The following is a 72,089-nucleotide window of genomic DNA, read 5'->3' as shown; positions in this document are numbered from 1 at the left end:
AACTACTAGAAAGTGATTTCAAAGAAGGAATGAGAAGAAGAGTTAAGAGGAAACATATATCTCATGGGAGACTTATTTCCCAGCTAACCTAATTTATTTGTTCTTGCTGATAAAAAAAAAAAACCCTAATTTATTTGTTAGTTTCACTACTAGACAATTGCTTCTGAATGCTATGGCGTCATTTCAAATTTCTCTTGCAGTAGAAAGGCTTGATCATTTAACAAAATCCATTCCCTTTCTTTTTTATTTGTTAAGTAATGTAGCCAATGATTCGAGTAGTTTTCATCGTTTCACATCAACTAGTTGTTGGAGAGTTGTCTGACAATATTTACACACAAATTGGCAAATTTTTTTTTCGTAGTTCACAAAAAAAAAAATTAATGAGTTATGAAAGTACGAGGACGGTGGTGCATGATGTTTGGGTAATGTGATTCCTAGTAGTTTCGAAGCAAATCGTGATGATTTACCATAATATATATTAACTGATAAGATCTCAACGTTTTGTTTTTATAGAGGGAGGAATAAATATAAGATTCTGGATTGAATATATGTGCGAGCAATAACACCAAAAGCATTAGGTTATTGAGTTATGAAGAATTGATGGTGCATGGTGTTTCGAAGCAAATGATGGTGATCCACCGTAACATTTGCGTTTGAAAAAACAGCTTGGTCGGTTATTAAGGTAGCTTAAGAAAGAAGAAAGTTAAGGTTTTTGGGACAGCCAGCTTGCATGTTGAATGAAGAAGCAGTCAAAGATTTGAAACGAGGCGTTGTGTTGTATTTTCCCTCCATTTTCTCAGAACGTAACAACGTTAATAAATATATTATAATTAATTTCATCCGCGCTTATCACACGCCTTTCCTCAGAACAACGGAGTCAAAAAAAAAAAAAAGGCCTTCATTTGTGAAATATTTATTTATTTATTTATTTTTATCAGCAACTATTTATAATATTAGTATGAAATGTTTGTGGACTTTTCTATGACTAATATTTGCATTGGAGAGTTTAACTAATTATCTTCAGTAAAGTCTTCCCATAATCAACAAGTTTTCACTCGCACAACTAAGGTAAACAAAACTTTACTTAACACTATTCTATTCACTAACATGTTGTTGCTTCATATTTTTGCGCTTTAAAAGAATACAAGTATACAAATACATACCACACAAAGAAAATAAAGATAAGCTCAGTTGCAATTTTTTTTAAGAAAAATACTAATGTATAAATACATAGAAAAGAAAGAAAATAGGTATATTATAAATTTAGCTGTATTCTTTTAAAAAAATTCAATTTATTTTATCTATTATTAATTTTAATATTATTTTAGATGACTTCAATTCGCATTTACATTTAATATGGATGTAAAAACATCACATTTCATGATATGTCACGTTGACACAGTTTATTAGACGTATGACATGGTTTTAGATGCTAAAAAAACAGAGATGGTTTAGAATTTTTTTTAAAATTAATGATTAAAATAACCAAGAAAATTTTATAAGATTTAAATTTAATAAATCGTATTTGCATGAATTAATAAAAATACCGTTATTTATAGAAACTTTATCATAATAGGGATGAAATTGTAAAAATATTACGTCTACCCAAATCAACTAGTGCAAAATAGAGGTATTAATTATGTCACTGTACATTGTTTGAAGATCTGACGCAATAGATGGATGACGACATTGTTGTAGTTATTGCTAAAATTATTTAAAATATACAACCATTCCTAAAAAATTAAAATATAATAACATTACTTAACTGCAAATGGAGAAGATTTGGCCTCCGGAGTTTATGTTATAAACTTTGCCACTGATGTACACACTTCATGAAACGAGTTTATGTTATAAACTTAATTATATTTGCTAGCTCCTTCTCTTCACCATCAGAAGGTCATAAATTTGGTTTCAAAATCTGCACACAGTTGACATAAGAGTAAGGCCAAAGAAGCATTAGGTTCAGGGGCCTGTGATAAACTTGACGCGATGCCGAATCGACCTAGTTGGTGAAAAAGCTGAAACCGAGCTGAGAAACAGTGCCACGAGGAACAGGAACACAATGAAGGGAAAGACCTTCATTTCGTTTTCTAAAATAACTTCAGAACTCACACTTCACAACTCTAAGCCTCCTGGACCCAATGTTGAGAGGGAGATAGTAGAGCCACCACCCAACAAAGTCACTCACTCTCACCATTACCACCAAACTCTCCACATCGTCCCTGAACCTCCACCACCACAACCCACCCAAGCTCGCCGCCACCACCACCCTCTCCACCAATCTAACTTCTCTTTCAACACCAAACACTGTGTCATCCACCACATGCCTCACCACCATTGAGGTTTCTGCCTCGCCGGAGAACCACCCACCTCTGTTGCGATGGCGTTTGTGTTGTCGGTTTTGTCGGCGATGATTGTGGTGTGTGTTTTCTTGGCAAGGAAGAAAGGCGTTGTTAGGAAGAATATAGAGCAAAGGCGAAGTTGTGGGTTTGAGAGGAGTAAAGTTCCGACCAGGTTATCACTCTCGAATATTAAGTCTGCTAAGTTTTCACTCTTGAAATTCGTTTCAGAAAAAAACGTGAAAATTTATGAAACGGATTTTGGGATCCGTTTCATACTTTTCTGAAACGGATCACGAAGTCCGTTTCTGAAAAAAAAATTAAAATTTGTGAAACGGAATTCATGATCCGTTTCAGAAAAGTATGAAACGGATCCCAAAAGCCGTTTCATAAAAAAAACATGAAAACTTATGAAACGGATTTCGAGATTCGTTTCATACTTTTCTGAAACGAATCACGAATTCCGTTTATGGAAAAAAAATTAAAAAATATCAGTGTGCATTCATGTGTGTGTATACGTGAAAAGTTTTAGGTGTGAGTATAATTTGATGTGTTCCTGGTGAGTGAAATGTTGTGTGCACCATGAGCGTGAGTGAGTGAAAAATATGTAAAATCGTGAGTGTTTTGTGCTTGAATTAGGTGAGTGAAGTGAGTGATGAGTGATTTAGAAAGGTGAATGAATACGGAGTGAAAATGGTGAGTGAAGTGAGGTAAGAGAATGGAGTGTGGGTCCCACTACTCTGAGTGTGAGGAGAAAATGGTCATTTTTGGGGTACATGAGAATCTTTTGGGGTGCAGGGAGAACCCCTGTAATATCAAATTAGGGGGTTGGTGCGATGCACTTAAGTTCATCACCTATCATAGTCTGGGAATTACAATATCTTGTGATATATAATAATGCATGAAATATATATATATATATATATATATATATATATATATATATATATATATATATATATATTTCATTTTAATAAATTTTCATTTATTTAAATTTGGTTCATTATTTGTTATTCCGTTTCTAAATACTTTTAGTTTACCTTTCTTAAAACAACCATGCAATAAGAAAAATACAAAGTGACGATGGTGAAAATGAATATTTAAATTAATATAAAAAGTCAGTGTTAAGCGTCGATTAAGTAATACAAAAAAAAATCTAAATTTAAAATATTTGTAAATATGTACATTATCATTAGTTCAACTGACGTTATATTTAATAAATATTTAAATTTTATGTAATTAGTATTAGTTTAGACAATAATGTGAAATTAATTTTTCAGTAGAGTTGTACTTAGTGTTGGTTTAGTTGTGGTTACTAATATCTGTTTATAGAAATTGAACCTATAGCTGATCAACGTTGTTATTAATGTTAATTTTTTTTTGTAATAAACAAACATGACAATCATTAAAGATTAAACACTTATTCAAATATCTTGATGATTAAAAAAAGTTAAACAAAATTAACGAAGTTAACATTTTTGCATTAACTTTATAATTTTTTATTAATATTGATTATCTTGACTATTTATAAAAAAAAAAAAAACACAGACACACACAACCTCTTACAACCTCTTTGGTCAAATTTGTGAAGTTAATATTATTAAAATGATATGTGTGGTTAATTATTAATTCTTGTTAAGCGTAAATTTACTCAACAAGTTAATTTAACTTCAAAACATAATATTTATCGGTATAATTTTTATTATATCATTATTAATTTGAGAAATAAAAGTTATATCGTTTCAATTTAAAAAATACAATCAAATTGAAAAGGTTTAAAATAAAGAATGGAGATTAAAATTGTTTTTATAAAGTTTGACCCAAGATCTCTTAAACCAAAAACATTATAAAGAAAACGCAAAATAATAGGATATTTTATTGTTGGGTAAATAAAGCAGCAATTCACTGTTTCTTATAGGAGAAAATGAGAAGTGAGTAGAGATGTCAAAATGAGTTTCAATCCGTGAGTCAATTTGGCTCATCACAGGTTCGAGTCGGGTTGGGTTGAGAAAAATTTAACTTTTTTAAAAGTGGGTTGAATTCAACCCGGCTCACTTAACCCACGGGTTAAATGGGTTCGAGCCGGGTTGAAGGTGAGTTGGCCCACTTAACCCACCAACATTTTTTAAATTTTTTTTTAAATTTTTTTTAAATTTTCTTTTAATTTTTTTAATAATTATTTACTACTCCTATTATATTTGCTCACAATTTCATATTTTTAAATGTTAGAATGTTGCTTAATTATATTTGAATAGTTTGAATATTTAATTAATTTGATTGTAAAGTTATATATATATGTTGATACTTTAATCTTTAACTATAATCTTTATAGTAAATTACTCAAGTAAGCATCTTATAAACATTTTTTTCTAAATTAGCATGAAGAAAATGTATAGTTTTTTTATTTATATTTTGTTAAATAGCATGACAGAAAATTTGTAATATTAGCCATGCTTTGTTAGACTAATGGATACTTTCTTGGAAATAATTCTTCATATATTAGTGGTGAGCATGATTAAAATATTGATTCTTGATTTTACTATGATTGTCATCTCATGGATTACTTAAAAATTTATTTAAATATTTGATACTAAAAAAAATAATAAATAATTTTTTTAAGTGGGTTGGTGAGCCAACCCACTTAACCCACCAACCCGTGGTGGGTTGAACCAGATTACAAAATTTCTGGCTCACCAGAAAGTGAGCCGAATTGAATTCACTCATTTTGAACCCGACTTGTGGTGAGCCAACCTGTGAACCGGGTTGGCTCACTTTTACATATCTAAAGGTGAGAGAATGCTAAACCTAAAAGTGAACGGAGAAGTAAAAAAGTTTGAATTGTTATGGCCTCTTCTCACTCATCATCCCAAAACTCGGAAGAAATTACAGGCAAAGTGCTTAACTAATTCACATTTAACTCACATTTCAGTTCTTATTGTAAAATATTTTTTTGAAAAAAAATCTAAAATTAATATTAAGAAAAAACAAATTAAAAAATAAATAAAGTTAATGCTTTTAGGGTAATTAGTTTAAAATCAAAATATATGAGTAGAGAATGGAACGCAGTACTTTGCATGAACAGTGGTTTTCGTAACAGAGCATGAAGATATAATATACCGCGATGTTATCGTCTACAACGCGTTCATGCTCTGTTTTCTGAACAATTAAAGCTACTTACTTCTTCTTTTTTCTTTTAACTTTCCATGAAATTCGTTAGACCCATATGATCAAAGGATTAAAAACATTAACAATTTCAATTGAAGGACGAAAAAAATCAGAAATTTCACATGAATTTAATTGCTATGACCCGATTCAGGCATTCCAAATTTCATACAACAAATACTCTGTTTCGTGTGTCTTGCGACTGGAAGAAAAGTAAAACAAGCAAAATCGCTTCTAATCTAAATCTCCACCGAAATACACAATACATTTGATAAGAACATATCATATATTAATGCAAACATTTCCAACTCAACCTCTAACCTTTGACAATTTCACAAATTCAGAATAATAATAATAGTAATAACACTAAAAGAACTCATTCCAGTTTCATTCACTGATTATGTGAAAAACATTGGCAATTTCATACATATTAAAATTATCAAACATTGAACATTTGAAACCACGTACGTATACTCTGTTTACATGTGGCTACGATGACATGGCTTATGGTGGAGATTCTAAAGTTAATAATGGTTCACGCTTTTCTGGTTATGGTTCTACTGGGAATAATTCCAAGAAAAGTCAAAGGTAGAAGGAAAAAAAAAAAAACCATTGCCTAAATTATTTGTGAAACATCCAATGTTAGTATTAACTAAAAGAAGAAAAGTTACCACACAGAAGGAAGTGAGTCAAGTGTTGTTGTTTTGTAGCATGTTATTTATTAGAATTACCGTAGTTGTGTCAAGTGAATCGTCAGAATTTTTCAGATTTGTTATCGACGACCACAAATCTATAACCATTGTCGATGTGGTATTGTTTGATATATGATACTATGGACTCTTTTGTGTAAAAAGACATCCTAATACATAGTGAATTTTCAGTCATTGGATTTGAAGCTTCAATTGAAGTGTGACTTGATGAGCTATTCTGATCTGTTGTATGGATTGTATATTGATTGGTAACCAACTCATCTTCACTGAAATCAGACAAAATATCTCGATATTGACTTTGTCCGGCCATTTTTGTGCAAATTTGGTGAAGAGTGAAAATTTGGTAGAGAAGGATAATAATAAGGTCAAAAAAAATATATGACTTGAGAGCCATATAAATAAATCGAGAATCTGAAATCGTGTTTAATCGTGTGTAGACCATTGCAACACATTTATTATTTATTTTTAATTTTAATGCAAAGAGGCCGGTATTAATGGCAACGGTTTTTTAATAAATAACTCATTTTAATGCACAGAAGCCGCCATTAATGGCAATGACTTCATTAATAAGCCAACGACTTCATTAAACATCTCATTCCAACACGTCCCTTCCTCGTACAGTTTCTTCCCGCATCAATCAAGTTATGGTGCTGGTCCATCACATATGTTTGGCACCACAACCATGACACCACCATCTGCCTATTATCCAGGATCTTCATCATCAATGTCATTCTATCATCCACCAATGCCTTCTCAATCACCACAAATTCCGCAAAATGTCCAAAGTCATCAAGATGAAGATGATGGTGATGATGATGATGATGATGATGAACCACAACAACAACAACCACTCAAATGTCCCAACAGACCCAGAAGAAGACCAACATGTGGAACCGAAGGACATAGATGACTGTTTCATTATTTTCAAGTTACTAAATTATTGTATTTTAATTTTTAATCAATTTAAAAATATATTAATGTTTATTTTTATTTTTATTTCAATTTATTATCATTTACTGTTAAAAAGAAAACTAAAATGAAGTCGTCATCTGCAAAGACGACTTCACCAGTACCACAACCGGTCTCCAGCTTGACAACTTTGATTTAAAAATAAATAAAATAAAACCGTCAAAGGATGGAGGACGACTTCACCCTAAAAGTTGTCCGTCATCTTAGCGACTTAACCCAGTTTCAAAAAAAAAAAAAAAGTGAGAGACCTTTTTTACAAATTCGCCTAAAAAGGGAGCCAGAATTACAAATTTCCCTCATATTGCTTTAAAATCAAATGATTTGTCTGATGTTAAAGAGATTAAAACAAAGTTCTGTTTTGTAAAAAATATTGAATAACGAAGGAAATGGTAAAATTAAAACGAGGGAGAAGAAAACATTGTCCGAGTTAAACCACAGGAGTCGTTCGTCCTCTATTTTCAAAACAACAAAGAGAATGTTTTCTTCTTCTTTTTTTTATTCATGTATTTATGAGAACATCAGAAATTTCACCTCAATTAAAATTATCAAGACTTAAACTCAGGAATTCAAATTTTCAAAGTTGGAATACTCTGTTTCGTGTGATTATGAAAATCCAGTTCTGCAAAAGAGCCTTAATTTACTCTGAGTTACAAAGGACATTCCTATGTGCAATATGAGTTGTGTATATAAATGAAGTAGATTGGAGTCACAACAAGAATCACATTCAAAACAACACAGAACAGAATTTGTATTCATATTGTTCATTAAGAATGAATCCAAAAACTGATCGCGATGCCAACAGGTGAGAGTTACATAGATGAGTTCATCATCTTCAGTTTTTGTTTTCATTAAACATTCATAATTTTAGCTTCTTTATAATAATAGTAAGAATAGTGATATATATAGTTTTATATTAATATTACATATCTCGTATATGTGTTCTCATTTCAACTTAGTTATCCAATCTTAGGAGTAACTAACAGAAAGTTCCATATTTGAATAATACCACAAAAGACTTAATAGGAATCAAAAAAATTGTTGTTATTAAATATTCATAATTTTAGTTAGCTCTGTGTTTTTCCTTCAAACTCTGACACTATTCTGGAAATGATACAAGGGAGTATGAAAGCACAGGCAAATATTTGAGTAATGGAAAATCTTCGAACCAAAAGGGTTCTAGCAAAGGCACAGAGAAATCACATGAATCCACTGGAGCTTATGTGAGCGAAAAGAAAGGCTCTGAAGGAAAAAAGGGTTCTAGAAGCAATGGTCGAAATTAAACAATAATTACAAACAGGTAACATTTCACCAATTTTTCTTAATTTCTATGTAGCTCCTCTTCCTTTGCATTTACATCACTTATATTTTTTTTCCTTTTTAATTGTTTTTGCAGGTTTTCTCGCAACTACTTAAGTGGAAGGAAAATATATATGCAGCAACAAGTTCTACTATTACTTCAACACATATATTTTTTGTTTACATTGAATACCTTTTATATTCCCAGCTAGCGTAATCGTTAATGGAATTCAATCAAGACTGATTAAAATTAAAACTTTTCCCATTAAGATTGTATTTCTTTTTATTATACTATAAATAAAATATGTTAATATATTGTTTCAAACGGATTATTCAAGATATTTCATAATTACTAAATATCGACAGAAATTTGAATGATGAATTTTAGAATTTTTTTTATTCATGGATATTGAAATCGGTAATTGATATGTCTTCAGAAAAATTCGTGGTTAAATTAGATTTTTTATTACAAACAAATATTTTCATTAATAATAGATATTTGATAAAATTTATTGGTAATTTAAAATTTTTATAACTTATAAATACTTTTGTTGGTAATAAATCTATCAGAAAATTTATCGGTAATCAAATATTTTAATAGTCTAGATTAATTTTATCGGTAAAATGGTTATCAAAGTTTTTATGTTTATGTTTTGATAATTTTAAAATGAAATTTGTCGGTGAAATGAATATCAAAATCTTCATCTTTAAAATTTTACCATTTTATAATAAAAATTTGTTCATGTTATAAAATAAAGGTAATAAGAGAGACAAAGGAGAGGAAGAATAGAGAATGAGAGAGTAGGGAGCAACTTCTGTTTTTATGTGTGTCTCATTACTGATAGGACGAGTCCTATTTATAGGTACAATATGGTAACCCAGAAAGGATATAAAATCAAATAGTAAATACAAAATATTACATCATAAAGAGTAATGAATAATATGATTATCAATCATATGAGTAATTGTATAAATCAATGGACGACCATTAATTCATAACACTCCCCCTTGGGTGTCCATTGATAAAAGAATGTGCCTCGTTAAAACCTTACTAGGAAAAACCCTTTGGGATAAAAACCTAGTGAAGGAAAAAGAGTACATCATTCTATATAATATTGTTCTTTGCATCTTCTAATTTCTCCCCCTCATGTAAACTTACATCATTAAGATGGCGGAGTCCAATCCTATGAACCAATTGCTCAAAAGTTCTCCTTGGCAAAGACTTTGTAAATAAATCTGCTAGATTTTCACATGAGCGAATCTTTTGGATCTCTACATCACCATTTCTTTGAAGATCATGAGTGAAAAAGAATTTTGGAAGAATATGTTTTGTTCTGTCTCCTTTAATATATCCTTCTTTCAATTGAGCAATGCATGCACTATTGTCTTCATATATCGTTGTTGGTTTCATTTTTCCCAAGGATAAACCACAAGTTTGTCGCACATGTTGAATTATAGACCTTAACCAAACACATTCACGACTTGCCTCATGTAATGCTAAAATTTCTGCATGATTTGACGATGTTGCTGTTATTGTTTGTTTCACAGATCGCCATGAAATCGCTGTGCCACCACATGTGAACAAATATCCTGTTTGTGATCGACCATTATGAGGATCTGATAAATAACCTGCATCTGCATAACCCATTAGATCTAATTTTGAATCATTTGGGTAAAACAAGCCCATATTCATAGTGCCTTTAAGGTAACGGAGTATTTGTTTTACTCCATTCCAATGTCTTCTTGTAGGTGAAGAACTATATCTTGCTAACAAATTTACAGCAAATGCTATATCGGGTCGAGTATAATTAGCAAGATACATTAGTGCTCCTATAGCACTAAGATATGGTACTTCAGGACCAAGTAGTTCTTCATCTTTTTCTTGAGGTCTAAAAGGGTCTTTATCAACATCTAATGACCTCACCACCATTGGAGTGCATAGTGAATGTGATTTGTCCATATAGAACTTTTTAAGCACTTTCGTTATATAAGCTTCTTGATGTACAAGAACACCTTTGTTTAAATACTCAATTTGTAATCCCAAACAAAACTTTGTCCTTCCAAGATCCTTCATCTCAAATTCTTTCTTTAAACAATCAATTGCCTTTGTGAGCTCATTAGGAGTTCCAACTATGTTTATGTCATCTACATAAACAGCAATTATGGCAAATTCATTCTCGGATCTTTTCATATAAATACAAGGACAAATAGGGTCATTTTTATACCCTTCCTTTAATAAGTACTCACTTAGACGGTTATACCACATACGTCCTGATTGTTTCAATCCATAAAGGGACTTATTCAATTTTATTGAATAATCCTTTTTAGAATTTGCTTTGTTGGGCACATTAAATCCTTCAGGGAGTTTCATATAAATATCATTTTCCAAAGAGCCATACAAATAGGCTGTAACAACATCCATGAGGTGCAAATTCAAACCTTCTTGTGCAACAAGGCTAATTAAATATCTAAATGTTGTTGCATCCAATACTGGAGAATATGTCTCCTCAAAATCAATACCAGGTCTTTGTGAAAAACCTTGAGCAACTAACCGTGCTTTGTATCTAACAATTTCACCATTCTCATTTCGTTTTTGTACAAAAACCCATCTGTACCCAATAGGTTTTATACCCTCAGGTGTGCGAACTACAGGTCCAAAAACCTTTCGTTTAGCAAGCGAATCTAATTCTGCTTGGATTGCATCTTTCCATTTTGGCCAATCATTTCTTTGCCGACAATCTTCAATTGTCATTGGTTCTTGATCATCATTGTCACTTATGACATCCTTTGCTACATTATATGCAAAAACCTCGTCAATATTGACTTTATTTCGATTCCATATTTTATGATTCATGACATAATTTATTGAGATCTCATCATTTTCAACAATTTCAGGTACCTGAGGTTCTTCTGGAACCGAATCATTGATTATGTCAAAAGAATCTTTTGGGACTTTTACCCCCTCGATTAGGCCATCTTGCCTTTTTTCCCTTTTTCTCACACGAGGATTTTTTATCTTTGGAACCCAAAGGCCTACCACGCTTTAGGCGTGTTTGAGATTCATTTGCTATATTAGATTGTCCAACAGGAATATCAATTCTGATTGGAGTATTAGCAGCGGGTATATGCGACTTAGTTACCCTTTTTGTGTCAGTAAAAGCATCTGGTAATTGGTTGGCCAATTTTTGTAAATGAATTATCCGTTGAACTTCTAGTTCACACTCTTTTGTACGAGGATCAAGATGAGATAATGATAATTCATTCCAACCAATATCTTTTTCCAGTTTCTTTCTTTCTCCCCCTAACGTTGGAAAAATTGATTCATCAAAATGACTATCAGCAAATCGAGCTGTAAATAAGTCACCTGTTGATGGTTCAAGATATTTTATTATCGATGGAGAATCATATCCAACATATATTCCCAAACGTCTTTGAGGACCCATCATAGTCCTTTTTGGTGGGGAAATTGGGACATATACAGCACACCCAAAAATTCTTAAATGAGAAATATTTGGTTGTTGACCAAAAACCAACTGTAAAGGAGAGTATTTGTGATAACTTGTTGGTCTGATGCGAATCAATACTGCAGCATGCAGAATTGCATATCCCCAAGTAGTCATTGGAAGATTAGCTTTCATAAGTAAAGGTCGTGCAATCAATTTTAGACGTTTTATCAATGATTCTGCAAGTCCATTTTGAGTATGAACATGTGCTACTGGATGTTCAACTTCAATTCCAATTGACATACAATACTCATTAAAAGCATGAGATGTAAATTCACCAGCATTATCAAGACGAATTTTCTTAATTGGATAATCTGGGAAGTGGGCTCTTAACTTGATCAATTGTGCTAATAACTTAGCAAATGCTTGATTTCGAGTTGATAGTAAACAAATATGTGACCATCTAGTGGACGCATCAATTAATACCATGAAATATCTAAATGATCCACATGGTGGGTGTATTGGACCACAAATATCACCTTGTATTCGTTCTAAAAATGAGATTGACTCATTTCTAATTTTTTCTGGTGATGGTCTTATTATCAATTTTCCCTGCGAACATGCAGTACATGAGAAATCATTGGACTGAAGAAGCTTTTGACTTTTAAGTGGATGTCCACATGAGTTTTCAGCTATTTTTCGCATCATGATATATCCAGGATGACCCAACCGATCATGCCAAACAAGAAATTCATTCTTATTTGTAAGCTTCTGGCTTACAATAACATGCGTCTCAATCGCATTAATATATGTGTAGTACAAGCCATAAGAGAAGGCTGATAATTTCTCCAATACACATTTTTTATTTGACTCAATTTGAGTGATATAAAGATATTCAACATCTCCTTCATTATTTGTCTCAATATGATATCCATTTAGACGAATATCCTTGAAACTTAATAAGTTTCTATTGGACTTAGGAGAATAAAATGCATTTTTAATATGCAATCTTGTACCTCTTGGCAGAAGTACTGTAGCTCTTCCAGAGCCTTCAATTATATTTGTAGTACCAGAAATAGTACTAACATTGACTTCTCGCATTACCAAAGTAGAGAAAAATTTATTACTCTTGAGAATTGTATGAGTTGTTGCACTATCAGCAAGGCACAGATCCTCATCATTGGTGTTAATGCCAATATTCATTCTTCATATAAACATAAATATCAATATTAGAGATTACTTTGTAAGAGGAGAGAAAGAAAAAAAAAAATAAAATAGAGGATTTTATTCATAAAAACATAAAAACTTGTACATATAAAAGCAACATGAATTAAATATAAAACATTGTCTTAAAAATTAATCATAAAATAAAACTATTTTCTAACACTCCCATCACCAATAAGGTGATCAATGCTTCCATCGGGTTTAGAAAAGAAATCACCAATATCAAGATGAGTAGTATCCATATGACCATAATCAGAATCACCATCTTCATAAGCAAAGTGTGTTTCTACATTCTTCTTTTTAAGTGATTCTTGGTAGAGTTCAACAAGATGCTTTGGTGTATAACAGGCACGGGTCCAATGACCTTTACTACCACAACGGTAACATATATTTTCAGCCTTTTTGCCATTATTTTCACCCCTTTCTTTTTCCTTTTTCGCATTCTTGTTCCACTTCTGTTGATGAAGTTTCTCTTTGAAAATTTCCTTTATAACCATGTCCACGACCATGATTAATAGCACGACCACGACCACGACCATGGCTACGACCACGGCCAAAATTACGACCACGATTATTATTATGGTCTTGACCTCGTCCATGATTATATGGATCAGATGTTGCTGCATTCACTTCTGGGAATGGAGCAGAACCAGTTGGTCGGGCCTCATGATTTTTCATCAAGAGCTCATTATTTTGTTCAGCCACAAGAAGGCATGAAATCAATTCATAATATTGATTGCTCCATTCACTTCTGGGAATGGAGCAGATTAGGCGGATCTCATGATTTTTCATCAAAAGCTTTATTGCTTTGTCCAGCCAGCCATGCATAGGCATGAAATAAATTCACAATATTTGTGAAGTCTCTTTTCACAATATTTTTGTTATGAGCAAATTAGTTGCTTTATTTCTTTATTTAATGGTATCCCAATATCCATTGCATCTAAATATATTTCAACATTTAAAATCCAATATAAGGAATTCTTCCTTACAATATCAAGGGTCACAAATCCAAATTTTGCAACGTTTCGCGTGTTTAAAACTAACACATAAAATAATAATATTAATAATAATCATCATCATCAAAATAATAATATTAATAATAATCATCGTCATAATAAAAATATTATGACAGAGAATTTTGCAACGTTTCGCGTGTTTAAAACTCGGTTAAGGAATATAGAGCGTTGTTCTTAGGGAGAAAAAAAAAATATGCCTTCACGCTCAGTTGGATAACCCTCGTGCTGATAACGTGTTATAAAATAAAGGTAATAAGAGAGACAAAGGAGAGGAAGAATAGAGAATGAGAGAGTAGGGAGCAACTTCTGTTTTTATGTGTGTCTCATTACTGATAGGACGAGTCCTATTTATAGGTACAATATGGTAACCCAGAAAGGATATAAAATCAAATAGTAAATACAAAATATTACATCATAAAGAGTAATGAATAATATGATTATCAATCATATGAGTAATTGTATAAATCAATGGACGACCATTAATTCATAACAGTTCATAATTGATTTTTTAAATTTTTCATTAAAAATAAGGTCAAGTTACAATAATTACCAACTGGTAACAAAATTTATTTTTAATATTACGGATGGGTTTTGGTTGTAATAATTATCGACAAAATAATTATGAATAAACTTTAATTGTAAGTTATTACCGATAATTTATTATTATCCATTGATCGATAGAATTTATGGACAAAGATTTAATCAACAAATTTTTTATTATCGTCTTCTCTTCGAAAGTTTTGCTTTGATGAAAGAATTTCGTTATTGCTGACAAATTTTTCTTGTTGATAATTCTACTTTCTCTTCGGTGAATTTTTCTTTTGAATAGTTACGAAATTTTTTTTCTTAACTTAGGTTAATTTGTAAAGATTAAGTTCAACCAAATTTGATATAATCTCGTTCCACAACATTTTATATTTTTTTAGTGCATACTTAACTGTGATTTATTATAGATTGTTATTTTCATTTTATATATTTTACTACAAAAAGAAAAAAAAAACTTCTGATTATAGTTCAATTTTCTATTCGATCTTATATACTATATATGTTATATATGTTGTTCTGTAGTATGATGAGTAAGGTTTAGTTGCGTAAATTCACCATCTATTTATCAAGTTCTTTGCGGTGTTTTAGGGTTTCACTCATCATTCCAAAACTCGGAAGAAATTACAGGCAAAGTGCTTAACTAATTCACATTTAACTCACATTTCAGTTCTTATTGCAAATTAATATCCACGTTGTAATATGCAAAAACTTAATAAAAAACCAAAATATTTTTTTGAAAAAAAATCTAAAATTAATATTAAGAAAAAAAATTAAAAAATAAATAAAGTTAATGCTTTTAGGGTAATTAGTTTAACATCAAAATATATGGGTAGAGATCGGAACGCAGTACTTTGCATGAACAGTGGTTTTCGTAACAGAGCATGAAGATATAATATACCGCGATGTTATCGTCTACAACGCGTTCATGCTCTGTTTTCTGAACAATTAAAGCTACTTACTTCTTTTTTTTTCTTTTAACTTTCCATGAAATTCGTTAGACCCATATGATCAAAGGATTAAAAACATTAACAATTTAAATTGAAGGACGAAAAAAATCAGAAATTTCACATGAATTTAATTCCTATGACTCGATCTGAAAATTTCATACAACAAATACTCTGTTTCGTGTGTCTTGCAACCGGAAGAAAAGTAAAACAAGCAAAATCGCTTCTAATCTCAATCTCCACCCAAATACACAATACATTTGATAAGAACATACCATATATTAGTGCAAACATTTCCAACTCAACCTCTAACCTTTGACAATTTCACAAATTCAGAATAATAATAATAATAATAATAATAATAATAATAATAATAATAATAATAATAACACTAGAACTCATTGCAGTTTCATTCACTGGTTATGTTAAAAACATTGACAATTTCATACTTATTAAAATTATCAAACATTGAACATTTGAAACCACGTATACTCTGTTTACATGTGGCTACGATGACATGGATTATGGTGGAGATTCTAAAGTTAAAAATGGTTCACGCTCTTCTGGTTATGGTTCTACTGGGAATAATTCCAAGAAAAGTCAAAGGTAGAAGCAAAAAATAAAACCATTGCCTAGATTATTTGTGAAACATCCAATGTTAGTATTAACTAAAAGAAGAAAAGTTACCACACAAAAGTAAGTGAGTCAAGTGTTGTTGTTGTTTTGTAGCATAGGTTATTTATCAGAATTACCGTAGTTGTGTCAAGTGAATCTTCGTCAGAATTAATCAAATTGGTGTTGTATCAGTTATGAGAAAATAAATTTGGTGATTAGGTCCTGTAAATCAGTTATGTAGCAGTTTAAAGGAATATCTCCAAAATTTGTTTTGTTCTTTTGTAACAATTTTTAATGTTGTTGTAATCCCTACATTTTGTAAAAGGAAAATTGGTCTGCTTCCAATTTTCTATTGTTAAATTAATACTCCATCCAAAACTCATTCTAATCTATCTTCCAGACCTTACTTTTCCTTTTATTTCCAATTTCATTTCATTGCTATGACTATAAATATGAGAGGATCACGTAATAAAAAAACTGTTAAAGTAATGTGAATAGTAACAAAATGTATAAAGTGTCGGATATCAATTTAATCATTGTCGTAAAAAATATTAAATTGAACATAATATAAAAAAAATAAAAACCCAATTGAACGTAAAAAAATCACATTAGACAAATTAAACTAAAAAAAAAATCAAAATTATATTTAAACCTAAAATAAATAAGCAAGAGGTTTTTGTTATATACTCTATAAACTCAATATATAACCAAGAACTTGTTCCTATTTTAGACAATGACATTTTGTACTGATATCATGTAAGGTTGTGTAATCTATAAAATGGTGCAGTTAATTTTTTTTTTCAACAAGTCTATTGTTCTTGGAGAAGGATAACGAGAGTTAACCAACAAATTGGAGAAGATTAGAATGAAAATATAGCAAGTTAATCAATGAAAAAGAAAAATAACAGTTATCAATGGTGACAAAATCAAATTGCAATGTACTTAAAAGTAACAAATATTTTTAAAACCCAATAGAATGAAAATTGTACAAAATTAATGTAATTTTTTTTAATATTTATTGTTCTCCAAAAATGAAACAAAAATATATGTACAAACAATTAAAATTTACTTAACTTATGAAAATAGTTATGAAATTATTTATTTGGACTCGATCGATAAGAAATAACTTTACTCTTACGCGTCTCTCTTTACAACAAAAAATCTGAATAACGTTTTTTAAAAAGTTGTTTGGATAATATCTTTAAGTGTATGTAAAACTTGGATTGTTTAAGAGAAAATTTTATAATTTTAGCATACTATCTTTCAGAATGCAAAACCTATCGATCTGAGCAACAAGCAAAAGTCCGAAGGAAAAAAGGTTCCAGAGGCAAAGCTCCAAAATAAACAATACCTAAACTCGATAAGATAACATTTCACCGATATATTTAATAGTTTCACAAGTCAAATTTTAAAGTAATTTAAATGTTTTTTTTTCTTTTATAACACTATGAGATACTTTTTAAGAATAAAATTGTGATAAAATTTTAAATTTCAAAACAGTTAATATCTTAAATTTGGTTATTGACTCTATAAGAGAGACTTAAAATCCGAACATTAAATTTTCTTAATTTGTAGCCCTGATCTTTTGCACTTACATAAGTTTTCTCTTTTCCTTTTTAACTGGTTTTTCAGGTTTACTCGCAAGTACTTGTGTGGAAGGAAAATATGCAGCAACAAATTCTACTACTACTTCAAGATTCAGTGTTTTAATTTCCATCTTGTTTAGAGTCTAGTGTTACAGACTAATTTGAACTAAAAAAGTCTATATATATTGTTCTTGGTTAGTAAGTTATTATAGGGGATTCACATGTCTTTATTTATTTTTGCTCATATGTTTGTATTTGTATTGGTTTACCAATAAAGTAAGAATTTATATTCAAATATTCAAGTTAATAACGAGATGTGTGTCAGTTCAGTTTGGTGGATATACATTCAAAATATCTTCATATATAGATCATTAATAAAGCTCTTAATATAACCTGATATTCTCTTGCAATATTCATTACGCCACTGTGGTTCAGTGCCAAATTTTTTTAAAAAAATAAATAAAATTATAAAAGGAATCCAATAGTGAAATTAACAGTGACACCTTGGGTGAATTTATTACTAATTCCTTACTCAAAGTTAAGGAAGATGAAAGTATGTAAAAGTGCATAGTAGCCATCTATGTTGCCCGGATATGGGCACGGGTACGGATACGACACGGACACGGATGCGAAGATACGGTTAAATTGAAAAAATATAGGACACGGGACACATGGTGTATATACATGTTAAGTTTGAAACTATCAACTAACACATTGTCAACTAACACAAAAATGAATCCAATTTATTTATCTAATATCCATTTCGTGAAAAGTAGTGATAGAATAAGATTTGTTCCTTATTTTAATTATCAAAATCATGTCAAAGATAAAAAAAATATCTTTTAGCACCAGTGTAATAAGGGCTTTTGGCCCCGGTTATTTTTGGCATTCTGCCTCGGTTTTAGAACCGAGGCATATTGGGGTGAGGCCAAAATGGGTGCCTTTTGGCCTCGGTTATCACCCGAGGCGTAAAAACACTTTTCTGCTTCGGTTGCCGAGGGACCGGAACCATAGGTTCAACAATATTTTTTTTAATTAAAAATTTCGCAGAGTCTTTGGCCTCGGTTATGGTAAGAACCGAGGCCATATACCCCGTCACTACCCATCAGCAACCATCCATCATCAACAAACCCATTCTCAACAAACCCATTCTCTTCAGATTCACCCACTTTCCACTTTCCAGTTCATGAAAAAAGATTTAACAGAAACCAACAATATTACAGACGAATCATGTGTGTATATCAGATATCTAACAGTTTAAAATATTACCCACTTTCCACAACAACAGTTCAAAATAAAACAAAAACACATAACAAATGAAAAACTAGGATTTCATAAAACCCTGCAAGAACTATAACTGAGATTCATCAGGGAGAGCGAAAGTTGGAGTAATCGCGAAGAGCTTCTTGCGGCGAAGACAACTGGGGCTCGTGAGATTGACTGGGGAAGTGAAGCATGGAACCCCATTTTCCTGGTTTGGGGAATGATCATCATCTTGGGTTGGTGAAGATGAAGATCTTGCAAGAAGAACCACCGGCGACGGCTTGTGGAGACGGTGGCCCTGGTGCGATGGGACGGCGTCGAAGAGGAGGCCATGGTGGCGGCAGATCTGTCGAGCGAAGAAAAGGGTGGGTGGCTGGTGGGTGCAGAGCTTCGCATGGTGGTGGTGGGTGGCTGGAGCAGCAGGTTGTAGAGAGAAAGAGAGAAAGAGGAGAGGTCAACCTCCATGGAAGCCACCGCGCCACCTGCAACGAACCATAACCACGGCCAACCTCCATGGAAGCCACCGCGTCACGCTCAACGCTGTCTGGACCTGCAACCGCACGCGAGCCAGATTCGAACGGTCCTCAACGCCTGCCTGCACCCGTGTCTGTGACCACCACCATGCCATCGGCACGGCGGCGCGGGATGCGGACGGTGAAGGAGGAAGAAAGGGAAAGTGAAGGAAGGGCTTCGCGGAGAGAGAGAAAGTGGAATTGCAGAGGCGGCGCGGGGAGGAAGAAGGCTTTGTGAATTTTGAACCCTAAATAAACCCTATGGCTTCGGTTGTTAGAGGAACTGAAGCAATTGACCCCCTTTTGGCACCGGGTCTCCTTGGACCGAGGCCTATACCCCTGACTTCCAGCCACTTTTTGGCTTCGGGTCCTACTGGACCGAGGCCTATACCGCTCTTTGGCACCGGTTTTGAGTGAACCGGGGCCTATACCGCTCTTTGGCTTCGAGTATTTGGAGAACCGAGGCCTAAAACTTGGCTCTAATTGCAAAATGCCACCGCGCCATTATATGCTTCGGTTTTTGGCCAACCGAGGCATATAAGGCGAGGTAAAATGGGAATTCTGCACTAGTGTAGATTAGACATAATGTGTCCTACAAGTATCGTACGAGTGTTGCTATCCGTTACGTGTCTAACACAGAACACGTTATTTATGAGGCGTGTCGAAACATCATAAGTGGCCATTACTCTTCTATGAGATTTCTGGCTTCAGTTACATTATTTTAAATCATATTTAATTTGCAAGAATAATCAGATTTGACACTAATGGATGGGAATAGTAAAATTTCTTGATGGGAACAATAATTCCAATAACCCCAAATCAACTTCCTCAGGAACTCCATTGCCAACTACTCAGTGTGTTCAAAGAAGAATGAGAAGAAGACTTAAGAGGACACATCTCGTTCAGCGAAATGGCATAGAAGTAGGGTTCCCTTTATTTCTTTCCATACTTCACAAAAACATTTAGTTAGTGACGGACGGATCTTAATGGGAGTCAGGAGTTACGTACATTTGTTGTATTAGTGAGTTACGATGAATTGAAGTATGAGGAAGATGGTGCATGGTGTTTGGGTAATGTAGTCATAGTTTCCAAGCAAAGCATGGTGATTTACCATAAAATTTGTGAATAATGATAAAAACATAAAACTGTGAGGGAATACACAGGAAGGAGCAGAATTAAGTTTTTTGGAACAGGTAGGTTGCAAGTTGAATGTTGAACTGAGAGAAACAGTCAAAGATGATGAGAAGAGGTATTGTGTGAGTTGCAGTATACGTTTTATCATAAATACACTCTCCCTATGAAATGCAACTGTAAATATACCAACAATTTAATCCTTTCTTTCACTTCATATTATTCATTCATAACCCAACGCGTTATAATTTTTATACCTATAAACATTTCAAATGCCCTTTCGTCTTCCTGAAATTCAGTGGAAAAATCTTTTAAAGTCGCCAACAATTTATCTTACAACATTCACTCCTCATATTGATTTAAAATCAAATGATTTATTCGTCCTCCATTTTATATACTACAAACAAAGAAAACGTTTTCTTTTTATTTATATGTTACAGTGAAAACTGTTACACATATAACGAAACTATGATATGAGAACATTAGAAATTTCACCTGTATTTCTGGAATACTTTGTTTCGTGTATGAAAATCCAGTTCTGCAAAAGAACCTTAATTTACTCTGAGTTACACAGGAAATTCCTTTGTGCAATATGAGTTCTTCTATAAATTATACGGTAGATTGGTTGGAGTCTCAACAAGAATCACAACCAAAACAATACAGAATAGAATTTGTATTCATATTGTTCATTGAGAATGACTTCACCAAGCAGTCGCAATGCCACCAAGTAAGGGTTACATAAATGGGTTCATCATCTTCATCTTCATTTTTTATTCATTATTCATAATTTTAGTTACTTTTTCCTCACACTTTGACACTTACTCTTGAAATGATGCAAGAAAGCAAGAAAGCGTAGCCAAGGATTTGATTGAGGGTGGACAATCTTCTACTAAAAATGGTTCTAGCAATGGCCCAGTGAAACAAACTGGAACCAGCAATGGCCCAGTGAAACAAACTGGAACCAGCACTGGGAAACTTCTGAACCCCGATCCAGTGACTAAAGAACCAAAGGGTCCTAGAAGCAAACGTCGAAATTAAACAATACCAAATCACAAACAGGTAACAATATTTCACCAAATTTTCTTAATTTCTACCACCTGTTCCTCGCAGTTACATCACTTTTCTTTTCTCTTTTTCAACTGTTTTTGCAGGTTTACTTTCAAGTTCTCATGTGGATAGAAAATATGCAGCAACAAACTCTATTATATATTACTTCAAGATTCAATGTTTTTGTTTCCAACTTCGTTTAGAGTCTACTGTTTACAAACTAATGTGAGCTAAGAAATAAGTCTACATTGTTATTAGTTAGTAAGTAATGATCTGGGATTCACATGTCTTTATTTATTTTTTCACAAGTTTGTATTTGTATTTGTATTTGATAATAAAGTAACATGTTATAATAAGATTCAAGTTAATAACGAGATGTGGGTTGGTTGAATTTGGTGGATATAAATTCTAAATATCCTCATATCATTAATGAAATAACCTGAGATTATACCACTGTGCTTCAGTGCAAAATTTTTAAAGACAAAATGAAGTTATAAAAACAAATCCAATAAGGAAACAGTGGCCTCTTTGGTGAATTTATTACAATCATAAAAGGATTCCTTACTATGTAAAACTGCTCCTAAATACTGTGACATCATTTCAAATTTCTCTTGCAGTAAAAATGCTTGAGTATTGTTATTAGTGGTAACAAAATTCATTAGCAAAATGGCGTACAAAGAAATGTTTTCATTCTGTTCATAGTTCACAATAACATTTTATATTATAAAGAATTGAAGTAGGAAGAAGATATGGTGTTTGGGTAATGTAGTGTAGTAGTTTCCGAGCAGAAGATGGTGATTTACTATAAGATTTGTGCGTGAATACCCAGCGTAAGATAGCTTGAGGAAGAAGCAGAGTTAGGGTTTTTGGAAGATTGCAAGGAGAATGTTGAATGAGATAAATAGTCAAAGATGAGAAATGTTGTATGAGTTGCATTGTATGGTCTCTCAACGTACGGAACAATATTGAATCAATGTTATAATAAATAAACAATCCTCGCCTTTACCACGCCTCTTACCTCATAACTCTACCATATTATTTTTACAGTATAGATATTTATTTGATGTAATTCATTATTTTAAATAAAGTTAGAGATTAAATAAATGTATTTTATAAATATCTTGATATTCTGTAGAGGCTAAATATCACTCTATGTAGCTATTATATACATGATTTAGAAAGGTTTAAAGAGTAATTCGGTGATTTGAGAATTAGTGTTTCTTGGAAGATACAATTGTATTATGAAGTCGATCAAAATTATATATAATTCAATATTTCACAAAAAAACATAACATATTTAAGTTGATTTTCATTTTATTACTAATGAGATGACAATTAACATCATTTTTACAAAGATCTTGAAAAATAAGAAACAAAATTTGAATTTCTTATTTGCAAGTTTTGGTATTCGCACTACTAAAAAAATTTATATTTCCTGTCAATTTTGTTTTGAAAATTTTTTAGTAGGAAAAATACTTACAGGTTTTGTTGTGAAAAAAATTTGCAAAATATTTTGTATAAAACACTTTTTGCAATAATTTTTGTAGGAAATACTTTCTAATTTTATAATTTTGTAAAAAATAATTATTTACGAAAAAATTATATGTCAATTAAAGTTTTTAGAAAATATTGAAATTTTTAGTAGTATCGAGGTCCTCGTTTTCCAACATGAGAATATATTAAGATTATTGAGATATTATGATTATTTTTTATCAATGATGGTAATTATTTTTTATACTTAGCAGGTAAATTCTTAGCCCAATTCTGAACATTTTTAGTTAATGTAATTTTTTTCTTAACTTTTGTAACAATTACTTGAAATATGAATTTGTGTTGATGGTTTTCATAAATATAAGTTATTTTTTAATTATTATTTTATTTATTGTATTATTTGAACATGAATGTGCTGTACAATTCTTTTTTTTTCTTTAAGTTATTGTCATTAGCAATGGGCAACCGAACTGATGCAAATTTCGTTTCTGTTTAGCCGACGTTATTATAGTGTCCGCCAACATAAGCTTACGCTAATGTTTTAACATCCAGATTTTTATGGTCTCTATCTTTCAAAATACAAAGCCTACTTTAGCATCAATTTTTCTTAATTTGTTGGGTTATAAAAAAAAACATAAAAACCTAATGTGTCGTAATTTTGTATCGGTGAAAATTGATGTTAGCAAAGAAGGTATAACATATGAAATATTGATATTTATGGAAGAGGAAAAGAAAGCCGACAAATACATTCGTGCAGGAAAAACGAGGTGCTTCATTTTATTGCAGTCTGCCTATGAAATGAAAGTGTAATTATACCAACAATTTAATTCTTTCTTTCAGGTCATAAGCAAACGTGTTATTTTTCTATGACTATTTCTTCAAACACTCCAAATTCCATTTCGTCTTCATGAAATGCAGTGGAAAAATCTGTTAAAGTCGTGAACAATTTATCTAAGAACTTGTGCTCACTCATATTTATTTAAAATCAAATGATTTTTCTGATGTTAAAGAGAAAAAACAAAATTCTGTTTTGTAAAAAATATTGAATAACGAAGGAAGTGGTAAAAGTAAACCGAGGGAGAAGAAAACACTGTCTGAGTTAAAAAAACAGAAGATATAAGACGTTGTTTTCTTTTTATTCATAGTCTATTACATATTAAGAAAAGAATATACTACCAAAATTACTACAATACTCATTTTCTTTTATTGACACGTGTTATAAAAATTAGTTTTTTCGTCATTTTAAAACTCTGGTACAAAAGGACCCGGGTTCAAATCCCACAAAAGTCAATTTGTTTTTATTTTTTTCATTTATTTATGATTTCAACTGTAGTATTAATTATAAATAATATTATTATTTGTATTATTTTTATAAGTATTAGTATTTCTAATTATTAATAATATATTATTATAATATTATTTATAGTGATAGTAGTAAAATTATAAAAAATGGTTGTTATTATTATTATTATATGTTACTATTATATATTATTACTATTAGTATTATTAACATTATTAGTAGTAAAGTTATTACTCTTATTTGTAATATATAATATTATTACTATTATATATTTTTGTTAGTAATTACATCTCAATTTTTATTAGATTATGATAAATTATTTTTTTGTCTTAAACTTAAAAAAAAATAGGTATATTGATAAATGTATTATTAGTTTAAAATTTCACTCCAATATTTCATTGTTGATATTCATACCCATTCAAATTTGAAGGATTTGTCGACCATTATTGAATTATGTCAATTTTTGACAAAAATAAACAAATTAAAAATATTTTACTTGATTGATTATCTAATTCATTCTATTTAACTCTTAATGTTTCATTTTCTACAACGAAGATTATCAAAACAAAATTTGGAGTAAGATGAAAGATGAATTTCTTGAACGCAATATGGTTATTTATATTCAAAAATGAATAACTAGAGATTTTTATTCCGGATAAATTATTGATGAGTTCAAAATTTTTTACTATATGATTTCAACTACAATACTAATTATAAATAATATTATTATTTGTATTATTTTTATAAGTATTAGTATTTCTAATTATTAATAATATATTATTATAAATATTATTTATAGTGATAGTAGTAAAATTATAACAAAGATTAGTATTATTATAATAATAATAATAATAATTGTTGTTATTATTATTATTATATGTTACTATTATATATTATTACTATTAGTATTATTAACATTATTAGTAGTAAAGTTATTACTCTTATTTGTAATATATAATATTATTACTATTATATATTTTTGTTAGTAATTACATCTCAATTTTTATTTGATTATGATAAATTATTTTTTTGTCTTAAACTTAAAAAAAAAATAGGTATATTGATAAATGTATGATTAGTTTAAAATTTCACTTCAATATTTCATTGTTGATGTTCATACTTATTCAAATTTGAAGGATTTGTTGACCATTATTGAATTATGTCAATCTTTGACAAAAACAAACAAATTAAAGATATTTTACTTGATTGATTTTCTAATTCATTTTATTTAACTCTTAATGTTTCATTTTCTACAATGAAGAATATCAAAACAAAATTTGGAATAAGATGAAAAATGAATTTCTTGAATGCAATATGGTTATTTACATTCAAAAAGGAATAACTGTAGATTTTTATTCCGAATAAATTGTTGATGAGTTCAAAAGTTTTTACTATAAATTATTTTGGCTCCCCCAAAATTATTGGTTAAGATCCATTACGGGTTATTATTATCAACTATAATTAATAATCATTATTACTATCAACTATAAATATTATTATCATTATTATTAATTATAATTATTTCTATTATTATAGTACTAATATTATTATATTACTATTATTATTAAGAACTATAATTATTATAGTTATTATTATTATTATTATTATTGTTGTTGTTGTTGTTGTTGTTGTTGTTATTTTTATTATTATTGTTAGATACACATTTTTAGGGATGTCAATAGGGCGGGTAAGGTAGGGTAGTAGTTCTATCATACCCTACCTGTTGAATAAATATTCGTCCCGTATTCGTACTCATATCCGTCGGGTACCCCCTATTGTTTTCATATCCGCAGGTATCCAAGGGTACCCGCGGATATTTACAAAATTATTTAAGAAACAAATATTTAATCATAAATTCAAATAAAATAAAATAAAATACATCACTATAATAAATTTTAAATAAAGTTTAAATAAACTCAAGTTCATACAAGTCCAAACAATTATAAAAATAAATATAAAATGACGTTCAACACAATGTGGACATAAAAGAGAGAATGTTCTTTATCTATTGTTATAGATTATTATTATTACTATTATTATTAATTAAAACTATAATTATAATAGTTATTATTATTATTATTATTATTATTGTTGTTGTTTTTATTATTATGTTTACATACACATTTTACTTTTATTTACTATCTATGAATCATCTTTTAGTTACTTGACCCTTTTATTTGTTTTGTTATTTATTTATTTATCTCTTTATATATGTAGTTGTATTATTATTTTTTTATCATTACACGATATTATTTTAGTGTTATTATTATTATTGTTACTATTATTATTATTATTATAGTTAAATACACATTTTACATTTATTTAATACGGCATCATATCTCAATTACTTGTACTTTTTATTTGTTTTGTTGTTCATTTTATTTTTATATTTGTGTAATTATTTGAATTATAAAAATAGTTACTAAAATTATTAAAATGATAAAATAGACAAATAATTTTTATTATGAATAATTATTTTAATTTAACAAATAATAATTAAGAGGATAAAATTATATAAACAAAAGAGGACACAACAAATGTATATATCTTTATATATATGTAGTTATTGTATTATTATTATTTTTATCACTATGAGATATTATTATAATGGTATTATTATTATTATTATTATTAGTATTATTATTATTATTATTAATATTATTATTATAGTTAGACACACATCTTAAATTAATTTACTACAGGATTGTATTTCAATTATTTGTCATTTTTATTTGTTTTGTTGTTAATGTATAATTTTATATATAATTATAAATTATTATAGTTGACATTTTAAAAAGTTTGTAAAAGTAACGGTCAAGTTTTTAAAATTTAATAAATTATTATATTTAAAGGGTAAAATTGATATTTTGAAAAGTGGACACAAAAAGAGAAATCCCCTTTATATATTTTTAAAGGGTAAAATTGGTATTTTGAAAAGTGGACACAACAAGAGAAATCCCCTTTATATATTATTATAGATAAACAATCCGTGCCTCTACCACGCGTCTTACCTCATAACTCTACCATATTATTTTTCAATATAGATATTTATTTGATGTAATTCATTAATTTAAATAAATGTATTTTATAAATATCTTGATATTTTGTAGAGACTAAATATCTCTTTATGTAGCATATATATATATATATATATATATATATATATATATATATATATATATATATATATATATATATATATATATATTCACACGTTAAGTTATAAAAAATAACATAAAAACCTAATGTGTCGTAATTTTGTTTCGGTGAAAATTGATGTTAGCAAAGAAGGTATAATATATGCAATATTGATATTTATTGAAGAGGAAAAGAAACCCGACAAATACATTCGTGCAGGAAAAACGAGGTGCCGCATTTTATTGCAGTCTGCTTATGAAATAAAAGTTTAATTATACCAACAATTTAATCCTTTCTTTCAGTTCATAAGCAAACGTGTTATTTTTCTATCACTATTTCTTCAAACACTTCAAATTCCATTTCGTCTTCATGAAACTCAGGGGAAAAATCTGTTAAAGTCGTGAACAATTTATCTCAGAACTTTTGCTCATCATATTGATTTAAAATCAAATGATTTATCTGATGTTAAAGAGAAAAAACAAAATTCTGCTTTTAAAAAATATTGAATAACGAAGGAAGTGGTAAAAGTAAACCGAGGAAGAAGAAAACACTGTCTGAGTTAAAAAAACAGGAGTCGTTCATCGTCTATTTTCGAACAACAAAAATATGAGACGTTTTCTTTTTATTCACAGTTTATAATGAAATCTATTACACATGTAACGAAACTATGATATGAAAACATTATAAATTTCACCTGAATTTAAATGAACAAGACTTAAACTTGGGAATTATAATTTTCAAAGTTGGAATACTTTGTTTCGTGTGATTATGAAAATCCAGTTAAGCAAAAGAGCCTTAATTTACTGTGAGTTACACAGGAAATTCCTTTATGCAATGAGTTCTATAAATAATGTGGTGGATTGGAGTCTCAACAAGAATCACATTCAAACCAATACAAAATAGAATTTGTATTCATATTGTTCATTAAGAATGAGTCCAAAAATTGATCGCTATGCCAAAAGGTGAGAGTTACATAGATGTTCATGATCTTCAGTTTTTGTTTTCATTAAATATTCATAATTTCAACTTACTGAGGAGAATAAAAAAATATTTTAATTAAAGCCCATATTTAGCTTCTTTATAATAATAGTAAGAAATAGTGATATATACAGATTTATATTAATATTAGATATCTCGTATATGTGTTCTCATTTCAACTTTGTTATCCAAGCATAGGAGTAATTCACAGAAAGTTCCATATTTATATAATACCATGAAAGATTTAATAGGAATCTAAAAATTGTTGTTATTAAATATTCATAATTTTAGTTAGGTTTGTGTTTTTCCTTCAAACTCTGACACTATTCTGGAAATGATACAAGGGAGTATGAAAGCACAGGCAAATATTTGAGTAACGGAAAATCTTCGAACCAAAATGGTTCTAGCGAAGGCACAGAGAAATCACATGAATCCACTGGAGATCATGTGGGCCCAAAGAAAGACTCTGAAGGAAAAAAGGGTTCTAGCAAAGACACAGAGAAATCACATGAATTCACTGGAGATCATGGGAGCGAAAAGAAAGGCTCTGAAGGAAAAAGGGGTTCTAGAAGCAAACGTTGAAATTCATAAACAACACCAAATCACAAACAGGTAACATTTCACCAATTTTCTTAATTTGTATGTAGCACCTGTTCCTTTGCAGTTACATCACTTATATTTTTTTTCCTTTTTAATTGTTTTTACAGGTTTACTCGAAACTACTTAAGTGGAAGGAAAATATATATGCAGCAACAAATTCTACTATTACTTCAACAGTCAACTTTATTGTTTCCAACTTTTTTAGAGTCTATAGTTTGCAAACTAAATTGAGCTAAACAATATAAGTCTATATTTTTCTTGTTAATAAGTTATTATAATTTGGGATTTACGTGTACGTTTATTTATTTATTATTCTCAAATTTGTATTTGTATTGGTTTACCAACAAAGTAGCATGTTATAATCAAATTCAAAGTTAATAGTGAGATGTGGGTTAGTTCAGTTTTGTTGATGTTCATTTTAAATTTCTTCATATAAATCATTAATAAAGCTCTAGCCTGATTCTCTTGTAATTCAAGTTGTTATATTAATTATGCTACGTAATGTAGCTCAGTGAGAAATTTGTAAGCATGGAACAAAGTTATAAAAACAAATCGAATAATTAAACAGTGACATCTTTGGTGAATTTATTACGATTATAAAAAAAATCTTTACTCAAGGATGTTAAGAATCAAAGTGTGAGTCTAAGTCCTACATAAGTTAGAAATGAAAAAGTAGAACACTATATGAGGATAAAGACCTATAAATTCATTGCCTTAAGACTTTTGGTTGAGAATTGTGTCAATATCTTATGTAGTTCGACTCAGGTCTCATTAGTATTGTATCCTTCTGTAAAACCCTCTCTATAAATCTAGCAAAGGAAGATGCAAGAATAATCAGATTTGACACTAACTGCAATAGTCAGAATGTGATTTCAAAGAAGAAATGAAAAGAAGATTTAAGAGGAAAAATCTTATGGGAGACTTATTTGCCAGTTTGCCCTAATTTATTTGTTCGTTTATTTACAACGCAATTGCTTTATGAATGCTGTGGCGTCATTTCAAATTTCTCTTGCAGTAGAAAGGCTTGATTATTTAACGAAATCAATTATTTTTTCTTTTTCATAGTTCAGAAAAACATTTTATTGAGTTATGAAGAATTGAAGTAGGTGGAAGATGGTGCGTATGGTATTTGCGTAATGTGAGTCCCAGTAGTTTCGAAGCAAAGCATGGGGATTTACCATAACATTTGTGTGTGAAAACACAGCTTGAGGAAGAAATAGAGTTAAGGTTTTTTGAAGATGAATGTTGAATGAGAGAAACAGTCAAAGATATGAAATGAGGTGGTGTATTATAATAATAATAATAATAGATAACCAGAACAAGAAAAATAAAAGTATACCATTATACGCTGAATACACGAAATTGATGTTTACTAAGTCAATAACTAAAATAATTTTGATGATTAAATTATAGTAGTTAATTATTACCAGTTAATTGTGAAATTAATTTAATTCTCATGTATAATTTACATCTAACAAGTTATTTAAGAAAATTTCCCAGGAATAAGTAGCTGAAGAAGCTAGGAATTGCATTTGATATGGAAATATGGTGTGAAAGCAAACTCATAGAAAGCTAGGAAATATGGTTGGAGTCAGTATTGGGCCACATGCAGGTCAGCATTGGGCCGAATGGTATGGCCCAAGAGGGATGTAAATCGATGGATCCAGTTTTTCCGTATGTAACGAGATTTTGAAAGCAACTCACGTAGGGGATTTTGAAGTCGTGTCACTTCGTTGTAATTTTTTTTTTAATTTTAATTAACTTCGTTGTAGTTATTTTTTTAATTTTAATTAGAGTCGTGTCAAGATACGAATGTAGTGTATTGTGATATTAATTGAAATTGTGTTAGCTTAGTAAGACTTCTGTATATTATGATATAAATTATAATCGTATCAATTCAGTATAATTTTAGTTCATTGTGTCAGTTTAATACTACTTCGATATATTACGATATAAATTATAATTGTGTCAATTTTGTATGATTCTAGTTCGTTGTTATTTTTCTTTTAATTTTAATAGAAATGATACCAAGTTCTCACGACTTATTCTCTCTCATCAAGCTCGACTTTAAAATTATAACATTTTAATAAATTTGAAGTCAAAATTGCATCAATCTGGTGCTTTTCCCCTCATAAGTTTGTATCTGTGAGAATTTATCTTAGTAGACAAAATGATATATGAAATATTTATATATATTATTGAAGAGGAAAAGAACATTGTGGGAGGAGTTTATATCGGGCAAGAAACGAGGTGCTGAATTTTATTGCAGTGTCGCTATGAAATTGAAGTGTAAATATACCAACAATTTAATCTTTTCTTTCAGTTCGTATTCATTCACAAGCCCGCGCGTTATGATTTCCATAACTATTTCTTCAAACGCTTCAAGTACCCTTTCGTCTTTCTGAAATTCAGTGCAAAAATCTGTTAAATTCAGTGCAAAAATCAAATGATTTGTCTGATGTTAAAGAGATTAAAACAAAGTTCTGTTTTGTAAAAAATATTGAATAACGAAGCAAATGGTCACTAAAACCCATTTTTTTTAGTGAGTTAAAATACAGGAGTCGTTCGTCCTCTATTTTCTAAACAATAGAGAATGTTTTCTTCTTCTTTTTTTTATTCATGTATGAGAACATCAGAAATTTCACCTCAATTAAAATTATCAAGACTTAAACTCAGGAATACAAATTTTCAAAGTTGGAAAACTCTGTTTCGTGTGATTATGAAAATCCAGTTCTGCAAAAGAGCCTCAATTTACTGTGAGTTACAAAGGACATTCCTATGTGCAATATGAGTTGTGTACACAGAACAGAATTTGTATTCATAGTGTTCATTAAGAATGAGTTCAAAAACTGATCGCTATGCCAACAGGTGAGAGTTACATAGATGAGTTCATCATCTTCAGTTTTTGTTTTCATTAAATATTCATAATTTCAACTTACTGAGGAGAATAAAAAAATATTTTAATTAAAGCCCATATTTAGCTTCTTTATAATAATAGTAAGAAATAGTGATATATACAGATTTATATTAATATTAGATATCTCGTATATGTGTTCTCATTTCAACTTTGTTATCCAAACATAGGAGTAATTCACAGAAAGTTCCATATTTAAATAATATCACGAAAGACTTAATAGGCATCTAAAAATCGTTGTTACTAAATATTCAAAATTTTAGTTAGGTTTGTGTTTTTCCTTCAAACTCTGACACTATTCTGGAAATGATACAAGGGAGTATGAAAGCACAGGCGAATATTTGAGTAACGGAAAATCTTCGAACCAAAAGGGTTCTAGCAAAGGCACAGAGAAATCACATGAATCCACTGGAGATCATGTGGGCGAAAAGAAAGACTCTGAAGGAAAAGAGGGTTCTAGAAGCAATGGTCGAAATTAAACAATAATCACAAACAGGTAACATTTCACCAATTTTTCTTAATTTCTATGTAGCACCTCTTCCTTTCTATTTACATCACTTATATTTTTTCCTTTTTAATTGTTTTTGCAGGTTTACTCGCAACTACTTAAGTGGAAGGAAAATATATATGCCGCAACAAATTCTACTATATATTACTTCAACATTCAACTTTGTTGTTTCCAACTTGTTTAGAGTCTATTAATTGTTTGCAGTCTAAATTGAACAAAACAATAAGTCTATATTATTCTTGTTATAAAAAGTTATTTTAATTTGGGATTCACATGTACGTTTATTTTTTATTTATTTTCTCAAATTTGTATTTGTATTTGTATTGGTTTACCAACAAAGTAGCATGTTATAATCAAATTCAAGTTAATAAGGAGATGTGGGTTATTTCAGTTTTGTTCTTAATGGGAACAACGTAATTTCATTGGCAAGTACTAGAAAGTGATTTCAAAGAAGAAATGAGAAGAAGAGTTAAGAGGAAACATATATCTCATGGGAGAATTATTCCCCAGCTAATTACACTAATTTTGATGATTAAATTATAGTAATTAATTAGTGCCAGTTAATTGTGAAATTAATTTAATTCACATGCAAAATTTACATCTAATAAGTTTAGTTATGTAAGAAAATTTCGGAGGAATAAGTAGGTGAAGAAGCTAGGAATTGCATTTGATATGAAAAATGGTGTGAAAGCAAACAGCGCGCAAACCGACATGTGATTTAAGTGGTTTGACAATTGAAAAATAGGTGGAAGCTTGCCACGTTTGCAATAAAACCGCGGAAAGAAGCTTGCAGCCGAAGCAACTATGAGTTCATTCTCATCAATACAAACCTATAAATACGTCCATATACTTCATCAAAATTCAATAAACAAAACCAAACATTGTTTCTTAAAACAACTTCAAGAGTTCATTTTTAAGGTTCTACACGTTGTTCGAAGGTTGAAGCATCTACGTAAGGCAGCATGAGTACTAAGAGCATGATTCAAACTCATCTTGTGTATTACACACGACCTCCTCCTCCGACCAATAACCCCAAACCTACATTCTCAGGAACTCCGTTGCCAACTATTCAGAAAGTCTTTTCAAACAAGAATGCCAAGAAGAATTAATAGGGAGCACCACATGGGAGACTTTATTTCCTAGTTTACCCTAATTTATTTGTTTGTTTATTTATTGTGTAAATGCTTCTAAAATCTATGCCTTCATTTCCATTTTTTCTTGCTGTATAAAGACATGATTATTCTTGTTCTTATAGTAGGAAATGTAACAAAATTATTTCCCTTCCGTTTTTATGTATTAAGAAATCTACCCGGTGATTCCAGTAATTAATAGGCAATTTCTTTTTGGTAGACACGAGTGAGTTATTCAGTTTTTACTTTAATTATATTTTTCAACGATCTTAGTTTTTGGTCCATCGTAAACTAAATGTGCAGAATACGTACATAACAACCACCATGCACTTCAAGAAATTCTTGCCGAGGGACACTGCATATTTCTTTATAATAATGAAGTTCTGGAAAATGACATACAAGTAGTGTTTCCTTTTATCTGTGTTTTCACAAATGGAGACATTTTATTTGGAAAGAAAAATGTTGAAATATTAATGATATATTGACAAAAAACATTTTACAGAAAAGCAAGCACAGCAAATTGATTGGCATTAATCTGCTTCCAAATATATATTAACTGATAAGATCTCAACGTTTTGTTTTTATAGAGGGAGGAATAATATAAGATTCTGGATTGAATATATGTGCGAGCAATAACACCAAAAGCATTAGGTTATTGAGTTATGAAGAATTGATGGCGCATGGTGTTTCGAAGCAAATGATGGTGATCCACCGTAACATTTGCGTTTGAAAAAACAGCTTGGTCGGTTATTAAGGTAACTTAGGGAAGAAGAAAGTTAAGGTTTTTGGGACAGCCAGCTTGCATGTTGAATGAAGAAGCAGTCAAAGATTTGAAACGAGGCGTTGTGTTGTATTTTCCCTCCATTTTCTCAGAACGTAACAACGTTAATAAATATATTATAATTAATTTCATCCGCGCTTATCACACGCCTTTCCTCAGAACAACGGAGTCAAAAAAAAAAAAAAGGCCTTCATTTGTGAAATATTTATTTATTTATTTATTTTTATCAGCAACTATTTATAATATTAGTATGAAATGTTTGTGGACTTTTCTATGACTAATATTTGCATTGGAGAGTTTAACTAATTATCTTCAGTAAAGTCTTCCCATAATCAACAAGTTTTCACTCGCACAACTAAGGTAAACAAAACTTTACTTAACACTATTCTATTCACTAACATGTTGTTGCTTCATATTTTTGCGCTTTAAAAGAATACAAGTATACAAATACATACCACACAAAGAAAATAAAGATAAGCTCAGTTGCAATTTTTTTTAAGAAAAATACTAATGTATAAATACATAGAAAAGAAAGAAAATAGGTATATTATAAATTTAGCTGTATTCTTTTAAAAAATTCAATTTATTTTATCTATTATTAATTTTAATATTATTTTAGATGACTTCAATTCGCATTTACATTTAATATGGATGTAAAAACATCACATTTCATGATATGTCACGTTGACACAGTTTATTAGAAGTATGACATGGTTTTAGATGCTAAAAAAACAGAGATGGTTTAGAATTTTTTTTAAAATTAATGATTAAAATAACCAAGAAAATTTTATAAGATTTAAATTTAATAAATCGTATTTGCATGAATTAATAAAAATACCGTTATTTATAGAAACTTTATCATAATAGGGATGAAATTGTAAAAATATTACGTCTACCAAAATCAACTAGTGCAAAATAGAGGTATTAATTATGTCACTGTACATTGTTTGAAGATCTGACGCAATAGATGGATGACGACATTGTTGTAATTTAAGAAAGATATTATGTTGATTGGTCTATGTTTGATGTAGTAAGACATGTTTTACGTTATGTGTGACGTTAATGCAAAAATTGCGGTACTATGTTGGATCTTGTTCCATCAGGATAAAATGTCTTATTACTGTAACTGATTATCTTCTTCTTGTTCGCTCTTTTGTTCGCCAACCTTCAAAATTCTGCTTACGAGTGCTCCAAATCATCCTATATATGACTAAGACTAAATTTATCTTAGTGTGGGGGATTAAATTATGAGAACTAATATTAATTAACTAAAGTTAGATGAAGTGAGATAATTCGTTATTTTTTTAGTGAATTTATCTTACTTAATTAGATTTTAAAGTGACTTTAATGTAAAGATTGGTGAAGTCAGTGGGATCTCTTTCGAATATTGTTTCCGCTGTTATATAGGATGTAGATTAGGACAATCGTACTGCAAATATAGTGCAACAATTAAATTAAAGACTTCAAATTAAATCATCATTTATTTCAACTCACAATTTATTTTGAAAGATACTATTGAAGATTCTCCAACCAAACCATTAATTGTAAGTTATTACCGATAATTTATTATTATCCATTGATTGATAGAATTTATGGACAAAGATTTAATCAACGAATTTTTTATTATCGTCTTCTCTTCGAAAGTTTTGCTTTGATTAAAGAATTTCGTTATTGCTGACAAATTTTTCTTGTTGGTAATTCTACTTTCTCTTCAGTGAATTTTTCATTTGAATAGTTACGAAATTTTTTTTCTTAACTTTGGATAATTTGTAAAGATTAAGTTCAACCAAATTTGATATAATCTCGTTCCACAACATTTTATATTTTTTTAGTGCATACTTAACTGTGATTTATATAGATTGTTATTTTCATTTCATGTATTTTACTAGAAAAAGAAAAAAAAACTTCTGATTATTGATTATGAAAGTTGATTATAGTTCAATTTTCTATTCGATCTTATAAACTATATATGTTATATATGTTGTTCTGTAGTATGATGAGTAAGGTTTAGTTGCGTAAATTCACCATCTTCATCAAGTTCTTTGCGGTGTATTAGGGTTTCACCATATCTTACAGCTCTCATTTCCCGCATTTCTATGGATTTACTTGCCGAATTCAGTTTATGTTAAGGAGGTTGGTAAAATTAATATTTTATTTAAATAATAATATTTTATTAAAGAAAATTGGTGTCAAGTCATAGTTATTTATGAACAGTGGTATCGAAATATTTTTTTCCTAAAAAAAAAATATTACTCAATATATGATACAATGTTGTTCGTTTAGGATAATTTCTATAGAGTTACTTTTATTCCTTCTGAACCTAACGTTTACATTAATTTACCATTTAACTCATTAAATTAAGAGAAGTGTGTAAAAATGTAGAAGAAAGAATGACTCTGACTTTTCAAAACAACAACGCAGAGAGTAATTAGCTAGAACTTGCGCACCAACCTCTCCCTGCCTGCCACGTAGCCCCAAACCGCGGAAATAAGCTTGCAGCTGAAGCTACCAATTGCATAGCACCACCTTCGCATAAACCTATAAATACGTAATAACATTTCATCAACCTCAACCCACAAAACCATTCATTGTTTCTTATACCAACTTCAATATAAGTTCATTCCCTAAATCTTCATCAAGTCTCAACGCTCCTTCTACAAATCAAACATCATGAGTTCTAAAAACATTATTCAAAGTGCTCTTTGCCACACCACAAGACCTGCTCCTCGTACCAGTAACACCACTTCTTCGTCCTCAAGAACTTCATCTGCAGCAACTATTCAGAAAGTGTTTTCAAGAAAGTATGAGAAGAAATAAGAGCAATCGTCTCCGTCCGAGACTTCTTCTCTCCCTCGGAGATGGAGATTTCATTGCGTTGTTCTTCTTCTAAACATTTCATATTATTTCATTACACATTTATTCTTTATGTATTCACTTTGATCCTTTGTATTCTACACACATTATTTTCATTAATTCAATATTTCATATTCAGTTTCATACATTAAATGTTGTAATAGCATCGAGATGTTTTTTCTCATTTCTCTTCTTCCTCCACCGTTGCACCAGTCAACCACCACCCTCTTCCTCTTTTCTCTCCCTTGCCTTCCTCCTCCGCCCTTTTCCACCGCCTCCACCACCTCACGTCACTCTTTCTCTTTCCCTCACCTTCTTCTCAATTTCTATCTAAAAAACTCAACTTGCTATTTCAAACATTTCACACGCAGCCCATAACACAATTTTACGAAAAATGAGGTTTGGAAAAAACGATAACACTTGTCCATGAATATAGTAATGAAATAACCAGTGAGTTTCGGAGCAAAGCATGGCGATTTACGAAAACATTTGTGTGTGAAAACGAAAACTCTGTGGGAGAGTGGTTATGGTGCATGGCTTGTGCCACAAGTAGAGAAACCGTCAACGGTGTGAGTCTGTGTTACCTCCATGTATTTTCACACAACCTAAACCAAATATTATATTATAAATAAAGTAACGATCCGCGGTTCTCACACGCCTTACTCAAACGGCGTCGTTAAAACGTATACTATTTCGTTGCCAGCTTTTAAGTATACCAGACGCCGTTGACATTCTATGATGACGTTGTTTAACGTAATGGAGATTTTGAAAAATACTCGTAAAGGAAAGAAAATATATATAATTATTGTTTTTCCTTTAGAAATACCAACATAGAATTGTCCATATGTGAATATTTTAAAGTACAACTTTTTTTTAAAAAGTTGTCTTTGATTTTTATGGATTGTCATGGCAAAACTAAGTGATTTTGGAAATTTTCTTCTTTAGAATTTAAAATACAATTCAAAATCAGAAGACACTAAATTCATTTTTCATATAAATCTTTTCCCAAATATATTTTTCCTCTGACTACAGTAACATTTTTAGCATTAACTTATATATTATTACATAATAAAAGTAAACAAATAAGTTGAGTATGAGTCTTGCAAATTTTATGTCTTATGATACTATTAAAGAAATTGTTGTTAATTTTCCTAATTGTACAAAGACCAAAGCCATACATAAAGGAATAATTCAACTTCGTGATGAAACCATTTTGAAAGATGTCTTGTTTATACCTGATTTCAAGTACAAACTTGTTTTACATTTTGATGTGCAAGTGAATAAAATCATTTGAAACTCAGAGACAAAATCAATGTGCTAAAGAGATAGATAAAATCAGTGCTGAAGAGAACAAAATCGAACAAAAGAATTTGAAATCCTAACCAAAATCAATGTTGATCAAAGAGAACAAAATGGAAAATTGTATTATTTATAGATTTGTTTGATCTAATAGTACGTTTTATCTTCTTTCTTACGTGGTATTCAAAGTTGCATACCTTTTACCATAACATAATCTCCATTTAAAAAATGGTTTGGTGTTGATATCAATATCAGACAGTGTTAATTAAGTGTAGTTGCATGTTTAAAATTACAAAGACCCATATTCAGGTGCTACTTTAAAGATATGATCTCTTTTTTTAATACGCATTTTTGTTAATTTTCAGTAATTTTTTATTTTCTTTTACGTTCTTCAAATAAATTCTACTATACTTTATTTAATACTTTTTTAGTTGTTTAGATGAAATTGAGTATTAATATACAAAATCTAAAAATATAGATTATTTATTTTATAAAATGTAGTCTGAAAATAATGAAATTTTAAAATGCATTGTGAATTATGTAATTTAGAATGCATGGATCATGTAATATGAAATGTATTTTCAAATTTAAAAATACATTTTGTAATTGAATGAGAACATGTTTCCAAATTCTGCAGTAAGAAATATAAAGCAGGACATTTTAGACTTTTCCAACACCTTATGGAGGTGCAAGAAAAAATTGTGGAAGTGGAGAGTGTAACTGTCTTAACCTTTGATCCATTTTCTTCCTCAACCCACAGTTATCAAAGACAATTATAGCTTCTAGTGGCTTTCTTTTTGCACCCTCATAATTTCCTTCTGCGCCTCATAAATATGAAAATTCTAACTTCATCCTTTTAGCTTTTGAACAAATGACTTTTCAATTGTGCAGTTCCGAAATTTGTTTAACTTTTCATGTAATATGAAAGTTTTTTGCTTCTGAATAACATATATTAAAAAACATTATTTACATTAAAATAAATTTTTGAATTACACACTTAAAAATCTTATTTCGTTTTTTTTTTCATCATATTGCATAATTCAGAGTCAATTTTTGTGTAAGAAACTTTATGATTAACATTGTTGCATAATCCGAAACTCATTTATGAAAATCAGAAGAGCTTCCATAAAAAACGCAGTGTGAAGGAAAATGAAAGAGATAAAAAAACATAGAAACAATTTTCAAAATATTTCTTTTATTCATGGATTAAATTTATCGTCAAACATTTTATGACAATTTTTTTATCATCGATTTTTTATAGAAAATTTTCTTTTATCGACATAATTTTACTATTACTAATGTATTTTATTCATCAATAATTCCATTTTTTTTCTTGTAGTATTAAGAGAGGGGAAAAAACTCATTTTAATCAAAGTTTTCTTCAAATGATATACGCCTATGCTTTTTTATAATGCAATTTTGTCACTTAATGTAATTAATTTTTATTACAACAACTTAAACATTCATTGAATTTAAAAATATTGTAACAATTTAAAAAAATAATAATAATTGCATTCAATAATTGCATTCAATAATTACATCCAAATAAATTATACGTGAGGTATATCAATACTAGAAATATAAAATTAAAATTTGATATCAATGATTTTTATTTTTTTATTATAAAATAAATATTAACAAAATAAATTAAAACTACATAAATGCAAAATTAATTACTTTTTAAATCCATGTATTTTCATGGAATGCTATCTAACAAAATAAATTTAAATATTTTTTCAATTTAATAAATTAATTATTCTATAATTAGTTTATTTTTTAAATTTAAATGAATATCTACTTTGATTAAAATTAAATAAAAATAATTTTTTAATTTATTATTGATCTAATTAATTTAATATTTTGCTTTCCATCATATCAATTAAATTTCTATTGTAAGTCTTTTATTTAATTTTTCTCACCTTTTTTTTATTATTCAAACAATTTCATTATTTTTTTTCATTTTTTATCAACAATAACTAATATATAAATAAAAGAAGGAAACATTACAAATATTTTGACCCATATACAATATTAATAACAGACCTCAATCCAAACAATCCATTCAAGTATATGTGCATAATGTAATAAAGAATTTGGAACAAGATGGTCGCCCCTTCCTTAAAACTGTACTTGTACGGGTTTTGTGTGTCCAATTATTTCATTCTTGTATTTAGTAAGATGAGTTAAATATATTTTTGGTCCCTTAACTTCGGTGAATCTTGAAATTAGTCCATTTTGAAACTATTGACCAATTTAGTTATTTATCTTTTGAAATAAGTAGATTTAATCATTTTAATCAAATTTTGTGAGGATTATTTGATGTTTCGTACGTATTTCAGAATTATATTTGAGTTGTTTATATTGTTTGACACATTTTTGTTTTAATGTTAAGTCAAATATTATATTAAAACGCGCTTGAAATATTTAATAAACTTAACAAAATTTGATTAAAAAGACTAAATTCACGTATTTCGAAAGATGAATGACTAAATTGATCCAAAATTTCAAAATGAACTAATTTCAAAATTCACTAAAAATTAAGAGACAAAATACATATTTAATCCTTAATAAATTTCCATGACCCGTCAAATTTTTAATTGAAATACAACATATTATAAGCATAAGAAATATTTTCACATTTCTCAATTTTTCATAAAATTGGATAAAATAATAGGACATTAATTTCCATACTTTCTTCCTCTCTAATTTTGGTGACCATCCAAAATTCTCCCTCTCCACAAATTTATTTTCTTATAGTCTCCAATGAGCCGAAAACATGAGAAATCTAGAACTAAGAAAGAATAATTTAACTAACATAAATATATCATGGTAAACTAGTTAACAACATTCTTCCAATCCCATATTTTGAATTGGTCTCTTTTGACTATATGCGTTTACCTGCATGAGAGAGATAGAGAAGAAGAAAATTATTGATTAATTCATTTGCGTTTACTTATAGTCAAATAGTCAAAGCTATTATTTATATCTTATTATTCCACTACTTTTATTGTATTATTTTTTTTCTCCAAATTATTTCTTTATCAATTTTCTTGTATTTCATCAAACTGCCTAGAAGTGTAAATTACAAGAAATTTATTAAACATAAATTGATTTAAAGTACTCACCACACGGTAGATTAATTTACTTTATAAAATGAGTTAGAAATTGAGAATTATTGGGCTTGAAATTAGTCATTAAATCGGTTTCCAAAATTAACATTTAAGCCTTTTTGACTTTTTCTAAACTTAAAGATAATTAGTTCAATCTTTATAAACAATTTTCCATGTAGTAACTAATTAAGAGTATATTGAGAGGAAAAAAATTAATTTTTTTGTTCCGCTACCAATTTTTAATAAATGAAGTGTTTTTTTAATAATTTTTTTCATGACATGACCGGTCAAATCTGTAAAAAATATTAAAAAAATAAGAGAAAAAAAAAAGCAAATGAAGTAATTTGTAAAATAAGTTATCTTACAAATTATTTAACTAAGTTGGTCCCGACTAAAATTTGACCAAATCGGCCACGATCGAAAGTCAATTAAGTTGGTCCCATAAAAAAATTTTGTCAAATTCGATCATGTCGGTCTTAAAAACACAATTTAAGAAATCAATTTAATTTTTTTTATAAAAGATAGATTATGGATTTTGAACTTGATCCAAATATTTGTACTAAATTTTTAAAAATTCAAACTAATTTAATTGAAAAAATGAATTTGGATCAAAAATCTAATATAATTATTTGAATCTAAAATTAGATTATTATAAATTCAAATCGATAATCACCCCTAAAAATAACAACGTAGTCAAACAATTAAATGTACAAAAGGTTTTTTTCTATTTTATGGTCTTATTAAAATGATATTTACAGTATATATATATATATACTCTGACTTTATCTATGGTCTATTAATCTTCTACCATAATCAAACTTATTACCTATTTTAAATTAAATATAAGATAAAAGCTTGTAATTAATTACTTGTGAATGATTATAATGATTAGGATTAGAAGTGTACCTTTTGGAAGATCATCTGTTCTTGGGATAAAAAATTGCCTTGGCAGTTGGAGGGTTCTTAGCCCCTGAACTTGAAGAAGTTGAGGTACTTCCCTTAGGTGGAGGAGGCCTTGTGGGAAGAAGAGCCTCTGGAACATTCACATTCTTGGAACTCATCACACACCACTTTCAAAAAATCAAAAACCTTATTTTGCTACCTAGGGTTTACTAATCTTGTCTTTCGATTCTACTTCAATATAACATCAGATATTTATATCTATTTCAAAACCAGACAACGCGTTCTTTGTCACATTTAGCTTCGTTGAACGTACAAAGAAAAGTAATGGTGAAGGACATGGAAATTTCATTTTCCATTACTATGAATGATTTTGTTTTTTTTAAAAAAAAACAAAGAGTTGAATAGGCATTTCGTAAGTAACATAATTGAAAATTTACATAAAATTGGTGAGTAATAGTTGGTAGGCATGGATTTTGGTCATGTCGTGCATTTTGGTTTTGTTAGACTGTAACTATACGCGGGTTTGATTTTGCATTTATTATATGTTATTATGTTATTCTTCTGACTCTCTTTTGGTGAACTATTGAGGTAAACTCAACTTCCATAAATTTAAAACATTTTTCTGTAATTTAAAGATGGAAGTTCACGTATTATCTAAGTTATGATATACCATTGTGTTATAAATTAATATTAATGATATTTAGTCAAAATCTATATTGCCGTATGGGATGGATTATTTATTATTATTATTATTTTCATATTTTGAAAATGGATTGCACAGAATGCTCTTATGAATTTGTATTTTATAAAATCAGTTTTCATATAATATAAAGACTTGATTCTCTTATTATGCCCACTTTGTTATTTTAACATGCAAATTCATTATTAATTTATTTTATATAGCTTTAAAAATTCTCAAGCGAATAAGCGTTTTAAAATTTGATTTTTAATTATATATTCAATTTGTTTTCTTTACCCTCTAATTTCTAGTTAATATTATTTTTAAATTTAACGATAACAAATATTAGCTTTTCGTTTTTATCATTTTCTACTTTTAATGAATATCAGTTATTTACGTTTTAAATTAATTGTTTTCCTTTGATAGTATTTTCTCCTTTTAATTATAACCCAACTTTCACTTATTTCTTTTAAGTAGCTATCCACGGTTTGTAAATTAAATATATTCATCCATGTTTTTATAAATTTTTTTAAATAAAAAAAATGTGTATATATGAAATAATAGTTAATTTGAATTAAAACACTGACATTAATTATTATAAAAGGAAATACGCGGTATGTTAAGTGTTCAATATGGATAGATTTTTTTAACATAGTTATTTATATAAATCATAAAACCTTCAACATTATGACTCTAATTAAAACGAATATGATAAAGAGAGTGGTGATTAAAAATGATATCTTTGATACGTATATGTTTCATCTTTAAACAGCATGATTTGCCTTATGAAGATTATAAAGTGATTATTGCTATCTTTTTAGTTAGGTAAACCATTGTAACTTTATTTCCACACGAAATTGCATGGAATAGAAAGGTCAACTACAACTGATTTAATGCACTATGATTCAGAGTAACAACTTTTTTAAACCTATCTAAATCAAGTGTCATGATTATAGTAAGTATTTGTTCAATGAGATCAATTATAGTAAAATTAGATTTAAGTATTCCAATCCATATTTGTATTTATATAAATAGAATTACTTGGTACAACTTTTCAAATATAAATCAACATTAATAATTCAAATAAAATATTTAATACAATTTAATATAACTAAAAGTTAGTTTCAAATTGAATAATCTTGTTCTTATTAACTTTTTAAAATATATTAAGTTTTGTGAGTAATATATTATTTGTCATGAAAATATATTGAAAATAAACATAAAATGATATTCAACGCATCCGCATTCATAATTAATAAAATGCTGTTAGAATTAAACTTCTTAAATATTTTAATTTTTTACAGTATCGATTATTATAATTAAAATATATTATACGAACTTCTTTTAATTAAAGATTATATTTCTAATACAATATGATTATGACTTTTGTTTGGATTATTTTGGGATTATTTTACCGTTATATTGGAAATTAATTAAGAAAGCATTTTGGATCAGTTTTAGCGATTTTTTAATTAATACACTTCTATTAATTTGTTGACTCTGTATCTAATAAAATGAGGGTAACAGTGTGATTATAAGTATATAAGTATTTAGCAGGTATAACAAGTTGATTTTCTTGAAATCTTATGATAAAAATGTAATTAGGTACATAATTGATTTGTAGAGACCAATGAAAATGTTGAAGACAACCTATATGATCTTATAGATGAATAAAGAATAAGGCAAACAACTAGTTCGAGAGAATAATGAAAACAACTAGATTGTACATTATTAGGATGATGAGAACTAAAATAATGTCGATGCACAATTAATTTGTAAAGCAAATTTGTTTAAATAGATTTAAGTTGTCAATACCAACTTATAGTTGTTAGGAAAAATATTAATCAAAATAAATAATAATAATAATAATTATTATATAATAATAAGAATAAGACAAAATTATGGATAACAAATGATTAAGTTAAATAGCAATAAAAATATCAATATAGAACAAAATTATAAATGAAGTAAGAAGTAAAAATAGTTTGGGTTGAGATATGCATATCTTTAAAGAGAAATTGTCCTCATTACATATGGTAAAACAAAATTATTTGCACTTCTTTCCTAAAATACAACAGTATGTCAGATCGATTGAATACAATGAAAAATCTTTAAACCTTATAAATACTAATGTCTTAACAAACAATACAAAACATAATACTTTTAACACTTCTACGAGTTTATGTATTTTTCTTTTTGTATCTTTTTTCCATACACATAAGACATAGGTAGTATGTATAAACAGAGAAGAGACCAAAGGATTAATGATAATAAATAATATTTACATTTAAAATTAATATTGCATAAAACATCACTAACAACAAAATTTTATTTTAATTATCTATTTTTTAAATTATATTAAATATTTCCAACAATAACTATAAATATTCCGAAAATATCAATGTCACAGATCAAGATGCTATGCTAAATATCATTGTTTATATCAACTATTGTCTAATTTAAATGTTACAAAAAATGCATAAACTTTTTTTGGCAGGTAGCATAGAAAAGTCTATTATCATAAATAAAAAAAAAATAAGAGTGGATGACAGCGCAAGGGGCTGTTTAAATGTCTACCGGAGGTTACTTGTAGTTTTTTTTATTTATTTTTTATCAGTAAAAGAATTATAAATTTGAGAGTATTTAGAGTATCTAACTTAATTACAAAAAATAAAGAAAGCCAATATAAATAAAAGGAATATAAAGGGTAAGACATTCTAGATTACTGTTATTTTATAATAACTTGTTTATTTCAACGAAAACAAAACACTGATACTTTTTAAGAAGTGAGCAGAAAAAAAATATATGGAACAGAGCTTGAAGCATATAAATGGTTGATTTAAATTAGTGCAACTTTTTTTTGGCCTACACTAACTGTGGGTTTTAAATTATTAAAATAAAATACTTCGGTCAACAATGTTTAGCAACTAAAGCAACTATATTGAATAAAAAATCACAATACTGTTTTTTAGTTATTTAATTAGTGATTGACATCGTTGACTTTACCTGGGTTAGTGACAAATACCCTTGACTTTAGGGGCTGACCATATGATGCCAATTGTTCAGGAAAATGGTATACGGATACCATTTCATTTTTCTACACCAATTCAACATCTAAAAAAATCCAATATATTTTTTTTAAAATTCTTTTAAATCATTTTATATTTAAATTAAAAATATAATTTCATTAGTGTTTTATATCATTATCAATTGCTAAATTTTCTTAGCAATTAAAGCACTTTATAATTGTTGCGTTTTGATCCCATCAAGGTTGCCAACATGTAGCTAAATGACATTTCGTGGCAACATATATACTAGTTGTTATCTAAGGTTTAAATTGGAATGAGAGAATATTAACTTTTATTTCGACAAGTAGTTATATTTCTTAATAATTGTTACTTAAATACATAATTTTGATTATATCTTCGCATATTAATCCAAATTTATAATAATTATATCATGGGAATTCTGTAATTCTTCACATTTCAGAAAATTATGAATAAATTTTATAAGGTCTACAAATTTTAATGTTACTATTGAAATCACTCTCACGGTCTTTATTTTTTTCAAACCTTGTGTTAAAGAAAGGTCAACGTTGTTATCAGATTGCATCGTTGTCCATTGTTAGTGTCAGTATCTTTGATTTGGATTTTAAGAACCCTCAAACTAGTTCTTCTATCAGTTTCGCCGACCAAAAGGAAAGAAAGTATTCTTCTATTATTCATCTCTTTCTGACAGTCTTCAGAAGTACTTACCTCACAATTCTGTAACCTCATATTCAAAAAGAGATTTGACTGAAAATCAATGAATTTTGTTTTTGGCCTACTCTTTTCTATATTGAACTTACCGTAAAAAAATTAAAAATAAATCAACCTTATAGTTGAGACAACAAGCAAAATCAAAGATTTGAACCGAAATCTAAGACACTAAATCATGACCACATGGTTGAGGAACACTTATTTATTACTTGTCACACCTCGTACAATGGATGAACTTTAATTTGGATGAGTACAAAGCACACAAACCAAATGACTCAGACTTAGGTAAATATGGGATTACGAACTGTGCAATTGTAATCTCCACAATTAGAAGCAAAAAAGAAAATGAAGAAGGAAACCCTAAGTGCAGAAGCACGGAAAAACAAATAAAGTAATAAAAAGTGACTACAATAATAAACTATAGCAACCATGCTTTCTGTTATTTTTAGAATCATGAATTCCTCAAATATGAGAAATGCATATACGAAGCAACTTATATGGGTATATATGATGCTTACTTTGAATTACAGAGAATAAAAAAAAATGACATAATTCTTAATTATCATAGATAATAACACCTTTTGAAAATCATCTATTCTTGGGATAAAATATGTCCTTGGTTGTTGGTGGCTTCTTTCCGCTGGAGCTGGATGAAGAAGTTGAAGCAGTGTTCCGAGGTGGTGGTTTTGTAGGACAAATGGCCCTCTGAATGTTGGTGTTGTTGGAACTCATTTTACGTAAGGGTTTTCAGAAAAACAAAAATGAAGTTTCTTAAGCAATGGCTAGTTTCACAGCTGTGTAGTTTTTGGCACACCACTTCCAAAACCGCAGAGGTATTTATAAGGAAGATTTTAAGCCTTCATGTGCCTACATTCAAAGAAGGAACTTACCAAGTAATTTATCTGATTGTGATTAATAGGAAATTTATATTTTCGGTTTCCACATATACGGTCTGGCGTAAACTACCCAGGTTTTTATGGTCAATAAATATTTATTTCATAAACACTTAAACTAATATATCTAACTTTTGTAGTGAAAAATTGAAGTGATGCTGATGCCAACCCTCCGTATCAACATGGAAGGAACTTACCAAGTAAGTTGATAGCAATTACATGAAAACAATATTTTACGTTGTCACATATATATATGACGTAAGACATATATATGGTGGAAACTATAACCTAGAAAAATTGACCATGCATGTGGGAAGCAAAAGGTACACTTGATTTATGGTGACTAAGAAAAGGTCGTGCCTTTGGTTTTGGTTTGTTTTTATAGGAAGTATAATTTTCCAATATCACACGACTTTAATGGGGGGAGTAGCCATGTCTTTGACTGTTTGAATTAATGTGTGAAACCTTTTAATATTACAGTGAAATTAAATGCATTTTCTTCTTGCTACATCTTTTCCTGCGAAATTCAGCTAGACTCTCCATTCAAATTGAAAAAAAAATGATACCATTTCATTACCTATCGTTAACTTGTATCTGATTTTGTTTAATAGTGTTTTATTTGGTAAAAAAATATATAAAAAATTACTATATTCATTATAATTATTCATAAATATTTTCCAAAGAATATGTAATTTATCTTCGTTACTAAATATATATAACATCGTCCTTCATAAATATATACATATCTTCGTTACTAATTTATAGTTTAGAGTGTAGAAGGTTCCTTGACATCGTCCTTTCTTTTCTGCTTTTCCCATTTGTTGATGGTCAATGGAAGGTATTCTTTAGATTTTAATTTTAATGGTCAAAGTCGAATGTTTCTGTTGTGAACACAACTTTCTTTTCTTTTTCCTCCCAATTGGTTGTTAATTTGAGCTTGGTCAGAGAAAATTATCCAGCCTTACACTTGGACATGTTTGCTCAGAGAAACACTAGTTATCCAGCCAAAGAATATGTTTACTACAATTTTCTACAATTTTAATTCCTCTTTTGAATTCCATTACTCTTATTCAAACAAGTTCTTCTTAAATTAATGAAGCATGTTATGACAACATTTGAACCTAGTTACACCCCCTCACCCTCCAAAATCGTAAATTCCTTAGAGAGAATAGGTAAACAGTATAAACTTATATCTAAGTACTCTTTTTGATGAAATTTGGAATGATATTTTAGTTGAAAATGTTTAATTAAGAATAAAAATGTTGTACATTCTTTTTCTTTATACTAACCACTAAAAGAGGTTTTCAATTTAAATAATTAAAGTAAAATAAAAAATGCTTCGTTGAATTCAATAGAAATATTAAAAATTATGATAAAAAGAACAATTTTACTCTAATGCTATATGAAAAAAAAAATGAGTTCAGTATTTTCTTTTGGGCTTTGTGAAGCAACAACAAATGCAGCTGGGAGGGGATTATATACACCACTCGTGTTTGGGCCCATATAGGTGTTGTGCTGTTCCATTAGGTCCACTTATTCCATTTATGAGAAAAATGGATCTTAATCACTTTTTGTTCTAATCTTTTGTTCGAAACTTGGTAATTCAAATATATATAAAAGCAGTACTTTTGTAGTAACTTTACTAAGGAAAAAAATCACGACTAAATCTTAAAATAATATATTCTATTAATATATCAAAACAAATATATAATTTAAATAACAATTTTCATTAAAAAAAACAGGCATTGCCAAATATCAATAAAAAGAATTTGACATTGGAGTTTTTTTTTTTCTTAAAAAAAATATACTTTAGCAAAGATAAGACCGTGGAGAACCAAGTAGTTCCAAAGCATATTGATATACAGTGGAAGAATTACGCAATATATCACATATTCAATTTATTATTGGTATAAAGAAAATAAAATAAGATACCATATCAACACTAAATAAACATATACCTTTCGATCTTTTTACACCTATTTACCATTTAATGAAATACTATATTTTAATTTTCCTATTTAATTCATCTCCAAATATTTGATATTTTAAAACAAAAAAGTTTCTTTTATTAGTCTTCAATAGGCATGGAAAAAAAAATCAATGTTTATATATCATATCTTTTTCAAAATAACAGTGAAATATTCTAGATTCCTAAAATTTAGAAAACATATAAAGGTGCCAACTTTACAACATGAGACTCATGTTATATTCTGAACTAAACAACTTTATAATATACGAGAGGATGCAAATTTTATTTTATAAGTTGATTGTGTAAGATTGAATTATATTTTTACTTCTTAATATGATATCAGAATCATGAATTAGAATCTATCTTAGAGACAATTGTTATTTGTTGAATATACTGTCCACGTACATCGAACTACTACTAAACCATTTATTAATATTTAATCTCATGTACAATATAATATGCTTCAATATAAAGGAAGGTGTTGGAAGTCTCATATCACCTCAAAACAAATTTATAATATATAAGTGGATGGAAATTTTATTTTACGATATAAGGTTAAATTAAACTTATTCACTATTTATCAGAACTAAAATCTAATTATCACTAAGAAACAAATTATCTATTCATTTACGATCATAAACATAGAACTGTGAATCTCACTTCCAATTAGTAGAACTTTTCTACTTAAATGGAACGAGTGCAATATGCTTCACTAATCTTTCAAACGAATTCACAGACAATGCAAATTGAAAACCAAAACTTACAATGACATATAATAAGACATGAATCCAACTGACACCACCTTTCTACCTAGAACTTTATAGTAATAAGGTTATGGATTCTTTTTGCTGTATGGTATTCAACTTAGTTTAGCTATATTTAGCTATTCATGGATAAAAGAGGAAGAAGAAATGACCCAGAAAACGAAAAAATTAGATTGAATATGAAAGCACAAAGAATTTTTTCTAGTTATCAAGTGAGAAGCTGCTTCTTCTCCAAAACCTTAGTCTGAACTTAACATACATGAAGTTCCCTCAAAGAGTCTCGGAATCACTTTCAAAATATTTCATTACAGTCACATAAGATCTCTCATACTAACATTCAGAACTCACTGCTCACGCTCTCATATTTACTTTCGATGTTCTCAATCGCTTTGAAATTCAAATTTTAGTCACAATAACTTGGTTCATCCTTCAAAGATTTTTCTATCAAAGTAAAAAAACTAAATTTTGAAATAAAATATTAAATAAACATGCTCCAGTTGAATGGTTGAATTAACATTACATCTAATTCAAACTAAGAAGTAAATGGGTACAATTGTAGGAGAAACACGAACACAATATAGTTGACCTCTTGTTACTCTTTCTTCTTTCTCTTCTCCTCTAACTCAAGAAGGTCTTCCAATACCTTGTCATCCAAATACTCAAACTCAATAACTTCACCTTGTGCAGTAGAAGAATTTCCGATGACATTGGTAGAAGAAGAAGAAGAAGATGATGATGATGATGATGACAAGAAAGGGAGATGAGAATGGTACTCATCAGGGAAATTAAGGATTGCAAGAGCACCCCTTAATTCTATGGCTGCTCGATCATAAGCTCTTGCTGCTGCTTCTGCTGTGTCAAATGTCCCTAACCATTGTCTTCCCGTAGGTTTTGTTGGGTCTCTGATCTCTGCTCCAAACTTACCCCATGGCCTCCTTCTCACACCACGGTACCTTCCTTCTTCCCCTCCTTTTTCGTTCTCCTCTTTACGTCGCTCCTCCATGTTGTTCTTCGGATTTTCCCAGGTAACAGAAACAATCTTATTCCAGACACCTCTTTTAATAGAAACTCAAACGTTGTTCAGTATGCTGTGAGAGACTGGTCTTTTTGCTAGAACTTATACGTCACAATATGTTTGCTTATCAAAACCTTGTTTTCTTCTATTACGACTTTTGTAATGGTAGGGTCAGTTATGCCTACGCCAGATGCATATATAGCCAGCGTCGTGAATAGTATTCTGTCACCTTCTTAGAATCTTTCGCGATGAAGTGTAAAAATTCGATTCATCGACTTATACCGAGGGAAGAACAACAATATTTTCAAAACCACTCTTTAGGGAAATTATTTATTGACAAATTTTTTTAAACAAATTTAACAAAGTTTAAAGTAATAATAGTATTTTTTTTTACCTAAATAGATAGTTTATAAAAAAAAAAACTTAGTTAAACTATTATTTTCTTTTAGTAAATAGCTGAATGGTAATTTATTTCAATAATAAAATAAAATATAAATTTAGTTATAAGTTGACCGAACGGAAACAAGAGCATTTGAGGAGGGTAAATAGGATTATGTTATAAGTTGTACATGGACCGTGACTTTAACGTGAAATGTTCAGTGCACTTTTTCTATCAGGCTTATGTGGGGGGTGACAATATATAGCTTAATGCGCGTCTTGAATTGATTATTAAATTAATTAACTGTGACCTAATTCAAATTTGCCAAGAACAATGAACATGCATGTTAATACCATAGTTTGACCCAGATCAATTGGGTGTTTACTGAATTGACCTATCTTGCAATAATAAGATTCCTTTCATTCTTTGTTTTTCGAGTAGAAGATTCTACATTAATCTTCTTTTGATTCGAATAAAACGCCTTTATTTTTTTTCCTTTTTGGCAGACGAATCAATGGGTAAAAACAGGTGCTAGTATTGAAGGTGTCACTTTCTTGCTAATGTTGAGATATGTGTTATTCATCTAGTATCTTCTTGTTAGGTAGAGAAGTGATTAGAGAGTGCTTAATTGTAAACTTTGAAAAACAACAATTTATGGAGGTGCAGGTTAAATTATGGATGTGCAGAAAGAAAAAACTTCCTAACTCATACGAGAAAAAGAAGCCCAAGTAATGAGAGGGCTTTGATGCCCTTAGTCACAAGTCTTTTTCAAAACTTTTCATAAGCACGTCAACTTTGCAACTTTGCAGAGTTTCACATCACTCAGAAAACAAAAGGGTGTGTCTCTTCGATATACAAAACCACTTATCAAGAATATTAATGATATCCTTTCACTAACTCAACCAAAATAAATAATTATATTTTTTAAACATGTTCAAATATAGAAAGGTACAACTCGTCTTAATTCTACCTAGTATAAGTCGGTTATGTGAAGAAAACCAAATATCTCGGAGAAGTAAATTATTGCAACTTGAACTTAATTATCCATTTACATTAATAAATAATTAAGGAACAGAGATAAGGAAAACTTTATCCTCATTACATCAAATCAAAAGATATGTGTGGACATGCTAATCTAAACTTTTATTTGTTTGTTGTAGTGCTTTTCAGTGCTTGATCTTACTTTTATAAAATTAATGTTTAGTGACTTATCAAACTTGTTTAGAAATTGTTTTATCATAAGACATTTAAAAGACAAGTGGGCTTATTGTTGGCCAAAATAGATCTGTTAATAATTTTTTTTATATATCTTTGTAATATACTTTATACAATTACGTATATATATATATATATATATATATATATATATATATATATATATATATATATATATATATATATATATATATAAGATAACATAAAAGTTTGGATTTCATCCACTTTTGAATGAATGATTCTATTATTAGATATTGTGTTTTTTATCTCCATATACTAGGGAATATTAAAAATCTAAATTAGAATAAAATAACGTATCCCCAAAACAAATAAATGCCATCAGACAAATAATTTCACTTTTTGTATTTGAAAAATGCCTGAAGCCTGAAATTCGATTTATTTAACCAGTAGCTAACCAACTACAACGGAAGGGTCTCAATAACTGCCATTAAAATAAAAATTAAAACGAATAAATATGGAACAACCGACACAACAAAAATTAAAATAATAACCTATTAATTACAAACGCAACCTAATTTAAGAAGCCATCAACCTCAACATAGCCAACCATTTTCTCAGGTTACAGCATCGCTTCTTCATCTGCCAAGTAAGAAAAATGCCAAATGCTACTTCATTAACAAATTGAAGCAACAACTTTTCCATATATATGCACATCGAAGTGCTATTATTTCAAGAATCTGTTGCATTAACTGCAAGATTTTCGAAGCTTACAGTGTACAATTGAATCAATGTTGAACGAGGAGGGGGAAGAACCCAATAACACAGGTTCAGTTATGAATACAAAAAGAGAGAAAAAAAAAAGAGGAACTGAATAAAAATGCAGTCCAATTTCTAATCTTTGTTATTCCTTCCTTCTCTTCTCTTCAATCTCAAGAAGATCCTCCAACACCTTGTCATCCAAATACTCGAACTCAATAACTTCCTTTCTGGCAAAAGAACTTCCATTGTCCTTAGCAGAAGAATCTGACGACAATACAAAAGGAAGATGAGAATAGTACTCATCGGGAAAATTAAGGATCGCAAGAGCACCCCTCAAAGCAATGGCAGCACGATCATAAGCTCTGGCTGCTTCTTCGGCAGTGTCAAACGTTCCCAACCATTGTCTTCCCGTAGGTTTTGTCGGATCTCTAATCTCTGCTCCAAACTTACCCCACGGTCTCTTTCTCACACCACGATACTTCACTTCTTCCTCTTTTGATCTCTCTTTCTCCATATATGTTTTCGCTTAAACAACTTTGGTCTTTTTTCACTATTTCCATTCTTTCTTTCAACTCCTTGTATATATATATGCAAATAGAAGCAGCCTCTGTGTGATGCAATTGAGTAAGGTTGTAACTCTTAGTTTTTGTTTCTTGTTATTGACCTGATTCTGAGGTTTCTTTAGGAAGTGTAAAAGTTGGACTCTTCTTTGACTTGGTTTATCATATTTTGGAAGGAACTGGTACTAGAATGAGTATATTTGGACAGGTTCCGTTCCAATGATGTCCAAAATTCGTCACTTTTGCATCCTATATACAGTCGAGGCTCTTTTTCTAGTAGCTTCACAGCTGAGGTGGCGACTGGGTCGAAACGATTAAAGTGCTCATATATTTTATTATTTGTGGAATTATTATGAATTATTTTAATTATAGAACAGTGATAGAACCCTATGACATTGACACATCCTAAGAGGTTAGAACGCAAACACAAGATAACATTTTTTATTTTACACGAGGAACGAATTTTAATAACCAGAATAAAGTTAGAACCATAAAACATGAATAACAGTCCCACATATAATAATACAGTGTTGAATAAATGTGAAATATATGTAGTAGATTATGCCCACCTTACGTAAGTCATACATATTCATTTTATTTTATAATAAAGTAAACATAATAACTGTGTGTTTCTATTTTTTAAATATTTGTATTGTATTATAAATTAATAATATATAAATTAATTAAATTAATATATAAAAGAAAAAGAATAATAAATAATTAAAGATTAATTGTGGAAACTATAAATATAATAAAAATGAGTTAAATATCTTTTTATCTTTCAATTTTTAATATGAAATTTAAAATTAGTTTATTTTCAGAATTTTCATCTAGTTTAGTTTTTAACTCTAGAAATACATAAGTTTAATGTTTTTTAATAATTTATTTTAGTTTATTTAACATCTCATATGTATTTTTAAATTGTGTTAAAAGATATAAAAAATGCAAAAAAATATTTTAAAATATATTTAAAACATTAAATAAATTAATAAAATTTGATTAAAAATATTGAATTCAGATCTCTAAAGTTGGAACTAAACTAGATTAAAGTTTTAAGAATGAACAAATTTTAATTCTCACAAGATAAGAAACTAAAACTATATTTAACCTTAAAATAAAAAAAGAATCTGTGAAATTTTATACACAATAGCACTTCTAAAAAAAACAGTTAATAATTATTATTATTTTTAAATCAGTTAACAGTTATAGTTAACAGTTATATTATAAAAGATAAAATGAAAATAAAAATTGTATGAAAAAAGAACAGATACATATAGATTTCATGCTTTTCTAATTTAAAATATAAAGGTAGAGTAAGTGTTTTCCTTTTATTTGTACCATGACAAAATATATCTATATTTAATAGAATAGATTTGTTATTTTATTTTATACAATACATTTCATTTCATTTCGTTGTCGTTTATTAATTATTAGATTAAATAATTGACTGCAGTTCAGAATACCGCAACTAAACTGGTTCAAAATTGCTGTAGATCAATTTTTTAATAATTTTGTTGTACATCATATTAGACTTGTTGGGTTAATATATGAATTGACATTAATATTATTCAAATCCAGTGTAGATAATTTGACCTGAATTGTACAACGATTCAATTTGATTTTTTTTTAATAAAAAAAACTTGTAATCTTTTAAAATATAAATTATTAGATGCAAATGATTCAGATTTAACAAATTTCGTTTATCTTGTTTAGGGTATTTATTTATATAAAAGTAAGTTTATTTTGATTCCACTGAATGCGTGCATCATTTAAATATTTCAACTACCAAGCTAGACTTGTTTGCAATCCTAGTTAGATTACTTACATAACTTATTAGTCTTAATTAGGTAACTAATAGAGTGATAGTAATGTGGATTAGTTCGTTACGTTTTGGTCTGCATTTGACTAAAAAAAATTGATCCAAATTATTCATGAATTGCAGGTTAGTTTTTATTATTAGCTCATCATGTATAGAGTCATGCATAGGGATTGGCTCGTCAGTTTGTGGCCATCCCTATAAAAATAACTTAAACGTTATAACAATAATTTTATTTTAATATTTTATATTACTATTGTATCTCATAAATCTACAGCTAACAATTAAATTAAATAAACATAATATTAAGATTAACAATAAATAAATAATATGTCAAAGTTAAATTTTGTATAAAAAAAATATAAAATATTTTTTATACAAAATTATAGCATTTAATAATTGATGTTAAATGTGGATAAAAGAAATGACTTAGGGATTCAAACATAAAGCGGTGGAGAAAAATAAAATAAATAAAAGAGTTATAGATTAAAATATGTTAACAAGAATTTTTGTTGGTTATACGAGTTAGTATGTCCCTCTCCAATAATGACTAATGACTAGGGTGGACTCTTGTGATAGGCCTATACGATCATAGAATTAAAATACTTTGTATGTTAAGGCAATGTGGTTATATATTGTCTCATAGTCTCATATTTGTTGGAAATAAGAAAGTAAAGTGAGCATTATATAAAGATAAAGATTTATAAATTCATTGTTTTAAAATTTTGAGTTGGTAGTGATGTCAATACTTTATATATGATTGGACTTAGTTCTCTTTAGTGTTTTATCGTCACAATGAAGTTATAAGCAACTGGAGAGTTCATGCTTTTGAGCTAAGCCTTTGTCCCATTCTATTTCTATCTCCTTCTCCTTGGGTTTTTTCTTCTCCTTTCTGGTTTGATTTCAAGTATTCCTCCTTTGAAATGCATGCTCCTCTTACTTTATCACCATATATAGGTTCAGCACTATGTCCACTTATGCATTTGGGCCTGACACGGCCTTGTTTCTGGACGCGCAGAGAAGACACGCTATGCATAGCGAAAGGTGAAGTTCTCGTCGCGCGGACACGGTGGCCTTGCAGTTGCAGAGGGGAAGGGGGCGTGAAGGAAAACAAAAACAAGGAATGATTAGAAATAAGAGTGTGGTATGGTGAAAGCGAAAAGAGATATGGAAAATCTAAGGCTAAAATACTCCCTTGGTCCATGTTTTCGCTGGAAAATCTCAAATAGGTCCATAGATTTTTTTTAATCTCAATTTGGTCCATAATTCTGCAAAATTTATTCAATTAAGCCCAATTCATTAACAACGTTAAGTTGAGTAACGATTTTTTGTATAACACTATTCACGTTTCAATGGATGGCTGATGTGGATTTATTTTTTAATGTGAACAGTACAACGTGGAAAATAATTTTTGAATTAAACAGACATGTTTTTCAAGGTCGTCGTTTTGTTTATTAATTTCATAATTATAACGTCGTTTTGGGATGATTTTAAAATTAGGGATTAAGAGAAATAAGGATTGCGAGTAGGTTTGGGATTGCGACGAGGGATTGGGATTGCGAGGCGGAGGAAGGCGCTGCCATTTTTCAACGTTGATTGCAATCTCTAAGCTTTATCGTGACGACATTGTTGAGCGAAGGTCATCTACACTGAAGGTTAGAAGTTGGATTTGGAATTTTGTTTGTTATTTTTGTTGATTGGGGTTTAGGGTTTTTTGGACTTCGATTTTTTGTTTGCTTTGTTTTCATGGATGGAAGTGTGGGAGTGTTGTGTGATTGGGGTTTAAGGAGTTTCATTTTCCATTTTGTGCGTGGGTCTGTGATCCCCCATTTGCTTTGAGCAGTGTAGTTTATATTATTTGTGGTCCCCCATATTAATTTGTCGGTTTGACGGTGGTATGGACGGTAATATGTGTATCCTTTTGTGGGCATTTTAATTTCAGGTTGGATGTCTAAAGATCGTTTCGAAGTGGTGGTCCACCACTGTGGGCATTTTGTCAGTGATGGGAAGCTACGGTATGACGGTTGGAAAAAGGTGTCGTGGTTCTGTGATCCTGATACGTGGAGCTATTTCGAGATTTTGCATGAAGTACGAGAATTGGGACATCTTAATCCCAAAGAGTTGTGGTACTCTATTGGAGGAGAGTCAGTGCTAGAAGATAGGTTGGTGCAGCTAGTTGATGACAAAGGCGCTATGCATATGGCCACCATATCTATGATAAATGGTGTTGTTCATCTTTATGTGGTGCACAGGATGACTGAACCTGAGGTTATTAACATGATCGAAGGGGGTGTGGTTGATAATGAAGGGGATAAAGAAGTGGAGGGTGATGGTGAAGTTGAAAAGGAGTTGGATGATGAAGTTAATGGACAAAAAGAGACAGATAAGGAGGATGTGCAGGATTTTGATGCTGAAGTTGAAAAGGAGTTGGATGATGATGGAGAAAAAGAGACTGATAAGGAGGATGTGCAGGAGGTTCATGCTGAAGTTGAAGAGAACTTACATGAGGCAGATGAGGTGGAGGTGGTTGAGGTTTATGACGAAACCGAAGATAAGTCAGATGCAGATGGTGAGGATACAAGGACTGATGTTGCTGCAGAGCAGTTTTGTGATGAAGGGCTTGTTGATGTCAGTGTTGAAGCTGACGAGGAAGTTGAGCCATGGGATGGTCACGTGGAATGTGAAGTTGGTGGTACTCCAGAAGATATTGGAGGAGCAGGTTCTTCCAGTCAACCACAGTGTAGTAATTCAAGTGAGGATGAGGTTGTAGGAGTAGGATCTGGTGATGAATTTTCAGATATTGAGTGACACTCAGATGAATTCCTTACTGCAACCGACACTGATGAGGAAGACAATGATAAAGAGTGTTATGGAAGCTTTCCAACTTTCTCAATGCCAAAAAGTATGGACCAATACAAATGGGAAGTTGGTACCTATTTCACAGAGAAAAAGGAATTTACAGAAGCTATTCGAACATATGCATTGGCAAATGGAAAGAATTTAAGATTTGATCGAAATGACAGGAGTAGAGTTACTGTCAAATGTTTTGGTGCGGAGGGAAAGTGCAATTGGTATGCTTACTGTGCATATATGTCTGTAGTGAAGTCTTGGCAACTTAGGAAAATAATTGATGAGCATAGCTGCAATAAAGACTTTAATGTGAAGTTAATGAATGCAAAATGGTTGAGTAAGAAGATGGAAAAGACTGTTAGAGAAAACCCGCATATGAAGGTCATGGATATCCGTGACAAGGTATCTAGGAAGTGGAATGTCTGTATATCTAGAAATATGGCTTTCAGAGCAAAAGCAATTGCAAGAGATGCTGTTGATGGTTCATTCACAGAGCAATATAGAAGAATATACGATTATGCAAATGAGCTTTTGAGAGGAAATTCGGGTTCTACAGTGAAGGTTAAAGTGGAAAACATTGATGGTGAAGTCATATTTAGTAGGTTTTATGCATGCCTAAAGGCATGCAATGATAGTTTTGCCGCATGTAGGCCCATTATTGGAGTGGATGGCTGCTTTTTGAAGGGCAAGTATGGTGGAGAGTTATTGACAACAGTATTTAATGACTTCATATTTTGTGTACTGGTATGTTAGGTTCTGGTCAAGATCACGGTTCACTATAAGACCTCAATGTGACAGCAAAGCATGTACAAAACTCCAGGTCATCAGCAGTAAACGCCGTTTATGAAGAAATAACGGAATGGGCTTAATTGAATCAATTTTGCAGAATTATGAACCAAATTGAGATTAAAAAAAATCTATGGACCTATTTGAGATTTTCCAGCGAAAACATGGACCAAGGGAGTATTTTAGCCAAAATCTAATTCAGAATAAAAGATCATCTAATGGAAATTCGGTGTAATCTTTCCATTAATCTCTCAAAATTATATTTTTTCTTAGTTTTCTTTAACATTATCATTATTTATGTTGAATAATATCTTGCATTTATGTTAGTTCAACTTTCTTTTCTGACTTTTTTTCATAAAGAATTACAATTTATTAAAAAATTGAATTGAGTAGAAAACCATATAAATAATACTATATTAAAAAAATTTTAAAAAAAATGTAATCAACAAGGAATTTGCATTATTTGGGAGGAGGTAATATAATTGCTAATTGAAAATAAAAATACAGAAAGCCAACATTTCACAACATCCAGATTGAAAATATATATATATATATATATTAAAGAGTTTTTAAAATAATTTAACAAAAATTAGAAAACAATTAAAAGTAAAAAAAATCCCCATAAGTAACTAATAGATGTTAACTAATATAGTATATTTAAACAAATTGATGAATGAATCTTTTTATTGAATGGCAGCCAAACCTTTAAATAACAGCATAAATACAATTGTAACTGACAAAAACAAAATAACAGAATAAAAAACAAATCTCGTAACAGACTCAACAAATATAACTTCAACAAACCCTCCCTTAAACTAATTGCACCCATGCACTTTGTTTAAAGTTGGAATTTCGCACACTCCAAGCAGTTTTCGAAATTTCAGAAAAGAATCCAATTTTAAAGGCTTGGTCATAATATCTGCAATTTGGTCCTGTGTTCCGCAATGAACTAGCTCAATGACCCCATCTCTTGTGAGATCTCTGAGGAAGTAAAACCTTACATCTATGTGTTTACTCCTTCCATGCATAACTGGGTTTTTGGACAATTTGATAGTTGAGCAATTATCACACATTATCAGAGTAATTTCTGTTTGATCCAATCCTAACTCCTTTAGGACCCTTCTCATCCAAATTGCTTGACAAGCACATCCAGTTGCTGCAATGAACTCAGCTTCTGTGGTGGAAAGTGTGACAATTGGTTGCTTTTTGGAGGACCAAGCAACACTGCCTTCACTCATTAGGAACACATATCCTGATGTACTTTTTCTATCCTCTACATCTCCAGCATAGTCACTATCAGTAAAACCCAATAGCTTCTCAGTTCCTCCTCTTTTATATAGAATCCCATAGTTTTCACTACCCTTTAAATACCTAAGAATTCTCTTAGCCACTTTAGCATGCATTTCTGTTGGTTGAGTCATATACCTGCTAATTAAGCTGACCACAAACATCAAATCTAGTCGGGTGGTAGTGATGTACATCAAACTACCAACCATTTGTTTGAAATGAGTTTCATCAATTTTGACTCCCCCTTCATCTTTACATAAATTATTTTCTGGCACAATAGGATTGTTGACAGAATTACTTTCTTCCATGCCAAATCGCCTCAGAATTTCTTGAGCATATTTCTTTTGGTGTATGTAAATCCCATTAGAACACTGCAACACTTCAATGCCTAAGAAAAATCTCATTTTTCCTAAATCTGTCATCTCAAACTGTTGTTGCATGGATTTCTTAAAATGATTCATCATAAGCTCATCATTTCCTGTGTATATAAGATCGTCTACATAAACACTGATAATAAGAATCTTACCTTCTTTGCTCCATTTAAAAAAGAGTGTTTGCTCATTTTGACTTTGCTAAAAACCTTCACTAACAAAATAAGACTCAATGTGGCTAAACCAAGTTCGTGGTGCTTGTTTTAGACCGTATAAAGCCTTATGGAGTTTATAAACCATATGTTCACTTCCTTTCTTCTCATATCCTTTTGGTTGAGCAACATACACGTCTTCCGTTAAGGTTCCATGTAGGAAAGCGGATTTGACATCAAATTGATAGATACTCCATCCTCGTTGTGCAGCAATTGCTATTACCATTCTAATAGTATCCATCCGAGCTACAGGGGCAAAAACTTCATTGTAGTCAATACCATGCTTTTGTGAATACCCTTTAGCCACGAGGCGAGCTTTGAATTTATCCACTTCTCCATGTTCATTTACTTTGGTTTTGTATATCCATTTAACTCCAATCTTCTTTGCACCATTCGGTAACTCAACTAATTTCCAAGTATGGTTCTTCTCTATAGCTGTGATCTCATCTTCCATGGCTTGCCTCCATTTAGCACTTTTTACTGCATCTTCAAAACATATTGGATCTGCAGAATCTACCAAAGCCATATGCACGATATCTTCATCTTTTGACAGTCCTTCTCCTGACACATAATCTTCCCTCCACCTTGGAGCATGTCTTATTCTTCCATCTTCATCTACAACATTTTGTGTTGTATCAAGTTGATCTCCAATCTGATCAGTCTCTTCAATTTCGTTCTCCTTAGTTGGGTTTGCATCAGTATGATCATATTCATAAAATTCGTTGTTTCCACCTTCTGAATCTACTTGCAAGTTTTCTTTGGAGGCTGTATTCCAATCCCACTGTTTTTCGTCTTCAAAAATGACATCCCGACTTATTAAAACTTTTCTTGATGCAGGATCATATAACTTGTACCCCTTTGATTCATCACTAACACCAAGGAGAACACATTTAACACTTTTACCTTCTAATTTGGTCCTCTTAGCATCTGGAATACGTGCATGTCCTACACATCCAAATACTCTAAAATGCTCAACAGAAGGTTTCTCACCACTCCACGCCTCCTCTGGTGTCATTCCTTTAACTGCCAACGTGGGAGATCGATTTAGAACATATGTTGTCCACTTCACAGCTTCAGGCCAAAACATTTTCGGAACTCCCTTGGCAGACAACATTGATATGACTAGGTTCAACATCGTCCTGTTTTTATGCTCGGCCACTCCATTTTGTTGTGGAGTATAAGCTGTAGTTAATTGCCTCTTTATCCCATTCAATTTACAAAAATCATTGAACTCTGCTGAATTGAATTCTCCTCCTCTGTTTGTACGTAAACATTTGATAGCCAAACCACTTTCTTTCTCATCGAGCATTTTAAAACACTTGAAATGATGGAATGCTTCTGATTTTTCCAATAAAAAATATACCCAAGCTTTTCTAGAATAGTCATCTATAAAGCATAAGAAGTACCTTTTTTGACTATTTGATGCTGGTGTAATAGGACCGCAAATGTCTGCATGAATCAATTGTAATTTTTGGGTTGCTCTCCAATGACTTTGTTTAGGAATTGGCTCACGATGTTGCTTCCCTTGAACGCAATCAGTACACATAATTGTAGAGGTAGGCAGCAAAGGCAAGCCATGAACCATCTCGCTTTTCTGAAGCAATTGTAAACCTTGGTGGCTGAGATGAGCGTATCTGCAATGCCACAAATGAGGAAGTTCTTGTGTTGTGGTGTTGAAACATATTTCCATTTTTTTTTTAAATCCTTACAGGTAATATAAACATCCTGTTTGGAGTCATCTTGATTTGTAAGATTAATCCTTTGTGAGGATGATATATATTGCACCCTCCTGACTTAAACATGATGGTTAACCCTTTCTCTTGCAACTGGCCAATACTCAATAGATTATTCTTGAGCTCAGGTACGTAAAAAACATCTTGTATCACATGAGTGACACCATTGACATTCAGCTTCACATTTCCTTTGCCAAAAACGTTCATCTTGGTGTTGTTTCCAAGCTTTACTACATGTCTAAAAGATTCATCAATCTCATTGAAATTTGATTTATCTCCACACATGTGATTTGAGCATCCTGAATCGAGAAACCAAGCATCTTCCTTGCTTGTTTGATGTTAAGGAAGCCCAACGTGAGACATTAGCAATATTTCTTCTTCTTCGTCAAATTCTGCATAATTAACTTCCTTGTCCAATGAAGGACATTCATACTGGTAGTGACCTAGCTTGTGGCATTTAAAACATTCAATCGTTGCTCGATTGAAAATTTGCCTTCCTCTTCCTCTCCCACGTCCTCTTCCTCTTCCCCTTGTGCCAACATTATCTGAACGCACTGTCAATGCTTGTTCTTCTCCGCTTGATTTGATAAACTTTTGCTCATGAACAACTAGAGAGCTTTGTAGTTCATCAATAGTAAGTCTGTCAATGTCCTTAGATTCCTCAATTAAGGTTCTAAGGATTTTTTCGACAATAGTAACTTCTTTCATATCTTCACCATTACTCCGCATCTTGGTTGCTACATTCATAACACGAGCAAAATATTCAGTTATGGTTTCACCCACTTTCATTTCCAAAACTTCAAAGTCTCTTCCCAGAGCTTGGAGAAGAGAACGCTTTACTCTAGCATTTCCAGCAAACTTTTTCTTCATTGAATCCCATATCTGCTTCGATGTGCGTTTTTCCAGAATTTGCTCAAGAATTGTTCTATCAATGGCTTGAAACAAATAGTTCTTAACTTTGAGATCTTTCGTAATCAGATCCTCCAGCTCCTTTTGTTGCACCTCAGTCAACTCCACTCCTTCTGCAGCGTCATACCCACACTCCACCAAATGCCAATAACCTTCTGATCTTAAAAGGTTTTCCATAAGCATGCTCCAATGGTCATAATGACCATCGAAACGTGGTATGGCAAGTTGCACGAAGCTCTTATCCTCACTCATTTTATGATTCACTCAAAGTCTGCCGCTTTTTTATATCAGGCCCCAAGATGGAGCTCTGATACCAATTTGTTAACTAATATAGTATATTTAAACAAATTGATGAATGAATCTTTTATTGAATGGCAGCCAAGCCTTTAAATAACAGCAGAAATACAATTGTAACTGACACAAACAAAATAACAAAATAAAAAATAAATCCCGTAACAGACTCAACAAATATAACTTCAACAATAGAGACATTCCCCGCTTCAACCAATTGTCATCCTACACACAGGTGATTTTTCAAGTATTTTCTAAAACAGATTATAAAACCATGTCGGGTTAAATAAATATAACGGTACACATTTGCTTCATTCTTTTATAAAAATGAATATATTAACCAATTATAGAATCCACAAAGATCTGTTCAATGGTGAAGATGTGGTTAATAAACATGAATTATGTGTACTACTTTATAAAGTAGTAACTATGAAAAATAGCAAAAGCGGTGTAAAGAAGCCACCAACCTCAACATTGCCAACTCTTTTTATCTCGTTTCATCATCTGCCAAAAAAGTTCAGTGTCAGGGAAAACAATAATTAAATTATCTCAGAAGCCGAACCAATTTAATGCTATGCACATTATCAAAAAATTAACCAGACTCAATTTCATAGAATTAAAAGGATACTAAAAGAATTGTAGACAGTTGATTCTCATGCTTCACAACCAAAAGCAATTAGCATTCAAAACAAAAATTTCGTATTTGTAGAACTTGGTCCAAACTTGTTAGTATTTTAAGGTTGTTAAAGGAATAGTCGAAGGAATAGAAAAAATGTGTAGACAGTAGAGTGTGAAAGTAGTAGTTGAAAAAGTGTATTTTGTAATTAAAAATAATTGTATTAGATATTGTGTTAGTTGTTCTTGATCTTACAAATGGTAAGATACATTGGTATTTATAGACCCATAAATTATTTTAGAAACTCTTAGTTAGAACTTATACAAAGAGTTCTAGATTTTTTTTACATAGTAAAATATTCTTGGCTTTTCTTCCTATCGTAAGCTTTTCTCCGATACTCAAGTTTCATTACATTTCAATACCTATATCTTATATTTTTGTTGATTGCTCTATACTTTAATAAAACCAAACACCTACAGAAGTTAACGTAAGTAAATAAATGTAAGAATAAAAACATAGTTTTCATATATACCCTACATCTGAATTTCTTCAACCACTTTCAGAATAAAACTATATATAGTGGTTCATGATAGAAAAACTTGCTTTCATAAGGTTTTCTGCATGAGATTCTAAAACCATACAATCAATTTCAAGAACCCTAAAAATGGCGGGTGGGGGCATGAAGATTTTTGGAAAACAACCCTAGAGCACAAACCCTAAAAAAGTGACTCTTATCAGTTATTTATTAATATTGGTTCCTTCTCTTCACTTCTGACTCAAGAAGATCTTCCAACACCTTATCATCCAAATACTCGAACTCGATAACTTCCCTGTCTTGTGAAGAACAAGAACTTCCAATGGCTGTAGTCGAAGAACTTGCAGATGAATCAGGAAAATTAAGGACTGCAAGTGCACCCCTCAATTCAAGTGCTGCACGATCATAAGCTCTAGCTGCTTCTTCTGCTGTGTCAAATGTTCCTAACCACTGTCTTCCCGCAGGTTTTCTTGGATCTCTGATCTCTGCTCCGTACTTACCCCATGGCCTCTTTCTCACACCACGGTACTTCACTTCTTCACCTCCTTTCTCTTTCTCTGCTTCATCCTTGTGTGAATCCTCCATATATGTTCCTTTCACCTATAATTTTAAGTCCTTTATTGCACCCTTTTTGAGGAGCTTGTGCTTGTGTCTTACCTCTCAATGTATATATATAGCCCTAGCTATATGCCAAAACATCGTGTTGCGTTTGAGCTATGAGTTTTTGTTTGTGCCTGTTGACTTTTTTCTTAGCTTTTACGAGGAAGTGTAAAAGTTCGATTCTCCTTCGACTTTGCTAATGTTTTGAAATGAACTGCTATAACTAGACAAAAAAAATGTGGGGACAGGACCCCATGCACAAATTTTGCCATGTGGTGTGCATCGTCACGTTAACATCCAACATTATTTGAAGGTCTTATTCTCGTACAAGCATGAGGCGGCGTCTGGGTTGAAAATCAAATAGAGTGAGATTTCGATCTTTTAAGAGTAATGGAAATGAATTCTTATAACAGTTTTTGAATGGTGGAGAAAATACAGTTTTTCTTACTCTACGTATTAAATTTTGGAAAATGATTTTTTAATTACTAAATTTTGACAATTTTTTCTTATAATTTAAGGTGTCATCTTTTAAGTGGTTTTTCATTTTTTTTTCTCATTCTTAATATTCAAAAACCACTTAAAAGATGACACCTCATGTTATAAGAAAAAGTTATTAAAATTTAGTTGTCAAAATATTATTCTCCTAAAATTTTTGAGTGGTAAAGTAATGTTAAAGGGTATAAAACTTAAGAGGTTATTTAATTTGCAACTAAAGTATACATTAAATTTTGTATATTGGTTATGAAATGCAAGTAATGACATAAAATTCAATCAAGATCAAATATATACACCTAATGATTAACAAAAAATACAATCAACTAAAATTCCATCAAGTAAATGAAATGTAGATGAAAATATATGGAATAATGAACTACTAAAAAGTAATTATTTTTTTATAAAGTATCCTATCAAACAATTCAAGATTTAATGATGGTCAATACTCCTTCAAATGTAAAACAACTCATAGGAGAACAATTCAAATTAGAAGTAGTATATTAATCTTTATATTGAATTTCATACAAAAAAACTAAAGTTCACTCAATTCTACATAAATCTACCAAAGGTTTAACACCACAACTCCTAAAAATATGGATTTCTCGAAATATAAACAACACAATTTATCAGGAGTTTGACACTTCTAGATTCACGATTATCACCAAACAATTGTACCAATATAAAAATTTAGAAAAGACAATAAAAAAATAATATATAATTACCAAGTAAACTAAATTATATATTTAAATTTCATAAATAATAAAATTATATGAATATAGATAAATTTTCAACATAAATAAATAACTTAACATCCCACTTTCTAAAATAACAATTTAAAGCAAGCACATATAGACTCACCTTACCTTGTAAAAAAAAGAAATATATGTGTTTAATCTAACTTTAACTTTTGAGAAAAAGGATAAATTTTAAAAAAAATTACGCTGGACAACATCTAAGAAGTTTGAAATTTATACAAAAATGTGTTTCAATTACACCGTGTGTGTCTATATACATATACTACTAAAAATTCTTATATTACATGAGATTTTTCTTGTAAATGTGTTAAAAAAATTTGTAAGAAAAGATTTTTTTTCTGTCATTTTTTTTAAAATTTTAATTGACAGATAATTCCTTCATGGATAATCATTTTTTACAAAATTATAAAATTTGCAAGTATTTTTTATAAAATTTGTTATGAAAAGTGTTATACAAAATATTTTGCAAGAAAATTGGTAACAATTTCTTGCAAATTTTTTTTTCTCAACAAAATTTTTAAGTCCTGCGAAAAAATTTTCAAAACAAAATTGATAAGAAATATGAGTTTGTTTAGTAGTGGTATATATATATATATATATATATATATATATATATATATATAAATTTCCTGTAGATCAGTAGACTTGCAACCTTAATGAAACGATTTGACATTAATATAATTTGAATTCATCCGTCTAGATTATCTGACTTTATGTTGCATAATGATTCAATTTGGCTTTCTTTCCCAAAATACTTAACATTTGTAATAAATTAATGCGCATTTTGTAACTTATATGCATGATTAAAATTAACAAATTTCGTTGATACAATATTGATATTTAAAATTAGTTGATTTTCAAGGGTTTAATTTTTATTTTTTTTTCATGTACAGATTTGTTTACATTGTTAAAGTATAAATATATTTGGAAATTAAGGATTATAAAGGATAACAATCTTAAATCTTTATTTTTTATAAATGTAAACATTTTTATATATTTTAATTAAATTAGTACAAAAAGTATAAGTTAGTTAATTCGAGTGAAAACGGTGATTCAAATTTATGAAGTAAAATCTCAAGTTTATGTTTAAAAAAAACGTAATTTATATTAATAGAATTAATGGATACTTTGTTTCTTTATCGGCAGATAAATCATATATTAATAATAAAGCATTTAGGATTTTTTAATCCATTTACACATAAAAAAAACACTAATTAATCAATTACAAAATTAACAAGTATACTATATAGTTTTACTTATCAAAATCATTTTCATTTTTTTCTATATATATCTACACAAAAAGTTATGAAAACTATTCTATACATAAGTATATTCTTTTATTCATTTATACTTAGTTCTCAATCAACCTGTCAAAAGTTAAACAGACTCTTTTTACATATTAAATATATAAGTGAAGAGAATGGTTCCAATAAATTCCTAAGTACACCACTCACTACACCTACTCATCAAAAAGTTCTAAGTAATTATCTTATTATTTAAATATTACAACTTTGTAAAACAAACTCAGAATTTTGCATATAATTTTAATCTTATGTATCATCATTAAAATTATATTTTGGTTAAAATATCTTTTTGGTCCTAATTTTCGTCAAGTTTTTTCAAATAAGTCCTAATTTTGGTTTTGTGTTCAAATAGGTCCCAATTTTTGTCAATTATGTTCAATTGGGTCCTTTTTTGTTAACACCGTTTAAATCATTAATGGCCATGAACAGTAACTGTCACGTGTCATTTCGTGGTTTTTTTGAATTTTTTTTATTTTTATTTTTAATTTTTAATTTTTTTTTAAAATTTTTAAAATTTTTTTTTAAAATGTACACGTGTCAACCCAGGAGTGTGTCACGTGTCACTTTGTGGTTTTTTTGAATTTTTTATTTTATTTTTTTGAATTTTTTTTTGAATTTTTTTGAATTATTTTTTAAATGTCCACGTGTCAATCTAGTAGTGTGCCACGTGTCAAAGTTAATATTTTTATATTCAATTTGGTCCCTATATTTGTTATTTTTGTTCAATTAGGTCCTAATTTTTGTTTAGATTAACCAATTTGGTCCCTATAGAAGATGTGACCAAATTTAATTTTTATATCAAAGTTATAATGATGTGAATTTTAATATATTGAATAAAGATATTTAATAAAAAATATGAATTTTAATATAAAAATTAAATTTGGTTTTAATTTGGAGAGGGACCAAATTAGTTAATGTTAACAAAAATTTGGACCTAATTGAACAAAAATAACAAATATAGGGACCAAATTGAATTTAGAACATTGACTTTGACACGTGGCACACTACTGGGTTGACACGTGGACATTTAAAAAAAATTTAAATTTTTTTTTTAAAAAATTCAAAAAAAATTCAAAAAAAATTCAAAAAAACCACGAAGTGACACGTGGCACACTCCTAGGTTGACACGTGTACATTTTAAAAAAAATTAACAAAATTTTAAAAAAAAAATTAAAAAATTTTAAAAAATTTTAAAAAATTTTAAAAAATAAAAATAAAAATAAAAAAAAATTCAAAAAAACCACGAAGTGACACATGGCAGTCACTGTTCATGACCGTTAATGATTTAAACGGTGTTAGCAAAAAAGGACCCAATTGAACAAAATTGACGAAAATTGTGACCTATTTGAACACAAAAACAAAATTAGGACTTGTTTGAAAAAACTTGACGAAAATTGGGACAAAAAAGGTATTTTAACCTTATATTTTCAATCAATGAAAAGTTACTAATAATATAATTTTCAAGATAGTCTCTATAGAAAAACTTAGTGTATATTTTACCAAGATCTGGATGGTCTAATCTAAAAGAGTGTAAAAATTCTGTATGACTTTAGCCTAAGAAAAGTTTTATAATAATAATAATAATAATAATAATAATAATAATAATAATAATGACTGAGTATTGAAATAATTATTTTTTAGTTAAATATTATAAAATATATAACCTTTTATACATGAAAACAATCAAATTTAATAATTATTTGCCGTTAATAAAAAGAAATGGTGTAACATGATTGATTTCCTTTTACTTGTAAAATTAACCTTCATGTATGATTGTGTTAAGCTAATCAAAACAATATTTAAAGTGAAAATGTTCTATTAAACTTGAATGAATATTTGTAATTACATTAAAGAATAAATTTGTTATGCAAAATATACTTTAAACACACATTAAAAAGGAGTATATATAGTCTTAGATATTATGTGTTGCATTTTAATATTGCTTTTACTTCGGGGAATAGGCACAAAAGGAAAAAAAAAATGCTTTTCATAAGAAGTTGCAAGTCGCTTAAAATAAATCTAATAATTCTGTACATCAAGATTTAAAGAAAAACCACATCACATTTATACAACAATACGAAGAAAAAATAGTTTTGTAATAACTATATTATTAAATCATCTATAATTTAAAAAGAAAGACCAATGTTGCAATACATAACTATAAGTATATATTCTAGGAAAAGACTAAAAGCTTACATTTTTTGTGCTTTAGTGTTTAATAAGAGAACCTATGTATTATAATTCATTTTATGAAGTTATACTTTTGTAAGAAAATCAATAAATACTTTCTTCACTAGAGTTTTTCTTTAGATTTAATCTTATTTATCTTTGTAGAAAAATAAAATAAAAACAGATAATACTTATTCAAGAAGAGGTCAAGATTGGATAATTAGAACACTTATGATTTTCATTAATAACTTTATGTACTCTTTCATAATCAAATTTGTCAATCGAGAAACTTTTTAAAAGTTTTTTAAATGAAATTGGATGTAACCCAATATTTATGGAACTAACATAAATTATGCATGACCCTTTTATCACATAGACAATATATTTCTAGATGGTTAACTTGATTATGCAAAAAAATCTAGTTTTTTAATTTATTCTAGAGTTTGCATGTTATTTTAGCTTATATGAAGAGATAATATCTTAAGGTTAGTTTTATTAAGGTTAGCTCTTGGTAGAACTAGAGGAGAACATTGTACGAGAGCTATGGATAATGAATGACTATTTGTAAGGAGAAACATTCTAAAGAATCAAGTTCGATTA

General features: G+C 29.6%; 1 protein-coding gene, 3 long non-coding RNA genes and 3 pseudogenes across 4 annotated transcripts; 3 read left to right on the top strand and 4 right to left on the bottom strand.

Moving 5' to 3' along the window:
- Positions 1-7,902: 7,902 nt before the first annotated feature.
- Positions 7,903-8,733, top strand: LOC114195848 (uncharacterized). Its single transcript, XR_003606587.2, has 3 exons — positions 7,903-7,982; positions 8,298-8,477; positions 8,574-8,733. It is a non-coding gene; the product is annotated as an uncharacterized LOC114195848 (long non-coding RNA).
- Positions 8,734-21,402: 12,669 nt separating this feature from the next.
- Positions 21,403-22,174, top strand: LOC114195846 (uncharacterized). Its single transcript, XR_003606585.2, has 3 exons — positions 21,403-21,483; positions 21,596-21,815; positions 21,908-22,174. It is a non-coding gene; the product is annotated as an uncharacterized LOC114195846 (long non-coding RNA).
- A 9,935-nt stretch (positions 22,175-32,109) lies between these two features.
- LOC114195847 (uncharacterized) lies at positions 32,110-34,083 on the top strand. The gene is made up of 3 exons (XR_003606586.2): positions 32,110-32,178; positions 32,541-32,720; positions 32,815-34,083. It is a non-coding gene; the product is annotated as an uncharacterized LOC114195847 (long non-coding RNA).
- A 17,380-nt stretch (positions 34,084-51,463) lies between these two features.
- On the bottom strand, positions 51,464-51,874 carry LOC114195968 (ethylene-responsive transcription factor ERF098 pseudogene; annotated as a pseudogene).
- Positions 51,875-54,038: 2,164 nt separating this feature from the next.
- Positions 54,039-54,943, bottom strand: LOC114164825 (ethylene-responsive transcription factor ERF098 pseudogene; annotated as a pseudogene).
- Positions 54,944-64,154: 9,211 nt separating this feature from the next.
- On the bottom strand, positions 64,155-64,976 carry LOC114162598 (uncharacterized). The gene has a single exon (XM_028046537.2). The coding sequence runs from the start codon at positions 64,974-64,976 to the stop codon at positions 64,155-64,157; it is 822 nt and encodes a 273-aa protein (XP_027902338.2).
- Positions 64,977-66,318: 1,342 nt separating this feature from the next.
- On the bottom strand, positions 66,319-66,751 carry LOC114196191 (ethylene-responsive transcription factor ERF098 pseudogene; annotated as a pseudogene).
- Between the last annotated feature and the right edge of the window lie 5,338 nt (positions 66,752-72,089).

Source organism: Vigna unguiculata, chromosome 9 (genome assembly GCF_037176805.1).
Source record: "Vigna unguiculata cultivar grain cowpea cultivar isolate G323 ecotype 2 chromosome 9, ASM3717680v1, whole genome shotgun sequence".
NCBI lineage: Eukaryota > Viridiplantae > Streptophyta > Magnoliopsida > Fabales > Fabaceae > Vigna > Vigna unguiculata.
This window is presented reverse-complemented; position numbering and strand designations above follow the sequence as displayed.

Excerpts from the sequence above, each read along its gene's own strand:
- LOC114162598 (XM_028046537.2), bottom strand. The coding sequence starts at position 64,976 with ATGAGTGAGGATAAGAGCTTCGTGCAACTTGCCATACCACGTTTCGAT.